The sequence below is a fragment of the Parus major genome, chromosome 21 (assembly GCF_001522545.3).
Source record: "Parus major isolate Abel chromosome 21, Parus_major1.1, whole genome shotgun sequence".
NCBI classification, from domain to species: domain Eukaryota; kingdom Metazoa; phylum Chordata; class Aves; order Passeriformes; family Paridae; genus Parus; species Parus major.
The window spans coordinates 1,019-68,417 of record NC_031789.1 but is presented as its reverse complement, the minus strand read 5'-3'; the positions used below and the strand labels follow the sequence as shown (position 1 = coordinate 68,417).

The window sequence follows — 67,399 nt, the reverse complement described above, 5'->3', positions numbered from 1 at the left end:
CTCTGAGGTCTTCCTGGAGCCTCCTCTTCTCCAGGTGGACACCCCCAGCTGTCCCAGCCTGGCTTCATGTCAGAGGATACACTGCACACAGTCTCTCTGGAACATGCGGCCTAAACAGGTTTACTCCAAGCAGGCACTGATGATTCTCACCTTATCACACTGGAATTACTCACAGCATTTTTTCTCCCTGCTCTCACCACACCATTTACAACACCCCCTGAGCCAGCTCCGTTGTGCCAGCAGAGCACTGCGTGTGCTCCTGGAACGGCAGTGATTTACAGGGCTCTCTCTTGCAAGGAGAGCAGCTCCCATGCCCTCATTTGCAATGTTTTCCAAAGCACACAATGAGAAAAAGCTCTGCTCAGGCAGAGCAAGATTTGTGAATGAACCAGGGAGTTCTTTGGGTGAAACCGCCTCTGAAATGTTTGCTGGTTCCCTGAGATAAGAACAACCAACCACCCTCTGGAATTTAATGCTTTGGAGAGTCATCTGAGGCCACAGAGGTAAAGAATAAACTTTCATACAGCTTCTCCTGTGGGAATTGGTGCAGAAGGAGAAAACATTTAATTTGCTTTCATTGATCTCCTGAGTGCTGAGAGATTCTTTTCCCCAGAGCCACAGAAAAGGGGTGTGAGGGTGGGTGAGGGTGTTTGTGTGTGCGTGTGTTTGTGTGTGTGTGTGTCTCTGTGTGTGTGTGTGTATGTGAGTGTGTTTGTGTTTGTGTGTCTGGGTGTCTGTGTGTGTGTGTGTGTGTGTGTGTGTGTCTGTGTGTTTGTGTGTGTCTGTGTCTGTGGGATGGTTCAAATCTTTGCAATGCCCTTGAGGCAGAGCAGGGCCCAGAGTTGCTCCTTTCCAGATAAATGGCAAAAGGAAACGAGACACCTGACCCAGGAGACCTTGCCCTTGCCAGCATTCCCATGTTGACAATGCTCACCTGTGGAGGCCTCAGCCAGGAGCAGATAAATGGGTACAAGCTGCACAGAGCCAGAGCCAAACACTCGGGAGCTGAAGCGCAGTGCTTGTAGTGCTGCAGGAATTGCTTCCAGGGGCTTCCCTGCCCACACAAACCCCTGGGCTGTGCTCAATGCCACAGCAATGAGGGATTCCTGCAGGGGAAAAAGACAGGAAGAATGGAAATCACAGAACCCCACAATTGTTTGAGTTGGAGGGACCTTAAAGCCAATCTCATCACATCCCCTGCCATGGGACACCTTTCACTAGACTAGGTGGGTACAGATGCACAGGCTCTTTTAAAATTTGGGTTTTCAAATTATAAAGCAGCAATTGTAACATAGTTTGAGGCTGTAATAAATAGACAGACATTAAAGCTGTCATATTAGAGCATTTTAGAGTCTGGCTCCGTTCCTGCTTAGACCAGGAACAGCTTTGGACATCCTCGCAGGTCATGTGGTATCTTCCCGGACGAAGAATCCTTTACGCCTCCTGACAAGGTCTCATAAGGCTGCAGCAATAAAAGCTGTGAAGCACAGAAAATGATCATCACAAGACCAGAAAGGAGATTAGAGCCAGGGGCTCCAGTGTGACTCAGAGCCAGCCAAGCCCTGTGGTGCCAGCATGGCACAGCTCCAACTGCTGGAGACATGGCCTGGGAGTGAGGAGAGGGCTCCTCACAGGGAACTGCAGCTTCACCCCACTCTCTCCTGGCTGGTCCTGGGCTGGGATTTTGTCTGCAGAGTCTGAAAACTGGTCAAAATCAGAATGTGTTACACTCAGCAAAAGCATCCCCAGCCAGGGTTGGTGGAGCAGCAGCTTCTGCAGTGTTTGGGTTTGTCAGAATGAGTAACTTATCCTGTACTTATTCATGTATAGCTGGTCCCTGCCTTTTGCTGTTCCTATCAGTCCACACCATTTTGCCTCTCCCCTGTCAGCAACAGCTGATGTAACCCCCAGCTCCACAAACAGATGTCTGTCCCAATTCCTGCTCCCTGCCAGGAGCTGTGCATATGTGCCCTTACAGGGATGCCAATGAAAAACTGTCAGGATCCTTGTAAAATAGCAGAATCTCAGAAAGGTTTGGGTTGGGAGGGGCCTTCAAGCTCATCTTTTCCCCCCCCAGTCATAGGAAGGGACACATTCTACTAGGCTAGGTTGCCCAGAGCCTCATTCAGCCAGCTACTAACACTTCTCCATCTGCTTTTCATAGCAGTGGTGCAGCAGGAAAGCTGCCTGGGAGTCAGTGGTGCTGCAAGAGCTACCCTGGTTTTCTCAGTGGGACACAAAAACCAGTTCACCCCTTTATCACCCTTTGCCTGCAGCTGGGGCTGAGCTGGGCAGAGACTGATCTCAGAGCTCTTGGAGGCCAGGCTTTGGCATTTTGCTGAGCTTGAACTGTTTGGAGTGAGGCAGAGTTGTGCCATGGGTGGAGGAGCAACTCCGGGACAGAGAGCTCCAGGAGACCCTGTGAGTGTTTCCTGGAGATCTTGGCTGAGGTAAAGAGACACCTTTTTTGATAAATGAGATTACAAAGAACACAGCCCAGAGCAACAGCCCCATCTCCAGAGAGGCAAACCAAGAGCCAGAAAACACAGAGCCCATTCCTGAGCTATCAAAATATGGAGAGGGGAAAGGCAGGTTTTCCAGAGAAGCTGTGGCATCCCTGGAAGTGTCCAAGGCCAGGTTGGATGGAGCTTGGAGCAACCTGGGATAGCGGAATAGTGGATAGTGCCCTTGGCAATGGGTGGAATAAGATGAACTTTAAGGTTTCTTCCACCCCAAACCAGTTTGGGATTCTGTGAAACACAGACTGTGTCCAGGGAGCAGGTGGTACCCAGGAAAAGAGCAGAACATTCTTGGGGCAACAGGAGGAAAAGATGGTATTTCTCAGGCTGCTTTTTCTGTCTGTGCCAGTCTGGTGCAACCAGTGCAGACCCTGGTGTGTGGGCATCACCCAGATTGGCATATGGGAGGTGATGGAGATTTGGATCATTCTTTTTTCACTCATCAGTGGTGTCATTGTTGCTTCCTATGGCCTGAAACATCTGCAGCAAGGACAAAGCTGCGGGTTGGACTCTTACACAGCTTCCAGGAGGAGAAGGAAGGGCAGGAGGCAAGAGGAGCCCTGGAGCAGTGGATATTTCCAACCACAACTCCAAGCCTCAGAGGATGGTTCCCCTTGGCCTTGCCCTGGTTTCCCCCTTGCCCCTGGCCCTACCACTTTAAGCTCTTTCTAAGCGTGTTACAAATTGAGGTTTCTCTGAAGATGGCCCCACACAGTTTTTGGGGTTTGAGAGGGCTGAGGACCCCAACTCTGCTCCAGGTGGGAGCAGTGGGCTGGGAACACACTCAGGGCCCGGTGCCACATCCATTATTCACTCTCGGGCACCAAAATCAATGGTGTGTCTGAAGAAATGAGGATTTCAGGAAGAGGAAAGGCTCCAGTGAGCTGGAGCTGAACTTGCAGTCAGAGCAGTGCTGGAGCTGGCTGGGATGGATCTTTTCCCATGCCCAGGAGCTGTGGGGAGCTGACATCATGCAGGCAGGTGAGGCTCTTCTCCAAACAGAAACTTGGAGTTCTGTCAGTTTGGAGGTGCTGTCTGCAGGCACCCCCCTGGCTATGTTGACAGAAGCAGATTTCTATCAACAAAGCTTTGGAGCACAGACAAGGAATGAAACCCATAAAACCTCCTGGCTCCCAGCTCCCTGCTCCGTGAGCCACAGGGCATTTGGATGTGCCCAGGTTTCCCTGTGTCCTGACTGAGGCTGGAGCTCTGTGTTTTCTAAACAAACACATGGCAGGAGTGGGTGAAGTACAGCAGAAATGTTCAAAAAGCAGTGAACCCAAGGCAGGTTTTGGGTACAAGGTTTTTTCTCTGGTTACCATGAGACTGCAGAGCTTTTCCCTCAACTCCAAAGGCCTTTTTCACATCAAATCCCAGACTGGTTTGGGTTGAAGGAACCCTAAAGCTCATCTCATTCCACCCCCTGCCATGGGCAGGGACACCTTCCTCTATCCCAGGTTGCTCCAAGCCCTGTCCAACCTGACCTTGGACACTTCCAGGGATGGGGCAGCTACAGCTGCTCTGGGCAACTTTCCACCCTCACAGGGAAGAACTTTTTAAGCACTTTTGTTGGATCTGGAATAGGAATGTGATGCAGCCAGTGAGACAAGGCGCTAAATAATTTCCCTCTCTCCAAACACATCTGAGCCAGCCCAGGCCCAACTTGGCTGCTCCAAATCCTGCTGAACACAAATGAACTTTCCCTCTTGCTGAGAAGGCCAGCAGGTAAACTGAGGGAATTCCACTGTCTCCCTCCTTTCTTTGGAGAGAAGGAAAGCGAAGTGTCCCAGCACAGACTGTTCTCAAAATCTATTTTATTTAAATAGGCTCGAGACAAAGGTCAAAGAACAGATGATGCTAAGGGTTGTTAAGGTGCTTATAAAAATCTCCACTTCCAAAAAACCCTGGAGTCTTCTCTCCCTGCCTTGCCCAGGGAGCCATTCCAAGCCCAGGCTCCAGCTTCAGACTGCTGTTTTCTAACCCAGTGTGAATCCCAATCAAGAGCGACTTTCTCTCCACTAGCCCCATCTTCCTGCTGTCTTTCCCTTCACCTAATTAAACTAGCAGATTAACTTCCAGATAATGAAGGAGCACTTCCCTCCATGCCATGTGGCCTGTTGGAGTGTATGGGGATAATTTTAGTTGCAATAAAGTCAGTGATGTAATCAGTGTCAACATCAGTGTTCAATAGCAGGGGAGTTTCTTGGAACAGCTTCAAGCACTTCTGGATGCAAAATCCTGTCACAACCCCATGACACCCATTTTAATGCTCCTTGAAGGTTTTATAAAGAACACCTTAAACAGAACCTGGGACTAAGGAAGTTTTGCATTTTCCCTTTGGGACACACTGGACTGACACACTTTCTGTGGACTTTGCTCAACAGTCTCACCTGTGATTTTCAGGCAGATAGGAGTTTCCAAACCAGCCTGCGATGTCATTGTCCAATTCCTATAAAACCAAAAGGAATCTGCTGCCTAAAGCCTGTCAAGAGGTCCCACCAAGCAGGACTTTTGCCTTTGGACTTCCTTCATCTTTCTGGAAGCTCCCAATAAAGGTGACAGCAACGAGCTGGTCCCCAAAGCCCCACAGTTGGGCCAGAAACACCTTAGAAATAATAATTCATGTAAAATTCAAAAGATTAGGGATGTTCTCCTCAGTGGCACCATTGGATTGTTGCAAACCCGCTGTGAGCTGCCCTATTATTCTGTGTCTGGGAGTTGCTATAGAGGGAAAATTAATTTCCATAGGGAGGATTTTCAGGGTGGGTTATTTTAGTAACAATGCAGAACAGCAGCTCCTGCCACTCCATAAGCAGAAAAAGAAGGAGTTACAAACCACTGGGGCCAGAAAGGAGCTGCACATCTGCACATCCCTCAGGCCTGATGGAGAAAAAAGGCTGCACTTAGTGAGAAAGGGTGTTCCAAGCTGGCCAGGAAAACAAAGAGGAGGGACTTGGTTTCTTTGCCCCTTTTCTCTGGGAAAGGGGATACCCTCCCATCAAATGGCCTGGAAGAAGCAAATCTCAGCTGAACCCCAGACTAAACAGGGTGATGGACCAACCCTTGGCAAGGTGGGGAATCCAGGATTGCTGCTGCTTGAGGAAGATCAGGACACCAAGTAAACACTGTGGAAAAGACTGGAAGCTCAGGAATGACAGAAAGGGTGCTCCCACTTCCTTTATTTTTGAGGTTTTGTTTTAAAAAAAAAACAACCCCCAAATCTCTGCAACCAAGTCCCAAATCAGCCAAGGAGGTGTCATCCTCTTCCTTGGGAGTATCCAGAGGAAAGGATTCTAAAGGGGTGGATCCTGTGAAGGCAAAACCCCTTCTTGGTTTTAGGCAAGAAATTCCTTTCAGTTTTACAGGGATTGGGCAGTTACAGCCCAGGCTGCTTTGAAGACTCCTGTTGTGGCTGAAAATTCCAGGTGAGCCCAGTTTGCCTCTGGTGTGTCCCACCCTGTACAGCCAGGATAGGGAGAGGAGTTGGAATTCCATCCCTGGAAGCACTTTGAAGTTGTGCTTGTTCCTCCTGTACCCACCTGTCTCCTCAGCAGCTGCTCCTTGCCATGTTTTCTGTCTTTTTCAGAATGGAAACAGGGCTGGGGCCCAAGGACTGGGATGAGCAGGTGGCAGATATGGCCATGGATGCTGATCCAGTCGGTTCTCTGGTGGGAGACATCACTGGCAAAATGAGGGGAGAAGGATACTGGTATTTGCTGGGATATTATATAAGGGAAGATTATTCCCTGCTGTCTTTCAGGGCTTTCTCCACAACAATTTCCCAGAGCCCCCAGGCTGCCTGCAGGGTGCCCAATAGATGATATTTCCAAGTATTCCCATTTCACAGCACTGTCCTGCCACATCCCCACAGTTCTCTGAGTTAAAATCTTTATTTAAATCACCCTTTGAACTTCTGATACAGCTAAATTTGAAATAATCCCTGGATTCCAACACTGGAAAAACAACAACCACAAACCAACCCATCCCAGTCACTGTGGGAACAGGGAATATTCTGGAACTCAGTGTCTGCTCTGAGGGTGTGTGAGGGATGTTTGTGTGACACTCCAGAGCTCCCAGCTCTGCTCCCTGCCTGATGCAGGAGCTGCTGGAAGGCAGCAGGAGCATTCCAGGTGAGTGTGCCTACTCCAGTTCCTGCTGCCCTGCTGGCTGAGTTCCAGCCTAGGCCTTCTCCAGGTTCCCAGGCTCCACCCTGGGTCTGGTCCCTGCCTCCCGAGGCCATCCCTACGTGTTGAGCTTTATCCCAGACCTCATCCCTGTGTCCTGGGCTTTGTGAGGCTTGTTTGTCCCTATGTTCTGAGCCTCATCTCAGGGACAATCCCTGCCTCTAGCCTGTGTACCAGACCACACCCCATGCTTTGTCCCTGTCTCTCTGTCCTTGTTCTGGGCCTGTTCCTGCATCCTATGTTTCATCCCGGGCCTTCTCCATGTGTCCTAAGCCTCATGCTGTGGCTGGTTCCTGCTTCCTGGGCTTCACCCTGGGCCTTCTTCCCATGCCCTGTGTCTTATCCTAGGCCTCGTGTCCTTGTCCTTTCTGTGGGACAAGCCCTGGCTCTCGTCCTGTCCCGGGTGTGTTCCTGCCTCCTCCTTCCTGGGCCTCATCCTGAATACCAAGCCTTATCCCAAGCTTTCTGCTTGTGCCTCGAGCCTCATCCTGGAGCTAATCCCTGCCTCCTGTCCCTGGACCTCACCCTGGGGTCTCTCACCAGTAGTAGGTGAGGCGGCAGCCGGGGCAGCGCAGCGGGGCCGTTCGGGCCCCGCACAGTTCGCAACGCGGAAGCCCCGCCATGGCCGGCCCTGAACCCTCGATGCGTCCCCGGTTGCCGCGGTGACACTTCCGGTGAGACGGGATCCGTAACTTCCGACAAACACGGACGAAGTTACTGGCGTTCCGTTGCCGAGACAACACTTCCGGTACGGGGAAACACACGTGACACACGCGATTTCCGGCGGGCCGTGCGGGCCGGTCATGGCGGCGGTGGCGAAGGAGGAGAAGGACAAGGACGAGGACAACAACGTGGATGTGGCGGCGACCGAGGGCCGGGTGCGGGCTTGGGCGGCGGCGCAGGCGGCACGCGGGCGGCGCGTGGCGCTGGTGACGTCAGGCGGGACGCAGGTGCCACTGGAGGCGCGTGCCGTGCGCTTCCTGGAGAACTTCAGCAGCGGTCGGCGCGGGGCTGCCTCGGCCGAGCGACTCGTGCGGGCGGGGTACGGTGTGTGCTTTCTGCACCGCGCCCGTTCCGCCTTCCCCTGGGCCCGCGCCCTGCCGCCGCACGGGCCCGCGCTCCTCGACGCTCTCTGCCTCACCCCGGGGCCACCGCCCGGCGTGGCCGCCGCCCCCGCCGCGCTGCCCGCGCTGCTGCCCGCGCTCCGCGAGTACCGACGCGCCACCGAGGCTGGCGCGCTGCTCCCCATCGAGTTCACCGGGCTCGTTGAGTACCTGGCGCTGCTGCGCGCGGCCGCTCGAGCCCTGGCGCCCCTCGGTACGGGAGGAGCCCAGGCGTGAGGGCACGGGGAGAACCGGGGGGACCCAGGAATCAGAGACGGGGTGGCCACCGGTTCGTAGGGCACAAGGCAAGAGAGGATGAAGCCCCCAGGGGGGTCGGAGGGAGCCCAGGAATGAGGGAACAGGGTGGTCCTGTGTAAAGATTAAGGATGGGGGTCTCCAGTGTGAGGGGACGGGTGGACCAAGAACGAGATGATGTGATGGTTGTGGGGGAAAGGTCGAGGGGCATGGGGTAGAAGATAGAAGCCCCACAAGGTGGCCCCAGGGCCCAGGTATGAGGTGATCCCGGGGCCCGTGGGGCTCTGGCATGAGGGGACAAGGGGGCCAGCTTGCTTGGAGGGTTCCTGCACCCTGGCATGAGGGTCTCGGCTGTCCCTGGAGGCTGTTGAGGCTTGGGAGACACACTGTTCTCCACTTACAGACCCAAGTGGAGAACAGTGTGTCTGAGGGGACCCCAGGATGGGATCAGTGCTGCCCTGCTCAGGATTGTGCTGGGGGATCCCTGAGGGAGGCCCTGGTCTCCCCTGTTTGATGTGTGTGGGTGGCAGCTCGGCTGGCTCTGGGGTGACAGGGACAGGCCATGGCAGTGGGGGACAGCAGTCATGTTCCCACAGGCTCCAGTGTCATGTTCTACCTGGCAGCTGCCGTGTCGGATTTCTACATCCCGGTCTCTGAGATGCCGGAGCACAAGATCCAGTCCTCAGAGGGGCCCCTGCAGGTGAGGCCCCCCTGGGCATGGCTCCCTCTGCCACCCTTCTCAGCCATCCCCTCCTTGCTTCCAGGGTCCTTCTCCTGAGAACTGGCAGTGGATTAGCCTGGGAAAGCTGCAAAGCTGCAGATCTTGTATGTTGTTAGAGGGAACAGGGGGGTGAGATCCCACAGGGACAGTACCCTGGAAATCCTGAAATTGCATTGTTTTATTCTTATCTTGCACTGAGGGGCCCAGATAAGGGGACAGGGCAGGATCAGCCCTGTTCTCCTTTGATCCAGGTTTATTTTTAGGGTGGGATGAAGGGATGAGTGGTGCCATGGGTTATCTGCTGGGAGGTCAGTGCTGCTCTGTCTGATATGAAGCAGCTTCAACATGTCTGCAGTTGTGGTGTGGCTCATGAAGAGGGGCCTCTGGTGCCTCCTGCTCTCCTGACTGTCCTTTGAAGCTGCCTGTGCTTCCATGGAGATGAGGAGAGGGTGGGTCTCAGAGAGCTGAAGTGCTCCAAGAATAGCTCCTGGAGTACTTGAGCTACTGCCTTTTGTCTGGAGAGAGGCTTTGGAGAAGGGCCGGGAGTGCTAGGACAAGGGGGAATGGTTTCAAACTGACAGAAGAGATTTAGATTGGATATTGGGAAGAAATTCTTCCCTGTGAGGGTGGTGTGGCCCTGGCTCGGGTTGCCCAGAGAAGCTGTAGCTGCCCCATCCTTGGGAGTGTTGAATGCCAGGTTGGTTCCGGCCTGGAGCAACCTGGCAGAAGGTGTCCCTGCCCGTGGCAGGGGGTGGAATGAGATGGCATTTAAGGTCCCACCCTAATCCTAACCATAACCCAACCCTAACCCAAACCATTCCATGACTCTGGGATCCATGTTGCTTGTACAAATGACTGTCCAAAACTGCAGCACTGAGATCTCTCTCAGAAATGGGAGCAGGTGGCTCTGGAATTCTTTACATAACAAATACCAAATGTATTTAATTAATTACTTTCCAAGAAGTTGCTGGGCTTCATTATTTATTGTTAGCATTGGAAAGATGAGACCTGGCCTGATTCCCAGTGATGGATCCAGAGGTTGGGAAACTGGAGGACAAAGTCTCCTACTGTTTTTCCCCGTGCTTCAGTACTTTCATGCCTCATGAGTTTCAAGGAGTTGATAGAGGGAAAGGTGAAGGTATGATAAACTATCTGAATTCTGGAGAGCTGAAAACTCAGATTTATGCAGTTGGAATGCTTTTTTTAAATCTTCCCCCTCATGTTTATATTCCCCCAGTGTGATTAGCTTTGGGAATGCAGAGTTCCTGTGGCATGGCCTCAGAACCCCCTGACTGCGAGCACCACATGGATAATTTAATTTAAATTTAGTGTAATTTGAACCTTACATTGTGAGGGCTGCCCAAACACTGCCTTGAAAAACTTCCTGGTGTACATGGAATATGAAACAAAGCTGGAATTTCCCTCTTTCCCATCCCATCTCTTAATAAAACTCCCTGTAATGTTTTTACTGATTTTTTCTTTTTATCTTTCTCCACTGCAGATCACAATGAAGATGGTGCCAAAAATGCTGTCACCCCTGGTCAGAGACTGGGCTCCTGAGGCCTTTGTGATTTCCTTCAAACTGGAGACAGATCCCCAGATCCTCCTGGATAAATCTCGGCAGGCTCTGGAGAAATACCGGCACCAGGTGGTGGTGGCCAATGTCCTGGAATCCCGGAGAACCTCTGTCATCATTGTCACCAGGGACTCACAGACTCCCTTATCCCTGTCCGATGAGGAAATAGCACAAGGCATGGAAATAGAGGAGAAGATTGTGAGTTACCTCCAGGGCCAGCACACGGCCTTTATAGAGAGAAAAGGTTGAGGAGCAGCTCAGAGGAAACAAGGGAGTTGTGCTGAAGAGGGAGTGGGACTGGACTGATTGCCTGTCCAGGTAAATAAACCAATCCCCACGGAATACTAAAGGAGGGCCGTCCAACACTGTCACTTTTATACAGCTTGGTCATGGCTATTGTGGCTTTGTAAAAGAGAAATACATGGGAGTGAAACCATTCCAAAGGATATTTGTCCTCGTGTCTAAAGGAGGAAGGGAGCTTCCATGTTTCTGTCCCACAGGCTGGGAGAACTGGGGGGATGAGAAATGATTAAGATCTCTGTATATAAAGAATTTCTTCAATCTCCCTCTTTGAAGTTTCTTTTAGAGTGGCTGGAGGAAGGAATGTGGCTTTGCAGGAAAGAAACGTAAGTCTTACGACTGGAGTGGGGAATCATCTGGTGTTGAGAGAGGATAGTGAAACCAGGGTAGCAAAAAGGAGAATGAGGTGACAGAGACTTCAGGGGAGCAGCTCTTGTGCCAGGAGTGATCCTGGGAGAGATCCCATGTTCCCACATTTCAGGTGCTGCAGCAGCGTCCCTAAAGCAGCTGTTTCAAAGGTTTTCCTTCCATCCCAGGTATCTGAAGGTTGCTTTGCTTCATATTCCATTTGCACCAGGAAATTTTTCAAGGCAGTGTTTGGGCAGCTCTCACCAAATAAGACTCAAGTGTCACTGCTCTGTAAACAAAAGCAAGGCCACATTAGGCACAGACCACAGAAGATGGATCCAAGCTTGAGGCCAAGGTTGGAGAAGGGGTGTCCTGGGAAGGGAATGGAGCTGGGAAGGGTCTGGAGCACCAGGAGCGGCTGAGGGAGCTGAGTGGGGATCAGCCTGGAGAAAAGGAGGCTCAGGGGGACCTTCTGGATCTGCACAGCTCCCTGACAGGAGGGGGCAGTCAGGGCAGGGGGGTTTTGGGCTCTGCTCTCAGGGAACGAGGGAGAGGATGAGGGAACAGCCTCAGGCTGTGTCAGGGCAGGTTCAAGGTTGGATATTGGGAAAATTGTGCATGGAAATGTGTTCAAGTATTCATACAGGATGCTCAGGGCAGTGGTGGAGTCACCATCCCTTGAAGTGTTCAAAAAAAATTGTGGATGTGGCACTTGGGGACAGGGTTTAGGGTAAACATGGCAGTGCTGGGGGAATGGCTGGACTCAGTGATCTTGGAGGGCTTTTCCAGGCTTATTCTCTGACAGCAGAAGGGATGGCAGTGATTGACCCTGGGAGGGGAAGCTTCCTCTTGGCTGTGTGGGTTTAGAGCTGGAATGTTTCTGGTTTTATATAAACCCACTTCCAGCTGTTACCAGCTTCAAAGCGTGTGTTCCTCATGCCTGCAAGAAACTTAGCGGCAGCTCTCCTGCTGTCCAATGTGTGTCTGCTCACGGGCTGTCCTCAAAATAGATTCATTTGGATCCTGGAAAGAGGGACAACAGCATATGGGAATGCTGGAAACATTTCCAGAGGCAAGACTGCTCTGGGTAAAACCATGGAGTGTTCAGGAGGCAGAAGTGATTTTGTAATAACACCAATCCTCTGAAAGTGAGGGGTGCTCAGCAAACAAGGAAAAAGGCAAAGAGCACGAAAAGAGCACAAGGATGGGATTGGTAGATCCCATCAGTGATGGGAGAAGTCCAGGTTGATCAGGAGGGGAGAGATCCAGCTGGTAATTGAATTAGGAAAAGGAATTCACAACTTCTCTGTGGCTAGGTCTGATAAGGTGAATAAACTCTAAGAATTGCCTCTCTTCATCTCCCAGTATGTAATTGATGGGAATGTTGAATCTAGGATTTTCCCTGTGTTAGTTTGGAGCCTCTGTAGACAGCTTGGATGGGCCAGCAGGGATGAAAATGTAAAAAGTTGTGTAAGTTGAACATGCCCTTGCAGGAGTATTGGGACAAGGGTTGGGAGAAGTGCCACCAATGCTGTCTTCAGAGTATCCTGGAATTTCTCAGAGGTGGTTGGGAAGGAGAGAAATAATCTGAGCTTTTTGAGGAGCAGACTGGGGCAGTGGGCCCTGGGAATCTTGGGGTTTCATTGGACTTGGGAACAGACTGTGGGCTTCTGGCATTGTGTCTGCCACTATTTGTGAAGTACCAGTTGGGGAGATTCCCTAAGCTCAAACTGAGACACAGCCACCCCATGTAAGGAATGCACCTCTTCCATGTGGGAGGTTTAACCAAGCCCGTAAGTACTCCCACCCTGGCAGTGTTTGGGCATCAGCACTCTGCAAATGCCAATTGTGGTACCTAAGTTGGAAGTGGCTTCTGTAAGTCCAGGATCTGTCCATTGCTTTCTGAGGATCCCAGAGGGCTCAGTGGAAGGTCCTCACTGAACTCTGCTGTGTCCCTCTTCTCCATGTCCCGGTCTTCTCCTTCCTTACCATCCCCTGGCACAGTGTCTTCAGCCAGTGAGTCAATATTTCAGGATGGACCTACTTAGCTCTTCAGTTCCTCAATCTTATGATGTCATCTTTGGGTTTCAAAGTGCTTTAAAGCTCATCTCATTCCACCTTTCGCTAGCTGAGGTTGCTCTAAGCCCCATCCAACCTGTCCTAGAACACTTCCAGGAATGGGGTAGCCACAGCTTCTCTGGGCAGCCCATGCCAGGGCCTCCCCCTTCACAGGGAAGAATTTCTTCCCAATATCCCGTCTAACCCTGCCCTCTGGCAGTGGGAAACCATCCCATCTTGTCCTGTCACTCCATGTCCTTGTCCAAAGTCCGTCTCCAAGCTCTCTTGGAGTCCCTTGTAGGAACTGGCGTGGTCTCTAAGGTCTTCCTAAAGCTCTCTCTTCTCTAGGCTTGGCTCCATGTACTTGCCCTCTTTCCCTTCAGATCCAGCAGATTCGCTTGGGGTTTAGAAGAAAATCGGGGGAACTTTTGGCCCTGTTTGGTGACCCGGGGGTGACCCCGGCGGGAGCGGCGCTGCGCCCGCCACCGGCCGCCAGGGGGCGTCACGGAGCCAGGCGGGAGCGTGGGGGGCGCGACCTCCCGCTCCACGAGACGTGCTGGGGGCGTGGCCTCAGGCGGTGCAGTCCCTGCACTGCTGATGGGCGCGCGGCTGCAGCGGGGGGCGTGGCCTGTGACGTGGGGCCGGGGGTGTGTGTCCCGCCGCATGGCCGCGCTCGCGGCTGCTCCGGGTGGGTGTCCGGGACCGGCCGGGGGGTGTCGGGGGCCGGTTGTACCCCCGGAGCCGGCCCAAGGGGCGGTTCAGGGTATTGGTTATACCCTCGGCACCGGACGGCCCGGGGGGGATTTCGGGGGATGGATTGTACCGTCAGGATCGGGCCGAGGAGGCCGGGGTCCCCGCGGCCCCCCATCTATCATGGCTCCTCTCGCTGCCCCGCAGGCGGAGCTCTTGGTGCCGGCGGACACCATCCGGCGCTGGCTGCAGGTGGAGGGCGCCGAACCCACCGCCCCAGCCGAGGGACACCTGGGTCTGGCCTGGCGGCTTCTGCGGCGAGCGGAGACCCAGCTGGGCGAGCTGGAGCGTCGGCGGGCCCAGGACATGAGAGACGTAAGGGCCGGAGAGCGGGCCCGGCTGGGGCCTGTCCTGGGAAGGGAACGGAGCTGGGGAAGGGAGAATCTGAGAAGTGGCTGAAGGAGTTGGGAAAGGGGCTCAGCCTGGAGAAAAGGAGGTTCAGGGGGACCATCTGGCTCTGCACAACTCCCTGACAGGAGGGGGCAACCGGGGGGGGGTCGGGCTCTGCTCCCAGGGAATTGGGACAGGACAAGAGGAAATGGCCTCAAGTTGTGCCTGGGGAGATTCAGCTTGGACATGAGGAGAAATTTCTTCACTGAAAAATGTGATAAACAGAGACCCTTTTGTTCGACTAAACATGATGTTCTGTAATGCTATGTTGTGTAGAATCACGATTACATTGAAGGTTGATACTGACGCTGGCATGGTTGTTATGGCCTTGCCGAGATTCTTTGAATTCCAGAAAGCCGCCGCGATTAAAACCTCCGAAAGGGGTAGAAGGTCAGAGGAGGAAGAATCTTGTGATCACAAGAGGGCAGAAGGAGACCAGGAAAAAACCCCTGAAGGCTGGAAGAACGCAGGCGCAAAAAGAACTCAGGAAAATACTCAGCAGAAGAGCCGAACAGATAAAAGGGAATGCGGGGGGGGCACGGAGACACGGCCAGAAGTGGGTTACTTTCTGGCCGTCAGCGCGCTGTGATTTGCTTATTATCTTGCTTGCTATAATTAATAAAACTTTTCTTTAATCAATTTTAACACTCTCTCGAGTGTATTTATAACAAAAAAGTTGTCAGGTATAGGTAGGAGCTGCCCAGAGCAGTGATGATGTCCCCATCCCTGAAGGAGTCCAAAGAACAACTGCATGTAGCACTCAGTGCTCTGATCTGGTGACGAGATAAGTTTTGTCACAGGTTGGACACTTGGGAGCCTTTTCCAACCTCAGTGGTTCTGGGATGCGCCTGGGGTTAACCTACCCCATCTAGGCCTGTATCCACTGATCCCCCTCTGTGCAGTGGCAGGTTCAGGTGTGTCATTGCTATGCTGCTGCCCTTGGGAACTTGGGGTTTATGTCCCCATTCCTCATCTTGGGCATCAAAAGCACTTGGTGAGCTCAGCAGCTCCCAAAGAGCCATGGTCAAACGCTCCCCACATCCCAGCACTCCCATAGCTTCATGACTTCCTGAACTCCGTCAAAGTTTTACCGTTCCCAGGTGTTCCAAAGGCATAAGACATTTGTCCTGCAAATATTTGAGGTTATCCTGTAAACAGGATGGGTTGGAGAACTTTTTGTGCTGCTGGCTCACTGGAGGCACCGGCAGACATGGGAATAGCTGGATTTTCATTATTCCAGGTGGAAAGCGATGTGGGCTATGTCCATACGCTGATGGAAGAGCAGGATGCCATCGCCTCTGAATATGAGAAGGAGAATGAGCAGCTCAGGTTGGAGCTGGCACAGCTACAGCTGCAACAGGGTAATCCCTTCCTTCTGGAGTGTGGCCCCTGGGAATGCACTGGCAGGTGTTTGGTCTGCAAAGATTCTTGGAGAGCTGAGCAGTGTTTTTTAGGGAGTTTGCAGTGGTTTGTTGTTTGAGAAGTTGCTAAAAGTGGTAATGAGCTGTTGAAACAGATTTGTGAGGTCCTTGCCTGCTTTCACTGCCTTTATTCAGGGAGTTTGGCAGGTTCTCCATGTAGCTCTACTGCTGCACGAAGCATCTTCCAGAGCCTGTTTGAAGACCAGAATTGATGGTGCTCTTTGGTTTCCAGCTCTAAATTTTAATCTGTTGCTTCCACCAAGTCAGTGAATTTGCTCTTGGCTTTGGTTTTACACAGACTCCACATTTTTAAAAACAATGCGAGGGACAGGAATTGTTCTGACAATTCAAAAATTGGGTGTGCTCATTGTCACGGAATTCCAGGATGGTTTTGTTTGGAAGAGACCTTAAAACTCATCCAAATCCATCCCCAGCCATGGGCAGGGACGTCTTCCACGAGACCAAGTTGCTCGGGGCCCCTCAGAGTTTCAGTAATTTTGTTTAAACAAATAATTTCACCTATTTAATTTGCAATAATTTATTTTTAAACTCTAGGGTCACTTTTGCTAGGTTTAATTCTTGATTTTCTTCAGTCTGCTGTTGCACTTTCAGTGGTGCTCATAGTCCATGTCACCATTAACTCCTTCTGTGAGCTGTATTGTCCTGGTCCTAAGATAAAATTGGGGGTGATGGCGCAGCTTGGAGCTTCTTTGTAATTCAGGCTTTGGGGCAGAAAATACAGGAGTTCAGGGGAAATTTTGAGCATCAGTTAGGTTTTCAGGGAGCACATCTGGTGGTGTGACACCAAAGATGGATTTACGTAAAAATTTGATGTCTCTGGGCACTTAAAGCCGTGGTTTCTGGTGAAAAGGCTGCTTACAATGGTTAAAATGACTATTGAGCTCTTGAGAGTCTTGCTGTGGCAGAAAACTCTGTTCCTGGTTCTCTCCCTTTCCACAACGTGGCAGGAGAAGGACAGAATGTCCCCAAAGCTGGAGCGTGGCAATTTCTTCCTGGTGGCTCTGCTCCTTTGGACTTTCTCCATTTCTTAGGGATTCCTGAGGATGTTGAGCAATGAGTACCCCTGGAATGGAAGCTGAGATCCTTGTCTGTGGATCTCGGTGTATTCAGGAGGGATTGCTGGTTGCCATCCAGTTGTTCCCAGTGTGTTGTCCCTGAAGGGGTTTTGTGTCTTTGGTGCTGTAGTGTTTCTGGAGGGATTTTTTTGGGGTATCACTCAGATTTTGAAGTTCAGGACTTGTTGACTCACTGCTGGCACTGGCTGCTGTCCTGATATGTGTGTGGATAATTTAAGAATCTGGAAGCCCTGCTTCCTCTGGGCTGTCACCTGCAGGGAGAGGTGCAGCACCGAGATGTTTTGGGTCCTTGTAGAGCACTTTATTGAGTGACTGTTCCTTTTATCCAGATTTGTTCAGCTGGAGCAGAGGAGGCTGAGGGCAAGCTGAGGGCAGACCTCATCCCAGGCTGCAGTTCCTCTGGAGTAGGATTTTATCTCTGCTCTCTGGGACCAGGGAAAGGACATGAGGGAATGGCTGAAGCTGTGTCAGGGGAGGGTTGGGTTGAATGTCAGGAAAAGGTTTCTCCCCCAGAGGGTAGTGGGACACTGACCAGGCTCTCTAGGGAATAGTCCTGGCCCCAAGGCTGCCAGAGCTCCAGAAGCATTTTGACAATGCTCCCAGGGATGCACAGGGTGGGATTGTTGGGGTGTCCTGTGTCAGGGGTTGGACTGGATGATCCTTGTGTGTCCTTTTCAGCTCAGGATATTCTGTGGTTCCCTGATTCTAGGTCAGCCTCTTCATAAAAAAATTCCCCATGCCATCTCTAGTATGGAGTGGCTGGATGTGCTTGTGCTGGAGATGCTGCACAATCCCAAAGGCCTCTGTTGGGCTGCTCCAGGTCTCTAATGTGTCCCTGCTGGAGGGTTCTATGCTGCATCCCTGTGTCTGTTCCCCAGGCCTTTGCTTTTCATTGGAATTCTTGGAGTCATGGGAACGTTTAGGTTGGAAAAGCTCTCTAGGGTCATCAAATCCAACCGTTCCTCCAAGTGCCACATCCACACGTTTTTTGATAAAAAGTAAATCTCTGCTCACACATTTGCTTCCTGCCCATCCTGAGCTCACAGGTTCCTACAGGCAGAAGGCTGGTTGATGCTGGGCCATCGAGCTGAGCATCAAGTCATCTGATACCTCTGCCCAGAGTGACATTTTTCCTTCCCTCCAGGCAGTTCCTGATCCGTTTCTGATGCTCTTGCAATGAATGTGCCGGGTGTTGTTGGAGGTTGTTGGAGATCGATGGTGCTCCCAAAAGCCTTCCTGAAAAAGAGCTGGAATGGCAGTGAAATACAGTGCTGGGGGAAGCTGCCTGGATTTGTTTAAAAAGTGGAATTAAAAGAAAAACCAGTCAGGGTTTGAGCTTGTTTGTTGTAACAGCTGGGCTGGTTAAACACATCCAGCAGGGCTGGAGGATGTAGGGTTGTGGTGGGGTGATGTGGCTGCTGTTTCTCAAGAGTATTCCTGGGGTAGCAAAATACAAATATTAATATAAAATTTGCTTTCAAACAAGCGTGGACAGAGGTGGGAGATGCCAGTGGAGCTGTTGTGTGACAGTGCCTTGGGCAGGGGTTGGCTCTTCCCAGACACTGGGTGGGGGAAGGAATGGGTTTGTAAGGAATCAGTGGGGTTTACTCATAGGTAACCTGTGATGTATGGGCAGACCCCCCTCATCCTCACAAATCCTGTTTCCTCTGCAGTCTCTGGATTATGTGTGGGATCTAAAGTGATACTACATCCTGCGTTGCAGGCTGGGGACAAGGGGAGCACTGGCAGGTGAAGGTGGTTCTGCGCACATGGGTTCCCATCCTGGGCATAAACCAGAGCAGTTTCTGTTCGTTTTAGCTGGGATTTGGCAAAACCATGGGAGGAAGGTGCCAGGCAGGTTGAGGTTCGGTTTAGTGTGATCCATGGGCTCTTCCCGAGGCCCATGGAGCAGTTTGGATCCTGCATCCTGCCTTGTTTGCTCTGCTGCAGCAGGAAGCTTCTGGGGAGCCCTGTTTGACCCTGTATTGACCAGGCTGTGCTTTGTCTCCCTGGGGAAGACGCCTGGGAAACCGCAGGGTGTTTTCCATCCACAGGACTGGATGGAGCCGGCTGCAAAGCACAGAGTGGAAACATGGGATTGATCAGAGCCTCAGGATATGATTGTGCTAGGTCCTGTGTTAAATCAGTGCATGACAGTGAGGGACAGGCTTGTCCAGGGCTCTGTATGTCCTGTGTCAGTAATATTTGCTCTGCTGAACCTCTGCTGTCCAACTCTAGATCCTGGAGCAGGGAAAGAGTGTGAATATCCCTCCTACCTCTATACAATTTCCTGCACTTCCCATCTTACTACACTTGGAAGCCTTTATGATCTGGTTTGGGCTAGAAATTTGGTCTGTTGGTTTTGGTTTTAATATGAATTACACAGGGAGAGTTTGAAAAGCCCTCCCCTGGCTCCATAAGCTGCTGGATCCAATGCAGGAGTTGCTGCCCTCATCATGCCAGACACCAAAGGTTCCTCATTTTCTCCTGGAAGGTAAATTCCAACCACACCAACCAGGGGGTCTTTTTAACAACTTGGTTGTGCAACGGTGCCCAGCCATAAACTGACTCCTGCAAATCCTGTTGTTGCCTTTCTGCCTTAGCGACCCTTGAGTCTGTAAGTTTTTCCCAGTACAGAGTCTTCCTGGCTATAATTTCTGGATAAACATTGAAGCACTGGAAGTTTAATTCTTAAAGGTGTTCAGATCTGCCTCCTTCCTAGACACTCCTTGGGAAAATAGTGATGCTCTCTAGGAGTGATCTGGTATTTTGTGTGTCTCCTGCCAAAGAAAACATCTGTGACTCTGTGTCCATCTGTTTGCTTTCTCTCCAAGGTTGGACTCGATGATCTGAGGGTCACAACTGATGATCTAGGAGGTCTTTTCAATCTTAATGATTCTCTGTTTAATCTGGTGTTTAATGTTTACCGAGCTGTACTTGGGGTTGAAGGGACTGACGATAAACCAGGGAGAACTTTGCCTGGGGAAGTAGGTCCTGTCATGCCCTTTCCTGCCTGCCAAGCATATGTGAAGAGAAACCTTGGGAGAGAGGGAATAGGGCTGAGATAATGGATGGCAGGGAATGGGAGGCAGTGAGGGAGGTGGGAAGCAGGACAGACTTGAGGAACTGTTTGGCTCCAGGAGAAATGGGGCTGTTGCAGTGAGGAATGTTTAGAGGAGCTGGGACAGATCTCCAGGAAACCCTGCCCTTTGTTTCTCCTCTGCTGACACCAAGCCTTGCCTTGCCTTCCAGAAACCCAGCTGAAGGAGGTGGAAGAGATGCTGGAGCAGGAAGGTTTATCCCAGATCTCCTGCAGTGCTGTAAGTGAACAGGTCACATATTTCCTGGCAGAGTGGGCAGTGCTGATAAGAAAGCTGGAAGTGGCAGCTGGAATCCTACAGCATAATTGACACAGGGTGGGATTGCTGGGTGTCTGTGCAGGGCCAGGAGTCGGACTAGATGATCCTTGTGGGTGCCTTTCAGCTCAGGATATTCTGATTCTATGGTTCCAAGGCCACTAATTTCCACCTACTCCTGACTTATGGCCATGTCTCTGTGGAACTGGAGTCCAGGTATGCTCTGGGATTCCGCAAGCTGTTTGTCCCTGAGGTTCCAAGCAGTGCAGAGGGACCAAGACCTCAAGTAGGGGTCAGGGCTCCTTCCCTTGTTCTTTTCTGTTTCTTCCTGCTGGCAGGAGTGGAATCATACAACAGTTTGAATTGGAAGTGATCAGGGGCACCTTCCACTAGACCAGATTGCTCCAACGTGGCCTTGAATGCTTCCTCAGAACTGTTACAAATCTAATGCTCTTTGTTTACAGTCAACCACAGCTTCTCCACAGTTCTTACCCTGGGCATTCTTTCTGTGTTTTTAATCAGGTGAAGGACACATTGGAGATTTGTTCCCCCCCACCCAGAACAGTATCCCTCTCCCTGACAGGACTGATTACTCTCCCCAGTGATATCATTGCTGTCTATGCCTGTGGGGCAGAAACTGTTGATTAAACACTCCATTTTTCCCAGGAGTGTCCCACTTGTTTTGCAGAAACCATTAATGTTACAGATTAAGGTGTTAATTGCTCCTCTTACTCTCTTTACTGGAATGTGTGGCCCTGCTTGTTCCCAGCTGACCTGTTCCACTCTTGGAAAGAAGGGCTGGACACATTCCTGTCTGGTACAGGAATTCAGCTTTTAGCCAGACTGCTCAAGCAGAATTTATTGTTTAATTGCACCCCCAGGAAAACAGAAAGGTGGGATACAAACCTGCCTCTCTGTGCAGTCAGCTCGGAGAAACCCACAGGAAAATGCCTTCTGGATTCATGGCATGTGCTAATTCACCCTCTGAAATGCCAAATATCAATGGCAAACAATGTTCTGAGTCTTAGAACCCCCTCTGAGGGGATGACCCCTCAGTGCAGATGCAGTGGAGCAGGAATGTAACTCCAGAAAAAAGAGGGATGTGGAGCAGTGGTCCAGGGAAGCTCCTGAACTTCAAGTCCCTGTACCTGGGTCGGGGCAATCTTAAAAATGAGCACAGGCTGGGGGGAGAATTCATGGAGAGCAGCCCTGCGGGATGGATTTGGGAGTTCTTGTGGATCAAAAGCTGGACATGAGCCAGGAGTGTGTGTTTGCACCCCAAAGGCCAAACAGCATCGTGACTGCTCCTCTCTGAAGAGATTCCCCCAGCAGCGCTGCTCCAGCTCCAGGATCCCCAGCACAGGGAGCACTCTTGGAGCGAAGCCGCAGAGATGCTCTGAGGGCTGGAGCTCCTTGGGAGCAAGGCTGGGAGAGCTGGAGGTGTCCACCTGGAGAAGGCTCTGGAGAGACCTTAAAGCCCTTTCCAGTGCCTGAAGGGGCTCCAGGAGAGTTGGAGAGGGACTGGGGACAAGGGTCTGGAGTGCCAGGACAAGGGGGAATGGGGGAGGAATTCTTGGCTGTGAGGGTGGGGAGCCCCTGTCACAGGTTGCCCTGAGAAGCTGCGGCTGCCCCATCCCTGGAAGTGTCCAAGGCCAGGTTGGATGGGGCTTGGAGCAACCTGGGATAGTGGAAGGTGTCCCTGCCCGTGGCAGGGGTAAAATGGGATAGGCTTCATTTTTTGGTCCTTTGCAGGGACCAACTCCCTTCAGGAGACTGGCACTACCTGGGGCAGGTTTAGGGCAGAATTTCAGGTCCTGGCACTGCCCTTGGTGCTCACACTCAGTACCAGGCCTGAGAGTTCCTCTCCAGCCCCAGCAGCTCCTCTCCAGCTCCATCATTCCCAGCCATTTCATCCCCGTAGGTGGTGGGGATCGATCCACAGTCCCCAGGGATGGGGTGGGTGATGTGGCAGCTCCTGTGCTGACTCTCTGGAGCACAGACGGGCTCCAGCCTGGGATTCCCACGGATTGTAGTCTGCGCAGGGAAATCTGTGCTTTCTGAGGTGTTAGATGAATACGAGGCTTTACAAAATGTGAGTAAGGGTTTAATGCTTGCTTTGTTTTGGGTATTTGTTGTGCTGTGTGTGCAAAATGAGGGAGACAACGTCCCAGTGGCGTCTCTGGTTCTGTATTTCTGCATGGCTTCTCCTCCTGGTGAGCTCCGAGCCAACTGCTCTGCGAATCAATGGATTTGCTACGAAAGACTTAATCTGGGGTCACTCATCTTTAGTAAAATCCCCTTAAACAGCATATTTTACTGTGATACTTGTGTGCATTGGAGGGAAGAATTCGTGACCAGTTTGAGCCCAGTTAGTGGTATTTTTGTGAGGAAAGGCTTTAAATGGTATTTAACAAAGTGCATGAGGAATGTTGCGAGGTTTTTCCAAAGCAGAACTAGGCTGCCACATCCAAACACTGTTGTCCTTGTGGAATCACCCCTGTGGTCAGCCCTGAAGGCAGCTGAGGGGGAAAAGCAGAAGAAGGAATGGGAAAATAAGGGGTGGTCAGGGATTTTGCAAGAGAAAAAGAGCTGGAATTTTATTATTCTTTTGTCAACCTTTTAATCATCATTTTATTAAAAATTTTAGAATCAATTTGTGTAGTGGTCAACAGAGTTTTGAGTAAAATTTCCATTCTGATGGAAGATGGGGGTTGGAATGAGATGATCCAACCAACCCATTCTGTGATTCTGTGAAGATGTTCTTTTCTTTTTATTTTAAATGACACAACTGAAAAGCCAATATCAGAATATTTGTTTGAAAAAGGAATTTGTTGCTTTTTCAAAATTGGAACCAAAAAGTAGATTTGTTTAATTTTTTTTGCCTGAATAGAAGTCAAATTTAAACTGATATTTCCTGTGCCCTGGGTTAAGCTGAAAGGGGAAAAATATTTCTTCGTTTTTCTCTAAGGAAAATTGTCTCCTGAGACAGGGGGATACCAGTGTGTCCTCAACATGTGCTCCTCATGGAAACATCTTTTCCTATTTCTGCCCTAGAAGTATTGGGAATCTGCATTAATTGGTGTTGGGATTAATTTATTCATTGATGCACTGAAAAATTGGTGTGCAATTTTTCCAGTTGTGGCCATTCCATTAAATTTTAATGTGTGGACAACACGGATACATTGGCTGGGGTTGTTCCTGCTTGGGGCAGTGATGGATTTTATGGTGAAAATTCAAAATGTGGCTGTTGAGGTCTTCCAAAGAGAAAGTAAAACCCATATTAGGTGATGTGAGTGATTTAAATGAGGTTTACCTCTGTAATCCTGAGGCAAACTGAATCCCTGAAATAATGATGGAGAGACTGCTGTTGAGCCTGGATCTCCCGGGACATCAACCTTTGCTGTTGGAGGGAGATGGCGTGGATGTGGGATGTGCTCCCACATGGATGTGTCCCACAAAGATGTGTTACCATGTGGGATGTGCTCCCAGTGGATGTGGCATGTATTCCCATATGGATGCAGGATGTATTCGCAGTGGGTGTGGATGTGGGACATGTCCATGCTGCCTTCCACCTTTCCTATGTGTGGGATCAGCCTGGAATCCATGCTTGGAGTGTGGGCCAGGCAGGGCCTGGTAGGGCCAAACCAGTGACCACTTTCCCAGTGCTGCTGTCTCCAGATAGGACTGAGCTCCAGAAGGCCATGGAGCACAACAGCCAGCTGGACAAGGAGATCCTGGCACTGCGGGCACGGGTCCAGATGCTCGACCTGGAGAGGAAAGCGTTCCTGGAGCTGGTGAGGATCCACCAAGCCAAGTCAACAATCCTGGGCTGGCCCCTGGAAGTCATCCCTGCTCCCAAACCTGCCCTGCCTTCACCTTTTCCCTCCCTGTTCTATGCCCATTCTTTCCAGAGCTGCAGTTTGGCTGTGTCATGGTTCATGGAGCAGTAAAATTTGGGAAATAGGCAGAATGCAGCTCTGGGATCTTCCTTCGATAGAGGAAGAGTAAAGTAAACAGAGTGAGGAGCACATATGCCTTTCCCTGGACTGGATTAAAGAATTCAGTTTACCCAAGTTTAGTCAAAAAGCCCCACCAGCTGGTTTGAAATCCATTTGAAATATGTGCTTATTTTTGATCCCTCTCAGTCCTTTTGGTTTTTAACTCAGCCACATTGATTGATTTGCTTATTTTCTGTGGGTTCTCATAATGAAATGACTTACATGACTATTACATCACTATTAGTTAAATGCTTGGTGATATACAGCCAGGGTTCTCTAAATGCCACCTAGAATTAAGGAGTAATTAAGGAACTATCAACCAGATAATTCCTTACTGAAGTTGCCAACAGGGAAGGGATAGAAGAGTCTGCTTCCTATTAAAATATATATCATTGGACACAAAATCCGTTGCTGTTCTTGTCTCTTGATTTCCTTAGATCGGCCTTTGAGAGCCTGAAATTGCCTCTGCCATCCCAGCACTGAGAGCTCTTGGCTGTCTTGTAGTTCTTTCACGTCAAATGAGTATTGCTAAATTAATAGAAGTATCTCTGAGAAGATACTTTTCAAACAATATTTATCAGATAATATCTTGAATGGGATTTATTCCCACTGGAGGTGTTCAGAATTTTACAGTATTTTTTATAGTACAGAATTTTTTATAGTTTTGTTCCTTGCATTTAAAACAGTTGCTGGTTTTTCCACATCTGTCACCTCAAACCTTGTATTTACAGTACAGTCTCTTTCTGGAGAGGAAAAAAAACTCATAACTTAGTTCAAATTCCTCTGCTTACTTAGTTTTTATTCCAAATAATGTTTTCTTTACTGTAGGACATTGCTCCTTTCAGTCATTGTAGATACACAAGTACATGCATAGCTTATAAAAAAATAGAACTATAATAATAAAACCTATTTATTTATATATTTTTATACATATGTACAGGTCTATATAGACAAAAAACATGCAGATATATGTATCACATTGTGGTCACGGAACAGGAAAAAATGTAGCCAGACTGAGATCAGTTCCAGCCACATGTTAAGCTTAAAACAGATCCCCTTAATTCCTTAGGAATGGGGTTTAACTCTTGGCAGAGAAGTTGGGAACCCCAAAATTTTTAGTTTATAGTAGTAGAAAATACCCTTTGTTACCAACTACAGCAGCTCTGTGTCCTGAAAGGTGTTTTCTTGCCTGGGGGTTATGAAATGCAGGGCTGGGCAGTTGGCCTGGGATGAGCTGTGACTGTGGGGCCAAGAGCTGCTACTGGTAATGGAATTCCATTGATCCCACGGATGGAAGACACTGAAAGGTGTCCTCAGAAATAGCAGTTGGAATCTGATATAATGTGGGTGTGGTCAGGAAGTGAAAAAAATTCAGGAAAATCACCCTTTAATGGATTGGAGCAGCAACATTCCCACTTTTGCTGCTCCTTGTCTGAGGCCACTCAGCAGCTGGAGCAGCCACGAGATGTCAACCAATCCCTCAGGATAAGGAATAGTAATAAATTAATAATAAATACGAAAATGGAATGTTCACCAAAACTCAAAGCAGGTGTTTGGTGTTTCAGGTGGAGCAGCTCAAGGAGGAGATCTGTGAGTACCAGCGGAGTGAGAGGCCAGAGCTTCCACCGGCTGAGGGAGTTGGAATGGCCTCACTGCAGGTGTTTACAGGGTGTTTACTCCTTCTTTGCCATTCCAGAAAAACATGGTCCCCTCTGCATCCCAGACCCTAGCTATTCATGACAACCTGGATGTTCTGGGGTTGGAGGATTTTGCTCCTCAGGCCAAGAGATGAAGCTGCCGTGTCTCATGGGTTTTATTTCTGAGAAACACAGGTGGCCTTGGAATCACTTTGCTCACACGAGAAAGATGTGGAGCTGTTGGAGCTGAGTGAGGAGGCCAGGGAGATGCTCCGAGAGCTGGAGCTCCTCTGCTCTGGAGCCAAGCTGGGAGAGCTGGGGGTGCTCACCTGGAGAAGAGAAGGCTCCAGGGAGAGCTCAGAGCCCCTTCCAGTATCTAAAGGGGCTCCAGAAGAACTGGAGAAGGACTTGGGACAGGGGTCTGGAGTGCCAGGCCAAGGGGAATGGTTTCCCACTGCCTCAGGGCAGGGTCAGATGGGATATGGGGAAGTAATTTCTGGCTATGGGGGTGGTGAGGCCCTGGCACAAGTTGCTCAGAGAAGCTGTGGCTGCCTCATTCCTGGAAGTGTCCAAGGCCAGGTTGGATGGGGCTTGGAGCAACCTGGGATAGTGGAAGGTGTTCCTACCCATGGAACAGGATGAGCTTTAAAGTCCCTCCAACCCAATCCATCCTGGGATTCTGGGATCTCAATCCTAGTTCTGTGCTAATGTTGATTTTCTCTCAGGCACAGGGCATGTGGGAAGAAGCAGGAGCTGATGGAGACACCAGTGCCAGTAGAACTGCTCCATATCAGAAACATGGAGATCAGGGTGTTGAAACTCTCCACAAGAGGTGAGAAGTACCCCTTTTACTTCCACTGGTTCCTGGTGCTGTGCCTCTGGTGCTCTCTCTTGCAGTATTATTTGATTATTGAATTGTTTTAAATACTCTTTTAGACTTTGTTCCTCTGCTCCCAAATACAAAAATTTGGAGGAGATGCAGTCCTGAGGATTTACTTCTTCCAGTTAAATGCTGACACTTCCTCCAGTTTGTTGCTTTCCTAAAAGAAGAGAGTTAGGCTTTGGGGGCAGTCTGCAGACAGAAATGTTGTTATTAAACCTGTTTTGGTGCTGGGAAGTTTTCTTTGGGTTTGTTTGCTCTCTAGGAGTGCACCAAAACACGTGGCTTTCAACCATAAATGTATAAACAGGGGTTTATTCTAAAGGGAATTCAAAGCTTTGTTCTCCCAATACCTGCTCAGGAGCTGCTGCACCTCTTCTGCCAGGTTTGGGAAGGAAGTCGGGGCTGATCTCATCCCTCTGGCTCTTTTCCCTTCAGATTCTCAAGCAGCTGAATTTGCTGTTGTCTCACTGCTGTTGGCAGCCTCATACCTGACCTGTTTCCTGCCCAGATCTTCATCATTCCTTGTGTAGATCCCATCACCTCTAATTCCCATCTAAATAAAGACAGGCACAGGCCACGCTGGATATGAGACTGGAAATCAGTAGGAGTGTATGAGGAAAACCTTGGCTTTTCCTCGCTGGTGGGAAGCAGTTGGGATGCAGTTCCAGCCTTGGTGATGCCGGGTTTTGGTGTGCAGGTGCTGTGAAGCCGTGGAGAACACTGAGGGCAGGAGTTCCCAGCTCCTTCACAAGCTGCAAAAACTGGAGCAGGAGCACAAGGGTTTGATTGAGCGCAATGAAGAGCTGGAATCAATTCTGGGAGAGACACAGATCCAAACCGAGCAAGAGAAGCAAGAGCTGGAGAGCGAGGTGGAGGGACTGCACCAGAAAGTGAGTAAGGAATAGGAGAGATAAGGTTTGGGTTTCTTTCATTCTATCTGCTTTTCTCTCTTATTGGAAAAACAGCATGATGTTTGACCTGGCCCTGCACTCTGCTGTGTTTAGTTTGGCAAGAAAAACAGCCAGAAAAACCTGCCAGTTTGGGAGAGAGGGAGAAGGAAAAAATCCCAGCAGGGAGTAAGTGACTCTAGGTTGCAAGGGCACATTCCCCAGTATTATGGCAGCGTTGTCTTTTCCATCTCTATTCCCCCTGACAGAATCCCAGTCTGTTTTGAATGGGAAGGGACCCTTAAAGCCCCCTACCATGGGCAGGGACACCTTCCTCTATCCCAGGTTGCTCCAAGCCCTGTCCAGCCTGGCCTTGGACACTTCCAGGGATGGGGCAGCCACAGCTGCTCTGGGCACCCTGTGCCAGGGTCTGCCCATCCTCACAGGGGAGAATTCCTTCCCAATATCACATCTGACCCTACTGTCTGGGACACTGATGCTCCTTGATCCCAGGAAATACCACCAGCTAAGTGTCCTGGTGGCAGAAGATTACACTCTTGCTTTTCCCCAGGGACAGGATCTTGGAGATCTGTCAAACAGTGCTGAGTGTGAAGGCCCAGGATCTGCACTGCCTGGGAACATCCCTCTAAACACACAAATTGAGGGACAGGAAATTTTTCTTATCTTGTGGTGCAGCAGCTGCTGTGAGCGGGGCTGGTCACCTCTCTTGGAAGAGCTCTGAGATCCATCTTGAGAAGCTCTACTCAATCCTGATCAAGATGTGACCTCAGTGGCATCTTCCTAACCTGGGTCTTACTTGATTTTGTGTACCCTCATCCCAGGGTAACCTGGATCTATTCCTGTTAACAGGACAAGTCCACTCAAATCATGCTTTGACTTCAGGATAGAAGTTCTTTATTATTTGCATGTGACAAGTGGGAACCTTTGGGAAATCACAGATGTGAAGCACTTATTGAACATCTGGTTTTTCAGAACCATGGCAACACTGGAGGCCTCCTTGAGCACCTGCAGGGCCACCTCCATACTCTGAGCAAGGGGTAAATTGTGGCTGAAGCCTCTTAGGCTGATGTTGCCTTTGTCAGGGTGGTTTTCAGCCTCAGTTTTCTGAGAAGACTCTCCATCCCTCTGGAGTAGCTCTGTGAGGAGCACTGGCACTACAGGCTGGGCTGGCAATGCTTCCCCAGGGAAAATTCAGTGTGGAGCACCACTGCCAGAGCACCTGATCCCTTACAGAGAAAGCAGCTGGGGAATTCACAACCAGAGAGAACAGAAGAAAACAGATTTTTTGGACTGGCCAGGTAGGTAGGTGGGATTCTCCCCACAAAGGCGGGCTGAGGAGGTCCTTCCCATGGGCTGAGACTCCGCTGCCTGGCCAGGACCTCTTCCTTGCTGGGGCTCTTGCCCTTTGCCCTCTGTCTGTGCTGGAAATTCTCTCTGCAGTGGGCCTGGATTGATTGATCTTTCCTGACTGGCAGCTGCACCAATCCAGATTGCCCCTAGGAGGTTTCTGAGGTGAGGTTTTAGCTGCCCCCGGTTTTCAGCGAGTTCTAACATGTCTTAACACCTGGTGTTGGGTTAAAACACCGTCAGAGACAGTGCCAGCATATCCCACGTGGATACACAGCTCCAAGCTGGATTGTTCAAAGGAAGAGATGAGGAATTCCCAGTCAGTAGCCTCTGGAAAAGCCTCTAAAAAGAGGCTGAAGGCAAGTTCAAATACCTTAATGAGGGTGCCAGTGTCACCATGTTTGTCTCCTGTCTTGGAGGAGCCATGGGCCAGCACTGGGATGGGATGGAAAAGGGTCCGTCCACCATGGCAGTGCTTTGGTTTGAGTTGAGGCTCGTTCAGTTCACACCAAACTCTTCCCCCTTGGACCAGAGTTAACACAGCCCCCCACAAATCAAACACAATGTGTTTGCACAAATCCCCGCTTTGCTCTGTGGGTTGTCACACAGATTGCTGGGAATGCCATGCTTGGGAGCCAAGGAGATATGAGGCATTTTGTCTGCAGAGGCTTGGCAGCTAGAAAATAACCATTTTGAGGGATGCAGGGCCATGGATCAGAGGTGGGATGGACACCTATTTAACCCTTGGATAGATCCATCTTCTTAGCTGGAGGATTACTGCATTCCCAGGGGGCTTTAACAGCCCTGGAGATGAGGAAGGAAGAGTCTGGAGCCTGGGCAAGGCAGTGCTGGTGGGTGTTTGCCAGTCCTGCCCCAGCTGGGAAGGACTTGGGAGGGTTTTTGGTCCTGGCACAGCTGCAGAAACCTTGGCTAGTCAGGCTGTGACTCAGGACCAGGCCAGCAGGATACAGAGTGAGGATTGTTCTGCTGCTGGCATGGGATTTTAGAGCCCAAATTAAGTGCTTAAAAGTTAAGGTCTTGGAGGGACAATAAAGAAATGCCTTGCTAAGTGTAAACTTCTGACCAAAGGCTGGCTGGGGGTGAGGAGGGGAGGTGTGTTTTGTATTTGAGATCCCTTTTGGAGCTCCAAGGTCTTGCTGAACCCCAAATTATCACCCAGTCACGCAAAAGGAGAGGGGTTTGTTGTCCTTTAGCTCTTCTGTGAGAAGTCTGGGTGTTTCACCCCACTTTTAATACTTTTAACATTGGTGAGCTCATATCTTCGATTTAAAAAGAGTTTTGTAGCAGCTTTCTTGTGAGTTGGAGACCATTCCCTGCTGGGAGCTCCAGCAGACCCAGTTGGTGCCAGGAACTCATCAGGGAGCGCAAAGCTCAGGGGTTTTGAGGTGCTTCTTTGGAAATGGGCTGGGATTGGCAGGGTCTTGGCACTTATTTGGCTTTGAGATTACATATAGAAGGATTTCTTGTCTGGGAGGGTGGGGAGGCCCTGGACAGGTTGTCCAGAGAAGCTGTGGCTGCCCCACTCCTGGAAGTGTCCGGGGCCAGGTTGAATGGGGCTTGGAGCAACCTGGGGTGGAGGAAGGTGTCCCTGCCCATGGCAGAGGTGGAACTGGATGGGCTTTAAGCTCCCTTCCAATCCAAACCAGTCTGGGGTTCTGTGGAGCTGGATTTCATCTCCCTCCAGTGTCCCAGCTCATTTCAGAGAGCCAAGCTCAGGCAGTTAGTCCAGCCTGGGGATTTTAGAAATAAGCCCAAACTGGATTTCAAGCCTAAGGAATGAAAGGGAAGCTGTCCAGGCTCCTGCTGGCAGCGGAGCATGGGGGCTGCCACTGCCAAGACTTGGATTTTGGAAAAGGGTCTGTGGGATCCCTAATGGGGAAGAGAAGCTGAACTGCTGCTTTGGGATGATCCTTATCTTGGCTGCTCCAAGCTCCTTTGAGCCCTTTATAACTTCAGGACCAATAATTTTTCCCCCAAGGGCAGATGCCTTTGTGGGGTGATCCAAATGCAGAGTGAGACCTTGTCCAAACTCCCACCTGCCAGGAGGTTATAGAAGGAGCAGAAGTCAGTAGTCACTTCAGAGGTCATTGCTTTGCTGTTCCAAATCCCAAGTCCTTGGAGCCCTTCTGGAGGGACTGAAAACTTCCTATGAGCAGTGAAGGGACCAGGATGAGTCCTGGTGGACCAGGCTGAACATCTGCTTGGATAAGATCAGCACTCTGAGCATAGGGAGCAAGGATGACCCAGCATCTAAACTGGGGTTTATTGGGGTCCTCCATGTCAGGGAAGCACCACAATGTGTGTAAGCTTTGAGTTTTCACCATGTTCCTGGGTTGTTCCACTCATTTTGTGGAACAGAATTCCATCTTTTTCTGGCTTGAGTCCCGATGGCTCCTTCCTCCTTGGAAGCAGCAGGATGAGGGATGAGCTGGAGCTGGCCATGCACATCCTCTGCTGTTCCTTGCTTCCAACATGGGCCTTATCCCATAACAGCAGCACAAGGAGCACTCTAGGAGTGGTTGTGCATTTAGTTGTGAGTCCTGGTTTGGTTTTAACTTGGGTTTGTCCATATTCAGATCACCAGTTTGGAAACAGAGTTGTTTAAGGTGCAGAAGAACAAAAGTGAGATGAATGGAAACGAGCAGGTGACATCTGGAGCTCAGGAGATGCAGGAGGTGAGAGCTTTTCCTTGCGAAATGAACTATTCTGTTTAGAAATGTTTTAAATGAACATCTTAAATGAGTATCTGAAGTGACTCTCTCCTGGGGATGTTCTTTGTCACTCTCTCCTGAGGATTTGTAGCCCCTCAAATCATGTAGATGAATGGATTTTTGGAGGAATGCAGCCAATGTGATCTCCATGAGCTCTCCCCTTAGGAAGTTGTTTTCAGCTCTTCCATCTGAGGAGTTTGTTGTCTCCCAATGAGTTTGAAGTTTTTGCCTGTGTGAAGGTGTTCAATTCTTGTTTAGGGTTTATTGAAACCAAGGGGTGTGTAGGTACATTTAAAGCTGATTCTCATCAGGTTCTGGGTTAACTTTTCTGTCCATTTGTTCCTTGCCAGCCCAACAATTGGATCTGCCTGGTGTGTCAGCCAGACAGAGATGGGAAAGGAACTTCCCAAGTTGTTTTGGGTCAGTGGAGGTTCTGTGAGCCCTGGATAAGAGGTGTCAGAATTCCACTGAAAACTTTTGAGAACCATTTTTCTCCTCTCCTTGTTTCCTAGAAGACACATTTCCTTCAATCTGCTTCTCTCTGCATAGAAAAACAACGTTGTGGAAGTGACTCTGAACGTTTCTTGTTTCAGATGTTGGAAAACTGTCAGGAAACAATAGACAAGTTGGGGAGTCATCTGGGAGAGAGGAGAGAACGAAGAAAGCAACTGGCATCTGAGCTGGAGTTGCTGCGGAAAGATCTGAAGGCTGAGAAGGTGGTTCTGGGCAGCCAGGTATGTTCAGCCCCTGTGGTGAACACACTGCAGGAGCCAGCTGCCTTTGGATTGTCTTGGTTTGAAAAGACAGGTATCTGCTAAGGCAGGCAGAAACCTCCCCGCCCCAAAAAAAGTAAACCATCCCCCCATGTCCAAATTATTATAATCTTGAAATCAAGGTGCTCTCAGGCAAAGATATGGGAATAGGAATAACGGTTCTTTACTAAGGAAATTAAAATCAAAATGCGGTAGTACAAAAATAAAGAAATCAAACCAAAAAACAACAAAAAACCCCAACCCACTGACAGAGTCAGAATACAGCCTGACACCCTGTTGGTCAGGGTGTTGGTAGCAGTCCAATTAAGTGGTGGCTGCAGACCTCCTGGAGTGACAGATGTGGTTCTGTTGAAGTAATGATCCCATAAAAGCATGTAGTTTTCCACTGAAGGTCCAGTGGTGTTGATGGGTCTGGTCTCTCTCCTCTGGGAATTCAGTGGAGAAAGGCTGCCTGTGGTGTTCTGAATCTCCAGTTATATCCAGGTAGAAATGCTTGGCTTCTACCCCTTGGTGGAGCACCTCACGATGGGATGTTGGAATTTTATCAGTCCTGCAGTGACACTCAGTGGTCCATTTACAGAAGATATACCCCTTGAGGGAGGATGGGTTGTGGAAGAGATAAAGAACACTGCCCCACCTGGTTTTAACAGAGGGTGATAGAATACATACTTTTGGTTACATCTTGCATTGCAACCCAAGACATGGGTGCTCCATGAAGCATCCAAACTCATTCTCTGTCATCTCTTGATGCATTTCTCCACCCCAGCCCCTTTCAAACCTTTAGTGGAGGGTTTTCAATCCAGCTTTCTCATGGCATTGTCTCTAACTCTGGAATATACTTTCCTTTCAGCGAATCTAATACCAAATCAGTAATTCCAACTTTGTAGCCAAACCCTGATTCTCTGGAGGGCAGAATGGGAGTTTTCAGACTCGGGTATTGATTGCAGGAATTGAATACCCCAGAGATAAATGAACATCCTGCTGGGGTTTCCCCAAAGGCCTCAGCACACTTGGCTTGAACCAATTTTGGTGCTAAACCAACTCCTGGGGAGTTGCTGGAACTCCTGTATTCCAACTGGGCTACAGGGGAGAGACAGTGAGCGGTGCCAACAAAATTGTCCAAGGACTGCCAGGACAAGGACTGAAAATTAGAGTAAAAATGTAGGAGACTGGCAGATCCGTGGCCTGGACAAAGGGACTTGGCAATGGGAGACTGACAGTGGGGGGGCATGGCCATGGCAAATCTCATTTTTTATCACTCTGAGAGACCTTAGATCAGTTTGTGAGTCCTGCCACTTCCTTGAATCCAAGTGAAAATCCACGGAAGTCCTGAGCTGTTGGCACAGCTCCACAGACTCAGGCGCTGCTGGAGGAACAGTGGCATCTAGAGGCCAGGGCTTAGTCATGCTGCAACAAATCCACACTGCAACTCAAGCTTGGGATGAAAACAGCCTGGCTGGGAGGAACAGGCTGGGTCAGTCTATCAATACACATATGGAAAGGAATTGTCTGATCTGGGGGATGGTGGGGAAATGAGAGAGTCCTTTTTTAACCTTTTCTTCCCAGTAGTTCAGCCTACTCATGGTCCAGGGACCCTTTGAATCCAAATCATCCATCCCTGAAAGTCTGGTTGGAATTCAGCCACCCACTGGCCCATGGTCTCCCTGAAGGAGGGACTGTTTTCCCATCAAAGGGATCAGGAGGAGATGGAATCCATAGCCCTGTGTTAGACAGGAACAGCCTTTAGCATAGAGATCTTTGTATGTATTTGGTGGATTCCTGGTTTCCCACATGGGTTCATTCCCTTTGGATGGAGCAGCTATACTGCAATGAATCATTTCCCAGCAGTGCTGGAAACAAGCTTTGCATTAAATCATTGGGTTCTGTCACCTGGAAATCTCTTCTTGTTTTTAAGAGATTTTTGGACATTTGAGAGGGGAAATCTTTTCCTGAGCTTGTCCTTCAAGGTGTGTTTCATCCACTGACTGTTGTTTCCTCTCCAGGGTTTGCCTGACTCCCACTTGGAGCTCACAAGCCACATAAACACCTTCCCAAATCTTCAGAGAACATCAGCCAGCAGAGATCTTGTGGATGTATCCCAGGAGAAGCTAAACAAAGACAGTGCTTTGCTAGATCCAGAGGTGAGACATGGAAGGAATTCCCAGTTCTTGTGGTACCTGATGCAGGCAGGAGCTGCTGGGGTGTATTGCTCAAATATGAGCAAATTTGTCCTGGTGTAGATAAGGTGCCTTAGAATTGAAATACCAGGCAATACTTGGGTTTGAAAGCTCAAGAAGAGCGCTTGATTAAAAAGCTTTAGCAATCAAAGTTGGTGTTTAGTAAGAATAATGGTGTTTGTGTCTGAAGGATTTGGGTCCATCACAGCTGAGCAACAGGTCTGACACTGGGCAGGCTCCAGTTGTAATTCAGCTGGGAGTTCCTCTGTCCTGATGCATTCCTCCTTTCCTGCCCCTTTTATTTTCTTGGCATCTTCTTCTCAAGTCTCAGGTTCAGGGTGTGCTGTTACCTGGTGTTACAGGGTTAGGTGACACTGGGAGTGGAGAAGCCATGCCTAGGAAGGTATTTGGGGTAGAACTGGAGCACCTCTGTGAGAGCCACCTGAAGCCACACTTTTTTCTCCTCCTGGTTTGCCAAGAGCTGCTGCTTTTGTAAAGAGTTTTGGCACATGCTGTAAATCCCTGGCAGCTGCAGATGTGCCACAGTAGGATGAAATCAAATAAAGAACCATGGCTTGGTGGTAGTTTAGACACAGCTATTTTCCATGCAGAAAAAAAAACTCACATGTGTCTTTGAGGGGGAAAGAACTGCAATAGTTTAGCCATGGAATTACAAGCCATGTCTTCCTGGAGTCCCCAGATTGTCCTGTATGGCTCCAAAGATTTCCATCAGAGCAAAGGAAATCCAAGTCGTGATGTTTTCTGACCTTACAGGCCTCTGAAATCCTGCAAGACAGTCCCAAAGTGGAGCAGAAACAAGAAGATCCCTGTGCAGATGCAAAGACCTATGAGGAACAGATGGCTAAAGTAGTGTTTTTGGAAGAACAGATCAAAAACCTGAGGGAAGAACAAGAACTGCTCTGGTAAACCTTAACAAAGGCTGTGGCATTTTCTGCTCCTTGTCTTTGCTGACTCAAGTATTGAGTCTTTTCCAGCTCCCCATGGGGCTGCTCCTAGCAAAAACGGCATCTTCATGTTGTCCTTGGATCAGCATCTCTGATTTTGGTGACTTTCCTTTGTGCCATCAGGATCACCCATGATTAAAGGTTTTTTCTTTAGATATTTAGAAGCTCTTCCAGATTCTGAGCAGCCTAAATGGGAACTGACCTTAGCGGGGAGGATTCTTCTCTTGAAGTTGAACTAAGGGGGTCTCAGAAATCTCCTGTTGTGGGTTTGGGCTCCTCAGGGCTCACTGCTGGCAGCAGCTGGCGGTCCTAGTCCCACTGGGGATTTGGGTAGTCCTTGGAATTTGGGTGTCTTTTGAGGGGAGGTGTCAGCAGATGTTGGTCCAACTCCCCTTTTTGAGTAGATCAGGACAAATTTGGAGCTGGAGCACCTGGGCTCAGGCTGTCTTTAGTAAACAAAAGCTTGGATTAAATCCAGTGTGGTTACAGTGACCTGGGTTACTGGAGCTGGGATAAAGTACAACCAGGAGAAGGCAGTAGGGAGCTGCTAAGGAATCACGGAATCATTCAGGCTGTAAAAGCCCTCCAAGATCATTGAGTCCAACTGTTTCCCAACACTGCCATGTTCACCTTTAGCCCACGTCCCCAAGTGCCACATCCACAGGTTTTTTTGAACACTTCCAGGGATGGTGATTCACAGCCTGTGTCAGTGCCTGGACATCCAGGACACAATCACAGAATTCCAGACTGTTCTGGGGAGGAAGGGATCTTAAACTTCATCCCGTTCCACCTCCTGCTATGGGCAGGGTCACCTTCCACTATCCTGGGTTTCTCTAAGCCCCATCCAGCCTGGCCTTGGGCACTTCCAGGGATGGGGCAGCCACAGCTTTCATCTTGGATGGAGAAAATGGAGATGGAGTTCAGGTGATGAAAAGTCAGACAGCTGGACTGGGACACCTGAGCCCCTATTCCAGTGCTTCCCTGTGACTTTGAGTCCAGAGCAGCTCCTGGGTCTCTGTGAGGATTCCTTATCCAGCCTGTAACCTCCTCCCAGGGAGAGCTGAGCCTTTGCATACACGTGGTTTTGTGGGAAATGTCCCAGGGAGACTGACCCTTGCCCAGGACTGCTGCACCCAGGATTGAATCCCCTTTGGAGCCTCCTGAAGCACTTGAGTGTATCGCTGGACTCTCATCTCCCAAGTTTTTCCCCTTTAAGGGTGTTTTCCCTGGATTTGTCTAGTTATCTCTCTCCTTTCCTATTTCTCCTTCAAGCTCTGAATTACTAGAGAGCAACAAGAAGAAGGAGGAGCTGGAAAAGCAGCTCAAAAAGAGCAATGAAGAGAAACGGATGTTGCTTGAAGAAATTGCCCAGCTCAAATGTGACGTCCGGAGTGCCTGGGAGAAGGGCCCCAGCGGAGACACAAGGAGGATGACTCCGGGCTTGGAGCAGAGGGAGAACAGGTTTCTCCCATGGCAGAGCTCAGCAGACAGTTTAGAGGGGAGCCTGAAACAGGTATGGTTAGCTTTGCCATCTGCACCCTGCTTTTTGTCATTAATTGAGGGGAAAAACATAATTAAAGTGGGCTGGAAGCCAGTCCTGTGGTGTGAGCAATGGTTGGAAATTAGGGATGTGTTCATTTCCTTGTGTTATGCTTTTGGATGTGGTGGTGACTTGGATAAACTGGACTGATTTATCCAGTTTAATTTTTAAATTTTTAATTTTTTTTTTTTCAATAAAACATTCAATTTTTTATGGAATTTGTTCACCTTTCTCACTTGGCAAGGAGAAAGAGAAAGGGAGGTGCAGGTGTCCCTGCTAAACAGGGAGGAAATGATGGAAGAACTCAGGATGGGGAGACTGAGGAGGAGCTCAGCTTCTGTGCAAAGATTTGGGAGAGAAGAGAGGACAAGGTTATCTGTATGGCCAGGGTGGGAATGAGAAGTAGGGGATTGGAGTCCAATTGTATCCGAGAAGCAAATCATCCATTGTCCAGAGCAAGACATAAGGAGTGCAGTGGACATGGGGAGGGATCCTGAGAGAAACAGGTGGGGAAATCCCCACAAAACCAATGGAGCCAATGGATCTCCAGGATGACTGACACTGCCAGATCCCACAGTACTGGATCAAGACTTTTCCCAGCTTGGGAAGTTACCTGGGGATTATCTGAGAAGGCAGATACGGTCTTCAGTGAATTCCATCTGGTCCCAAGGGCAGAGGGTGAAGATGCAAAGTGGGAATGCATATCCAGAGATGGCAGAAAGTGATGCTGGAAAGAAAGGCTTTGGTACAACCCAGGCTTTGGTGTGCGTGCCAGGAAGGTGAGCGAGCCAAGGAGATCGGTTATCTCCCAAGAGCTGTTGCAGACTGTCAGTGACACTTCCCAGTGTCCACGCTCTGTCCTGTTGTGTTCCTGTCCTGCTGCTACAACTCACCTTTCTTGTGTTCCTGATCCCTCTGGGAGCTGGGCTGGCTATGTCACTTCTGCATGGATGCCTGAGTGAGACTCTGGTACAAGAATCCAAAGTGACCTAGTGACTTTGCTTTGATTGGCCAGGTTTGTTTTAACAGGGATTTATTCCCTTATCTGGGTTATCATCTCTCCCCCCTCACCTTAGGAGTTGTATTGGCTTCTCTGAGGTGATGGAGAGAATCATAGAATCACTGAGCTTGGAAAAGGTCTCTGAGACCATCAAATCCAACTATTAACGCAGCAGTGCGTGTTCACTGAGTGCCACATCCACATGGCTCTTAAAGCCCTGTGGGGACAGGGAGGGGAGCCAGACCATAGTGTAGGGACAGAGAAATGCCAGACTTTATGCATCTTCCTGCCCAAATGCCCTTTAATCCTACTGGCTTCTGCCTTCCTTAATCATCTTTATCCTGCCTTAAAGTTAATTTCTGTGTGACTTTCTGCTGCTCCTGCAGGGTCTGTCTGAGGAGAGGTTCCAGCAGCAGGAGGAGAAGCTGCAGCAGCTGCGCCAAGATCTGCGGCGGGTGCAGAATTTGTGCAGCTCTGCCGAGAGGGAGCTCAAGTATGAGAGGGAGAAGAATGCCGACCTCCAGAGGCAAAATCTGCTGCTCCAGCAGGAATGCACCAAGGTAGGGACAGAGCCAGGCTCCCCAGTGTGCTCTGCCTCAGCTCCATGGAAATTACGACTATGAGGGCTGGAGCCTGGGGGTGTTCACCTGGAGAAGAGAAGGCTCTAGGGAGACCTCAGAGCCCCTTCCAGGGCCTAAAGGGGCTCCAGGAGAGCTGGAGAGGGACTGGGGACAAGGACCTGGAGTGACAGGACAAGGGGGAATGACTTCCCACTGCCAGTGGGCAGCGTTAGATGGGCTATTTGGAGGAAATCCTGCTGTGTGAGGGTGGGCAGGCCCTGGCACAGGGTGCCCCAGAGCAGCTGTGGCTGCCGCTGCCTTATCCTCAGAAATGTTCCAGGCCAGGTTGAACATGGCTTGGAGCAACGTGGGGTAGCGGAAGTTATTCCTGCCCATGATGGGGCTTGGAACCAGGTGATCCTTAAGGCCCCTTCCTACCAAACTGCTCTGGGATTCTGTGACAAATTTCACTGCATCCAAATAAAACATACTTTACTTCTTCTGTGATTCCTCTTTTGCTCATTCTGGAATCCTGTTCCCCTTCCCTAGCCAAGCCATTCCAGCTGACTTATGCTGAAGTATAAATCTGATTCCTTTTCTGGGATCTCAGGTCAAAGCTGAGCTGAAGCAGGCCCGGGCCAAACTCTCAAACACCACAGAAACATATTCCTCCCTCTCAGCACAGTGGGAGAGGAGCCAGCAGAAGGTCAAGGAGCTGGAACTGGAGCTCTCCAAGTGCTCCCAGGCTGATAAGCTCCAGAGCAGCCTCCAGGAGAGGCTGGCCCAGGAGAAATCCAGAACAGGAGAAGCACAGAAGAAGGTGAGTATAAGCTGGGGTATGTTTGATAATTCTGTGCAGCTCTTGTGCAGAAAACAAGCAGGTTTGCTTCCCCAAATTCCTTTCTGCGATCCCTCGGCTTGATACTGTAGGAAAAAGCCTGTAATTATCAGGACCATAATCAAGGCAATAGAAGCCATGTCTGATAACCCAGTATCTCTGAAATACTGATAGGGGGGCTGGCAGGCACAGGGAACCCTGTCTTGTTCTTGCTTAGGAGATTTCCTACTGTTTACTGGTTGGAAAATTTCAAAACCTTGTGTTTTCCATGGCACCAGTTCTGCCAGGCTTCTGCAGAAATAATCAGATTCTCTTTTAAAGTTTTCAGGATCAATTTGGGTCAAAAAGAGATTTGTGGGAATTCATGACATACTGTTTGGTCCAAAATCCGGTAGCCGTTCCAAAGGTTTTGCTTTTAATGGACTTAGAGTCAAAACAAGGAAATCTTCCCTTCCCATGCATCAGACACCAGGGAATCGGAGGGATCTCATTCAGGGACTGGCCTGTATATCCAGAAAGTTTAATCTATGTCCACTTTAATCTAAGGTCTCAAAACTCCAGCAAAAGCTGAAGGATTCCCAGCACCAGCTGCTGTTGGCAGAGGCCCGTGTTTCTGATAAGAAGCTTCTGGAGGAGGATCTGAAGGAAGCTCGGGAAAATGAAGCTCGAGTACAGCAGGAGCTTCACAAGGAGCAGCTGAAAAGGTCTCTGTGCTGTGTGGGGGCTTTGCCAGCCCTCCATCAGCTCCTGGCTGCCCTGGGAGGGTTCAGGGAGACCCAAACCACTGCTTTGACCTCCCGTCTTCCCTTTGGACCTGCCTTATCCCTGGATCTCCAGGGATTCCCCCTTCCTGAGATTTAAAAGATTATTGGAGGCTTCATCTGTCTTGGAAGGGCCGTGGCCTCTCATGTCAGTACAGTGATGCCAACAGCCTCCTTCCCTGGAGGATGATATACTGGAAATGATCCCAGGATATCATCCTCCCTTTCTGTATCACTGGGACATGGGGACAACTGGGATGTGCTGATTCCTCTGGCCCCTCCATGTCAGCCAGGGCAAGAGGAGAGCAGGGGGTGTTTTGGCTGACAGACAGACACCTTGTGGGCAGGTGGCACATCCCCCTCCAGCTCTCACTGTCACCTCATCGTGTTTCCAGGAGGCTCCTGGAACAGCAGGTGGATGAACTGCGGCAGCAGCTTTGGCATTCCAGGGAGACAGAGGCGTCACTCGCCAAGATGCATGTGGAGCTCCAGGCCAAGACCCTGCACGTCCTGGAGGATGAGAAGAAGCTGGATGCTGGTGAGGTGAGTGATGGTGAGGGGGTTCCTCATCATACATCATGAACTGGAATGTGCTCCTTGGGAGCTGCTGCAATCAGGAACATCTGATCAGGGGCTGAGCCCTTGCAGATCTCACTGATTTCAACAGGATCTGGAGGAAAAGCAGTGTCCCGTTGCCAGTTGGTTTCTTGGGATGTAGCTCTGAGGGCACGGGAAGGCTTGGTAGTTTCTTCCTTCCCTTTGTCTTGCAGAGATTGGAGTTTTGGCTTGGAAATTTTGGCAGAGTCCTTTGTCTGGGAGGGTTCATTGCCTCTCTCTGCAAAAAAATCCCACTGCTTGTTAGGGGTAGGAGGGAGTGGTCTGGGGCTGGCTGACTGGATATTGGCTGTAGTGGGAACCACTGGGATTGATGAGAGAGAAGCTTTGGAGACGAGGCAGAGGGGCCCCTCCATCTGGGGCCACACACACAGAGGTTAAAAATAGCCCTTTTCCAGCATGTGCAGTGCCAGAAGGAGAACCAGAAGCTCTCAGAGCAGCTGGCACTGCTGAAGGAGGAGAACAAAGCCCTGTATGAGGAAGGTGTCCGACTCCTGAACCAGAAGGATCTCTATGTCAGGTAATGTCCAGAAACCTGCTGTGTGGTGTGGACTTTCCTATCCAATGTTCAGGCTTTTAGCACTAAGTCCACTAGTCCTGTGTGCAGTGAGCTCCTCTCCCCCACCATGTCTGCTGTCAGGCAATTCCAGAGAGGTTTGAGTGGGAAGGAACATAAAAGCCGATTCTGTTCCAACCCCTGCCATGGGGCAGGGACACCTTCCACTATCCCAGGTTGCTCCAAGCCCCATCCAACCTGGTCTTGGGCACTGCCAGGGATGGGGCAGCCACAGCTTCTCTGGGGCACCCTGTGCCAGGGCCTGCCCACCCTCACAGGGAAGGATTTCTTCCCAGTATCCCATCTGACCCTGCTCTCTGGCAGTGGGAAGCCATTCTCCCTTGTCCTGGCACTCCAGATTCTTGTCCAAAGTTCCTCTCCAGCTCTCCTGGAGCCCCTTTAAGCCCTGGAAGGGGCTCTGAGGTCTCCCTAGAGCCTTCTCCAGGTGAGCACCCCCAGCTCTCCCAGCCTTCCTGCTCTTCCTGCGGCAGCACAGGAGGATGGTCTGGCTGTTGGTTGAGGTCTGGTGTCAGCAAAGACTCTCCATGAAGCTGTTCTTTTCTCTCCAGAGCCCTTTTGGTTAATTTGAAGCAGAGTAGCTTTTTCTTATCATGAATTTTGAGCAAACTTTGGCAAATACCCCTTATATGGTAGATATTTCTTTTCTTTTTTGTTATTATTTTCCCTTCTATCCCAAATGGATAAAAATAGACAAGAAGTGTGCCCAAATTGGCAAGAGAGGAAGAGTAAAAATCAGAGGTGTCAGGAGGGAAAAATATGTGTCCCCAGTGTCCTAACTCAAGCTCACACTGAAGTGGCTCTTTTTGCTCCTCTTGGCCTGTCCACTGCTGTTCAGAATTCTTAATTTTCCAACCAATGTTTGGATCTGGCATTTGGGGACATGGTTAGTGAGTGGCCTTGGAATGGTTGAAGGAATGGTTGGACTTGATGATCTTAGAAGGTTTTCCAAAATTTTCTTCCCATTCAATAGTCATTCCCTTAACCACATCCCCACCAACAAAACCAACTTATCCTTGCCTTGGAACTTCCGGGTTTGGCGCACTTATAATCCTGTTTGTTAGGAAGAGCTGGGAGGGACAAGCGCAAGGATTCGTAAAGCTGGGAGTCACTTTTGGAAATGCTTTTGGTCCTTTTCTGTTATCAATTTCCATTTAATTAACACTTAAAAATTAAAGTTTCCAACAAAAACACCCCCAAACTGATCAGTGAAAGCATCCAGACAGTCCATGTGCTCATTCTGGGCAGGATGGAGGAGCTGGGGGATGGCTGAGAGTCTGAGTTTGAACTTTGAGGAGCCTGAATAAACCCAGAACATTCTTGCCTGGATGGTGACCCTGAGCAAAAGTGCCTTTCAGGGCTTGATGGTTTCCTGCTTTCCCAGGAAATACAATGAGATGCAGCTCCGGCACAAGGACAAGATCCGCAGGGCCAAGGAGACCTTCATCCACGAGGTGAAACAGAGGGACAGCAGGATCAAACAGCTGGAAAATGAGCTCAGTGAGTTGAAGCTCCAAGTGGAAAAGGTGAGAGGACGCATACAGGGCTTCTCCTGCAAGGGGAAGGAAGCTGCAGGAGCATCGCTGCTTCCAAAAGTATGCCCTGGTGGCCAAGAAGACCAACAGCATCTTAGCCAGTATCAAGAATAGTGTGGCTGGCAGGAGCAGGGAGGTCATTCTTCCCCTCTACTTGGCACTGGGGAGGCTGCATCTCAAATGCTATGTCCAGTTCTGGGCCCCTCAGTTTAGGAAGGACGTTGAGACTCTCAAACACGTCCAAAGGAGGGCAGCAAGGCTGGTGAAAGGCTTGGAACACGAGCTCTGTGAGGAACTTCTGAGGGAGCTGGGGTTGTTTAGCCTGGAGAAAAGGAGACTCAGAAATGACCTTATAACTCTCTACAATTCCCTGCAAGGTGGTTGTAGTTAGGTCGAGGTTGATCTCTTTCTCCAGGCAGCAACTGACAGAAGGAGAGGACACAGTCTTAAGCTGCACCAATGGAAATGCAGGTTGGTTATAAGGAAAAAGTTTTTTATTGAAAGAGTGGTAAAGTACTGGAATTGTCTGCCCAGGGAGGTGGCGGGGTCACCATCCCTGATGTGTTTAAAAAAACACTGGATGTGCCACTTGGTGCTATGGTTTTATGAGGTTTTAGGGCATGGGTTAGACTCAATGACCTTGAAGGTCTCTTCCAACCTAGTGATTCTGTGAAAATAATCGTGGATTCGGGGAATGGTGTGAATTGAAAGGGACATTAAAGCTCATCTTGTCCCACCACCTACCATGGGCAGGGACATCTTCCACTATCCCAGGTTGCTCCAAGCCCCATCCAACCTGGCCTTGCACACTGCCAGGGATTGGGCAGCCACAGCCAGGGACTCACCACTGTAACAGGGAACAATTCTTCCCAGTATCCCATCTAACGCTGCCCCCTGGCAGTGGGAAGCCATTCCCCCTTGTCCTGTCACTCCAGGTCCTTGTCCAAAATCACTCCTTGCAGGAAGGGACCAGGGGCACCAACCTGTAGCAACAAAAAGCCAAAAAGAAATTCCTGGCTCAGGATTGCCCTGGAGGGAAGCCACATCCTCAAATCCCAGTCAGACACTGACATGTTCCTTTGCCTCAGCAATTCCTGCTGGAAAGTGACCCCAGAGACTCTTCCTGGGTTATTTTACATTGACAGGGTATGAAATTGCAGAGCCGTTGAGGTTGAAGACCTTTAAGGTGAGGATCTTCATCAAGTTCAACCATCCACCCACCACCACTAAACCGTGTCCCTTAGTGCCACATCCACGCGATTCTTGAGCACTTGCAGGGGTAGTGAGTCCAAGGTTTTAGGAGCTGGCACCCTCGATGGTAGTCCCTTGGAAAAGCCCTGAGGTTTGCAGAGGACAGAAAAGAATCAAGAGTAACTGGTGGTTGTTCTTTCTTTCTCCACCACCCTAAGGGAAAGGTGCTGATTTCCCAGATCACTGCTGAGAATGAGAAATTACTCCAGGAGAGGCGACGGCTCCTCCAAAAAATATCAGACCAGGAGTCCTCCCCTTGGAGCCTCTGGTCTGGGATTCCTTCCCTGCAGAGCAGGTAGGCCCCTGCTGATGTCCATCCACTGGGATTCTCCCTTTTCCTGGTTTTGTGCCTCTTTCTCTTAAGAACTCCAGAGGAAAGTCTGGACTTCGCCCCAAGCCATTGATGCAGTAGCTTTTATGGCTGTAATTAGCATTGTAATCACTCTATTTTCCCATCCAAGACCTCTCCATTGAGCCGGAGGCTGTGGAGAGCAACAGCTCTGAGGTTGGAAAAGAAAATTCCTGTTTGAAAATGGAGCATGGCTGGAAGGAAAATAACTTGTGCTTTGTGCCATGCCCAGAGGAAAGATCCTGGAGGAGACGAATGCCCGGCTTCAGGACAAGCTCCAACTCTCCAGCCATGTGGCCACATCCCAGTGCCTTGCCAGGAGCAGCCCCACCCCCAAAACAGAGGTGAGACTCTGGGAGGGCTGGGATCAGCAGGAATCATAGAACGTGATGCCTGAGGGTCTGAGGAAGAGGTGGATCCATCCTTTGGGATGGAAAGGCCTCCCATATGGTAGGTGGCAACGGCTGTGGGGAGGAGAGGCTTTGTGAGAAGCTGAAGGTTCCATACACTCAGCCCCTGCTCATCTCTGAGCTGCTGCCCATGGGATCCCCTTCCACAGGAACGGGAATCTCACTTGGCACATTTAGAGCTGTTCAAAGGCTTCATTTATAAAGTTTGCTCTAGGAAAGGAGAACCAACCCTTCGTGTGAGATTGGGAATATTCCCCCTGCCAGGGGGGAATATTCCTCCCTCAGGCCAAGCTGAGCAATAATTCCTGAGTTGAGTGAAAGTACTGACCATGTTAATGAAGAACTTTGGCAGGAAAAATTGAGAAAATCCAGGAAATCAAAGAGTTTTCAAATCAACCAGGTGGATTTAGGAGTTCATTGGGAGTTGTAATTTGGAAAGAACCCAGGTAGGTTGGAAATGAGCTGTTGAGGGGGAAAGGGCTTTTGGGGGCCCACCTGGCCTTGGTGGGGCTTGGTTTGGACTTGTAGCATAAATTTACACCCAAAGGACAACTAAATCCCTGATTATCACCTCTGTGGTGCTGCAGTTGGTGGAGAGGACTCTCAGTGAAGCTGGGGGAGCGCTTGGAAGACCAGGAATTGTTGGAATTCAGGGTCTGACCTGTACCTCCTCCTTTCAAAGTCTCTGTTCCTCCTTCCAGGATTCGAAGATTGTTCCTGGCTCTGAATGCCAGCCACAGAGTAAGGTGTTGCCACCTCCTTGTGCCAGGTACCGTGGTGGGGAGGGGGAGTCAGGGAGGAGCCACTTGAGCATTTTGGCTGCTCCACCTTGTGCTTTCACTTCCCAGAGGCCTTTTTTGTTAGTTTTTGGTCAAATTTTAGGGAAAATGGCATTAAAATGGTATTAAAATCAGTCAGCTGATGGGATGGAGAAGTCAACTTTTTGGAATATTTTCGGGAACACGATGGGATTTAGGAATCTTGGTGCTCAGTGGCTTTGGAGGAGTCTTTATACAAGAGGCAGTGAGACTTGGAGTCCTAGTACGGCCAGAGCTGTGTCCCACATCACTCTGGGATGTGTTCCTCCATTCCAATCCGTGCCAAGCCAGATGAGGGGAAGGCAGCTCTGGAGATGCAGCTCAGGGGGTTTGGTCATAGCTGCAGGCGCTGTTGGGGTGAAGGATGGTCTGTGCAGGTTCTGGGCTGGCTGAGGGTGTCCCTTCCTTGGATGGATGAGGAGCCTTGATCCAAGAGAAAAGCATCAACATCGTCCTGTGCTGCTCAGAGGTGTTGGGTAAGGGTCACCCAGACTCCACAGAATGACAGAAAATGGAAATCTGTTTCCAGCTTCCCACCCCGAGATCTCCCAGAGCCCCTTGGTGCCCTGAAGTCCCCGCAGAACATGAAGCCTGAACATGAAGGAGAGGCCGAGAGCCAGGATTCTTCCTTCTGCCTGTCCCCCTCGCAGCCTTCGGATATCGGGTACCTGAATGTGGCCTCTCCTGGCGATACCACGGTCCCCATGACCTCACCGCTGCAGGACGAGAGTCGGAGCCTTGGCTCCGAGAACTTCTGAGCTGGGAATGTTGGTGCAGCCTTACCTGAACTGCAGGATTTGGGCTCCTGGGGCCGTGGGACCATGAGCTTGCAAATAGAATTGCCAAATGGACTGACCCCACAATTTCTGGGATATATTCCAACTAAACGATTCCAGAGATTTTTATTTTTTGTTTTACTTGCTCGCCTGTAAATGTGTGTGTGATCCCAGATCCACTGGAGGCTGGAATTTGTAGATAAACTCAGTACAGTGATAAAGGGGTGGGGTGAAGAGCGTCTTCCTTCAACCCTAATTGTCTGTCCAGTCCAAATCTCTAAATTTCATAGATAAAAGTTGGAGAAGTTCCCCTTTTACCCTGTGCCCACAGTCCATGCCCACACACTGTCATTCCCCTTTCTCCATGCTCTCAGCATTCCCTTTGCTTTGTGCAGAGGTGAATGGGATATCTGAGCACTGGGGAGAGGATAACTAGTCATTCCCTGACAGACTTGGAACAGTCCCAACCTGAGTCAGAGCCTGAGTGGAGCAACACCATTGTTGCTGGAGTTTTGCAAACAATTTCTAAAGGTTTTGGCTAACTTGGATTCTGGTCAGGACAGAAATTTACTGATGACTGAAGCCAGTCATCTCCTGATCCTGCAAACACCAGTGCCGTGGAGGTCTCCTGTGCTGCAGCTCTGTGCCTGTGTAGGAACGAGGCCCACAGTCTGAGATAAGGGATTTCCATTGGATATGTGGTGATGGGAGTACCTGGGTGTGATCACCTGCTGAGGGAGTGGTGGGTTACCAGGCAGAGGCCAGATAATCCCTTCCCTTGGAATCTGGCAGGTGGAAGAGGGAGGGCTGCTCAGGTGTCACATTGTGTCCTGCCCTTGCCAAGATCCAGAGCCTTTGTCATCTCTCTCGTTACAACTCTTGATGTCACTCATTTCCAGATAAATTGGATGCTCCTCCCTCCTCCCCGAAGCATGGAGACCCCTTAGCAAAGATTTGTGCCTCCAGCTGCATCAGAGAATTCCTGGGAGCGTTCGTCTTGTGCAGCTTTTATGGGTCCAGTGCATTTATCACTTTTAGTCTAACAAGAGTCTGTAACCTGCTGCTCCAATAAACTGCACTGTTGGTGAATTTGTGTTTGTGATGTGATCCTACTGGATGTTACCACACCTGCCTATCAGGACTTCAGCCCTGCTGTCCCCAGGCCCTCTGATCCCTCAGGACCGGCTGGGACACCGGGTTTGTTTTCCACCAGATTTCTAACTTGTAACACAGCAGTTCCCAGTATCCATGTAAATAATTCTAAATCAATTTCCATCCAATTTTCCTGTGTGCTTCAGCAGCAGCTGTGGTAGACCCATCAGAATGGGCAGTGGCTGGGTGGGGGCAGCCCCTTGAAATGACGAGTGCAGCCTCCTTCCCCTGTAGAGTGAAGCCTGGGGCCAGGGGGATGTCGGTGTGGGGCTCTGCAGCCCCTTGGTGACACATGTGAGGTCACAATGGGACGTTCTGCCTCCATGGAACCACAACACCCACTTCCCTGAGAGCCAGAGACCAGCCCAGCTGTGGTGCCCCACCATCCCACCAGGCCAGGAGAGGAAGAAATCAGGCACAAGGAGCTGCAGCCATGACAGAGCTTTTCCCTGGCTTCCTCCTCGCACTGTCTCCGGATCTTGTGTACTTCCAGAAGGATGGTAAAGCCTTGAGATCCCCAAGGTCCTGGCATCCTCCTGCCCCTAGGGGTGGGAATGTGTTGGTGGCTTTGCCCAGGGAAAGGGTCCCTTTGGAGAAGGGGATCTGACATTAGGAAGGTGAGGAGGGGTTGATAAACTTTGTAACTTCAGCATGGCCCTTTCTCTTCTTCTGACAGAAATCATTAAAGTTTGGGACTGTGTGTCTGAGTGCTATCGCCAAGACCTGGTGCTGAAGAAGGTGGGGCTGGTTTCCTCATGGTCTTCCCTCAGACCATGGGGGTTTCCTGATCCTTCCCCATCCTGCCTGGCCCTCACCTAACCTAGAGGGCAGAAACATCCCAGGCAGATTCTGCATTTTAGCCAGAGACCCATTGTGAGTGCAGGCAAGAAGTCAAGCACTGCTTGAGTAGAAGAACATCGGATTTCCTCTTTAGAGTCTTCCCCAGGATGGATGGAAAGGAGGGAGGCCCAGGCAGTGCTCCTGCACTCCTTGGGCCTTCCCAGGCTCTGGGAGTTTCTCCCATATATCTTTCACTCCAGATGGTTCCTCACTCCCTCCTCTCCAGGATCTGCAGGATCTGGCACTTCTCCAAAGCTTTCCTTGGGGGCTCCATCTCAGGCCTTGAAGCTGCAGGGGTGGAAAGGCCACAGATCACCCTTAGCCTTCCCTTCTGTTTGCCCTCTGATTGCCTGCTTTTGCTTCCAGAGAGTTGGACTGATGGGCCTGGGTACCATCCACATTATGAAAAGGCCTATCTGGCATGGAGAAGGGGAAGGTTTCATGGCCGACAGTCCAGAGTTCAATCTGAGCAAGCCCTTTCTGGTGGGGAAGAAGCTCCTCCATGGGAAAAGCCCCGTGCCTGGTAAGATGAGCCCTCAGCCCTGAGCTCCCCCTGGACAGGGATGGGTCCCTCCAGCAACCCCTCCAGGGCTCTCTGGGTGTCCACAGTGTGCTGGCTGGTGCTGGAGAGCTCTTGGAGGTATTTCTGAGACTCTCCTGCCACTGAAGAGGCTGATGATCCCCACCGCTTTGGGAAGATTCCTGCTGGCTCCCACAGCCACCTGAGAGGTTCTGCGAAGCTGGAACACAGTGGTCGAGCTGGCAGTGCAGGGACAAGAGCTCATGGCACAAAAGCATGACATTTGCTGCTGGGTGAAGAGTCACTGTGGTGGGAGGGGGTTAGTGGGCCCCCAAGGGCGTAGTGAGTGACTTTGTGTTGCATGTTTTTTCAACAGGGCTCTCCAAAGCAGACGAGTTAATCTGTGCTGAGGTGGCCTTGCGCCTGCACAAACCCAAGGCCACCATCGTGACGTGCATCAAGGCCACGCTAAAGATCTGTGAGTGGGCCTTGTCCAGTGGCCAGAACTTCGACTTTGTGTTCAAGGACATTGGCATCCTGGTCTGCCGGGGAAACCACGTGGTCATGAGGTTCTTTGAAGACTTGATCCGGGAGGTGGCTCAGTCACAGTGCCTGGCAGAAGGTTTGCTCCAGGTGAATCTGGCATGTATTTCACGTGCCCTCAAACTCTTGGGGACGCAGCCGTGGCCTTGGGAAGCTTTCCATGATTCTGGTAACTGAGCCTGCCCTCCTGTTCCCAGGAGGGAATTAGCCCTGGGCTTTGGCTCCTGTGGAGAGGCTGCTGGCGTGGCCTTGTTGTCCTATAGTGCCGAGATATAGGTGGAGATGCTCATGGATTTGGGACGATGTAGTGGCACAGGGTGGTGGAGAGAGAGCTGGGGCTGGGGCTTGAGGAGGGGCAGCTGGGGCTGGGAGTAGAAGAGGGGTTTCATGTGTTGTGAACAGCAGGTAAATTCCCTGTGGGTCCTGCCATGTCTCTGTCCCTGTTGCAGTCACCAAATCTGAAGCCATTATTCATAGGCCACATGGAAAAGGACATTTCCCAGATCCCTCCTGGAGGTGTTTTTGTGCTGCCACAGTGAGTGCAATTGTTTCTGTACATGACAGGGTGATAACCAGCAACAGCTTTTGGTCCTGGCTTCTCCTGTGTGGGAGGAATCCTTGGATGGGTTTAGTTTTGGAAGTGGAATTGAATTTGTGCAAAGTCCATGGACATTCTGGCTCCTTTGGGGAATGTCTTCAGGTGGATTCCCTGGGAAGAGGGCTTGCTTTACCTTCCCACCTCTGTGGGAATGACCCCGGAGACACAGCTGGGGGCCATGGGGCAGACAGCTTCACCAGCTTCTCCTTTTTCCCTTTGAGAAGGACTGAGAACAAACAGGCCCCAGAGCCTGGGATGTTCTCAGTCACCACAGCTTTGTTTTCCCTGGAAAGCATCTCTGGCAAGTGGGATCCCAGACCTGGCTGAGAGGAGCCAGGAGACTCTTGTGTCCATGCTCCAGTGTTAATGTTTCCTTTGGAAAACTGGATGCCTGGGAACAGGTTCTTCCTAGAGGCTGCCATGGACTCTGCTGCCCTTATTCAAACTGGTGTCACCACCTTCTTTGCAGCTTTGTGCAGGCAGATGGGAAGTCCCAGCCACATCCTATAAGTGCTTCCCTACAAGGCCCTGGAACCACAAGCAAAACCCGCACCAAGCGCCAAACAACTCCGGGTATGTTTCCTTCTAGGAACTGACATCTTTCATGCCAAAGGGAATTCTGTCTCCTGCCAGAAAAGTGTCCCATCAAGTCCCTCTTCTTCTGAATGGGGACCCAAGGAGGCAGTGAGATGGGACTATGGAGCAGCACAACCCTCAGGGAAGGGGACTAGGTTGGGACAGGAAGTCTGGGAGATCCCTCATGTCCAAAATGTTCTGGAGATGCAGTTGAGAGTAGCTTCCTCTTTTTTTTCATCAGGGAACCTTCCCAGCCAACGCCTCTTTCTTCGTCCGTGTCTTTCTCCAAGTCAGATTTATGATGTGAAAGCAATGGGAAGAGAAAAGAAAAAGAGTGATGGTGGAGTGCAGAGAGGGAGGTGAGAGTCTGGAAGAGCTGCCTTTAGGCAATTCTGTACTCCTGGACAGGTGTGAGGAGCTGTCACCTTTGGCCATGTTGCCTGTACTTACGGAGAGCAGATCTGGGCACATGCCCAAGGCGTCGGCCCTTCCTGTGGCATGGAAGTGGACAGCAGTGTTTTGAAGAGGCCTGGAAAACACATTGGAGAAGATGCTCTCACTGTTCTCAGACAAAACACTTGTGTGGTGTTTCTGCAGTTTGCTGCCTCCAGTTGAGAACTCTGTGAAGAAGGGCAGAGACACCAAGGGGATGGAAGCACCCAAAGCTGGGCTGGCAGCTCCCACCAGGCAGCAAAAACATGTCCAGGTGATATGGATGTAGGATCAAGTCCTGCATCACTGCAGGGAGGCTGTTGGAAGATTCCCTTTGAATGTGTCCGTTCCGGGATGTCTTTTGGGTTCCATTCAGTCCTGGGAACGACTTCATCACCTCTATGGTGTCCAGACTTCATCATGAAGCAGAGGGACACTGCCAAGATCTCTGGGGAAGAGAGGAGGGATTCAAACTGTCCCTTGGATCATGGGCTGCAAGATGGGACCCTTACTGTTGCCAAAATGTCTGAGCTGCCTTCCCTATGCTTCATATAACAGTTTCCACCCCTGGCAGAGCAGAAGCGTCTGGGGAGGGCTGCTGCCTTCTGTCCTGGAGGATTTGAAAGGCTCAGGAAGGAGAGAGCGGCTGCTGTGGCAGGAGTGACTGCTGCTTTGTCCCCAGAGAGAAAGCAGGGGAAGACACCATCCCCTTGTGGAGGACGACCACAGCCAAGGTAAGAGTGTGGCAGCACCTGTCAGGGCCGGGGGGCTGAGCAGGTGGGAGGGACCCCTTTGGGATCATGGAAGTGGAGCTCTGAGGCCTGGGCTGGATACGGTACCTTGGACATCCCCTGACATGGGCATGCCCTGGAGTAGCCCCTGATTCTGGTGTCCCATGTGCCCATGCTGAAGGCAGTGGTGGGGCCAAAGGGAATGTGGAGACAAGAGCAACAGGAGCTGGGCCAGGCAGGACTCCAGCCAGGGAGTGAGAGGGGAATCCGTCCTTGCCTTGCAGGACTCCACGAGCAAAACAGGTCCTCCTAAATCGGCAGCCGTACAAAGTTGCCCGGGAACAGTGCATGAAGGCCTTGCAGATCAACAAGTTACGGGAATGGTCCGATGACAATTCCCTCGGTAAGTATTTCCTAGCACTGGATGCATTTTCCTGTGGCATCACATTCCTCCCCTGACTGGCTGCAGCCCCTGTCTGTGCTGTTGGGTGGGCGTGGGGGGTCCTGGAGCTGTCCCTGAACCAGACATGCCTTCCAGTGCCAGGTGACAGCCTCAGGCAGGACGGGGCAGGTAGGGACATGAGTGGGCTCCTCTGCTGTCTGGTCTGGCCTCTCTCAAGTCTTAGGCTGGTGGGGCTGGGTCTGCAGGGCAGGGGTGTCTGGGAGACTACAGAACCTCCAGGAGCAGACCTGGTGAGCAGAAGGTCTCCGCCCTCCTCCTTGTAACTCCCGAATCCTGAACAGCTCCTGATCTACCTGAGCTTGGTGAAGCAGCTGGAGGTCAATGAAGAGAGAAAAGCAGAACTCCATGGACATGAGGGCAGCCACACAGCACCATGGAAAAAGGAATAAAGACCTAGAAATCTGTCACTTTGGTGCACGAATTGCTGCTCCACAAGAGGGATTGAGCCCCCGGTCAGGGCAACAGTGTTTGGTGATATGGGACTGGTAGACATGGACGACTCCAGCCACAGAATGCCAGGAATGGTGAGGTTGGAAGGGACCCCAAGTGACTCATCTGGTCCTACCTTCTTCCCACTCTAGCAGGGCCATCCCAGAGCACATGGTACAGGATTGTATCTGGATGGGTCTGAAATATCCCTGGTGAGGGAGACTCCACCCCCTCTCTGAACCACCTGTTCCGGGCTCAATTCACTGCACAGCAAAGTTCTGTCTCCTGTTCAGAAAGCCGTAACTTTCTGGGCATCAGTTCCTGCCTATTCCCCTTGTCCTATTGCTGGGCCTCCTGGAGCAGAGCTTGGTCCCTGCTCTGAGGCCTCCTTGCAGATAGGGACAGACAGGGATGAGGGCCCCTCTCAGCTGTGTCTCCTCTCGAGGCTGAACAGCCCCAGCTCCCTCAGCCTTCGATTGGCAGAGAGATGCTCCAGGCCCTTCCTCATCTCTGCAGCCTCCACCAGCCCCACTCCAGGAGCTCCGTGTCCCTCCTCTCCTGAGGAGTCCAGAACTGGACATAGCACTCCATATGTGCCTCCCAGGGCTGACCAGAGTGGCAGGAGCACTCCCTGACCTGCTGGCAATGCTCTTCCTGATACCTTCTGGAACCCATTAGCCTCCTTGTCCCCCCAGGACACTCTGCTGGCTCAGGGACGGCTCACTGTCTCGTGGACCCCCAGTTCCTTCTCTGCAGAGCTGCTCCAGCAGGTCACCCTCAGCCTGTGCTGGTGCCTGGGGTTGTTCCTCCACTGATGCAGTTCCTGCATTTCCCTTGTTGAACTTTAGAAGGTTCTTCCCTGCCCATCTCACCAACCTGTTCGGGTCCCTCTGAGGGCTGCACAGCCCTCAGGGCTGTTGAGGTTGGGCCTAAGGAGGGACAAACAGGGCCAGCTCATCAGTCCAAGGTGTTCACTCAATAAAAGGTGATTTTGGCAGGAGGGTATCATGACAAATGGCTCACAGCCACTGACTCCAGAATCGCACCAACTCCAAAGACGGACAAGACTGAGCCTGTGGACTAATTAGTGTGAGAAGAGACAATCATTTAACCAATAGAAGATAGAATATTAATTAGAGAACTCTGTAGCATGCAGCCAATGAATATTGAGGCCTTTGTTCGCTAAAATGTATAAATAATGCAAAACTTCGCTGAACGGGGAGCCAACACCCGTGGGAACAAACCAGGTCCTGCTGTGCACAACCTGAATGAAGCTATAGAGGTCTCTCACTTCAGTGTGCGAACTGGCTCTGCACAGCAGGGAACGAGCCTGGGACTGGGACAACCGGACCCACCTTCCAGCCCTGGGGCAGGTGGGGACATGGGTGGTTCCTCTGGCCCTGGTTTCTCCCAGGTCTTGGGCTGGTGGGGCTGGGTGGTCTGCAGGACACAGGTGTCTCAGAGACCACAGAACCTCCAGGAGCAGACCTGGTGAGAAGAAGGTCTCCACCCTCCTCCCTGTACCTCCAACATAATAATTCCTAGTCCCTCCTGAGCTTGGTGAAGCAGTTGCAGACCTTCACAACCCCAGAGAGAAGTGGAATTGGGACGTGAATGTGGCGTGGGGTAGTGGCCCTGAATGGACCTGCACCGTGACATTGAGGGGCAAAGAGGCACGGCATAGCCACAACACCCATCCTCTAAAATTGTAATAGTTCAAATTTCATGGATGGATTGCCTGGGTAATTAGGAGTTGGTTGGATGGCCACAAACAGGGTAGCGGTGAAGGGCTCAGATGGAGCTCAGAGACAAAGGGGTGTCCCTGGGAGTCCATACTGGGACGAGTGCTTTTTAATGTCCCATCAATGACACAGACAGTGGGGTCGAGGGCACCCTCAGCATGCTGGCAGATGACCCTGAGCTGAGCAGCGCAGGTGACACACCTGGGAGACAAGATGTAATTCAGGGGGACCTGGAAAAGTTCCAGAAGTAGGCCCATGGGACCCTCAGGAAGATCAAGGCAGCCAAATACGAGGCCCTGAAACGTGGGTTGTGGCAACTTCATTATCAGTCCAGAAGTAAGCTTGTCCCTCTCTTGTCCTTCTTCTACCCCAAGTCTTGCTATCAAGCCCTTCATTCCCAGCCTGGATTGAGACTGGGGGTTTTCCTTACTCATGTGCAGGCCCTCATGAGATTCTCACAAGTGTGGCCAGTTCCTCCAGGATGGCCCCATCCTTTGGGTGAATCACTAATCCTGCTCGGCTTCCAGTCACCTGCCAACAGGCTAAGGTTGTGCTCCACCTCTCTGTGTCCTTGATAAGGTATCAAAGAGCACTGGTCCAAGGTAGTGCCCTGAGGTACACCACGCCTCATTGGACATTGAACCAAGAGACACAGAGTTGCAGCCAATGGTTCTGTGCTCTTGTGACACCTCTCCAAAATTGCCTGTCCATCTCTTTGTGGTCTCTCCAAGGTTGGACTCGATGATCTTGTTGTTTATGTTCAATCTTAACAATTCTCTGGTTCCCCCAGTGCCTCTTTAATCTGTTGTTTAGTTTCCTCCAAGCTGTACTCAGGGCTTAATGGGTTGAGGATAAACCAGGTTTTGGAGAAGAAAACGTTCATAAAAATTTCCAAGGGAAATGTTCTCAGAAGAGATTTTTGCTCTGCCCTTTGCTGTTCCACCCTTGGCCCACATTAAAGTAATTAAGGACAGAGGCCTGAGATGCTGTGGGGTTGCAAATGCTGTTGGCTGCTGGCCAGGGCAGAAAGCAGAGAAGTCGTTACAGGAGAGAAAACAGGCTTGTTTTGCTTGAATAAAGATCCTTCCGGGGGTTCAAATTTTGTGGATGAGGCTGGGGGGAGGAGAGAAGCAAAGTCTTTTCAGCTCAACCTCTGCATTGTCAGCTCAGCTTCAACTCTATAGTAATTTTTGGATTATACTGAATCAGAAAAGTACGATTCCTTCCCTCCAAGCCCCTGACTGGGGACTTGGCAGCTTTGGATTCTGGAATTTTGCTCCAAGCAGAAAGATGATTTTCACTGTAACTAGAACAATAATTTGGGTTACAGCAAAAATTGGAGCCTTTGGAGTATAAAACACTGCTGAGATTTGAGGAAGGTGCTCAGTTTGGTGACTGTTGCCCTCTCCTACTCTGCTGGGATCAGGAACTTTGTTCTCCTGGTGTCTGTGTTAATCCAGACCCACAAAGTTCCAGAAATTATTTACAGATTTGAGGACCTGAGCTTGATGTGAGAACTGGCCTGAGGCACATTGGTCCTTCTCCATCCATGTGACTTTCCTGAGTTTCCATATAAGCATTGAAGTCATGGAGAAATGGATTTGATTCCTAGCAGCCTTTGCCCTTAATGACGCCCCCCGTGCCTTTTAACACATACATTTTAATTAGGGACTGCAAAGAGCAGAGATGACGTTTTATAGTTGGGCAGCCTGGGGCTCTCTGCCTTGGTACTAATCTCTCTCCAAATCCCTGACAGGAGTGGGGTCACAAGGGACAGGACCAGGGAAAACGGCTTCAAGTTGTGCCAGGAAAGCTTTAGGTTGGATATTGGGAAAATCTCTTTGTGGAAAGAGTGGTCAGACACTGAAAGGGGCTGCCTAGGCCAGTGGTGGAGTCACCATCCCTGGAAATGTTCAAAAAATGTGTGGGTGTGGCATATGGGGACAAGGTTAATGGTGATCAACCTAACACCAGGTCTTCGGTTGATGGTTGGACTCAATGATCTTAGGGCTTCTCCAACTTTAACAATTCCATGATTCTGTGATTATTACACTCTTAGTTCCTGGAACTCGCAGAACAGGCCACTGGCTGGGTCGATTTTTTTTTTCTATCTTCTTCCAAATTTCTTTTTTTACTCCCAGCTCTGCAGAAAGTGGCCAGAATTATGGGGACTTTCAGGTGCTGCTGGAGCTCAGTATCCACCATTTATTTATTGCAGCTTGGAATGTTTTGCCCACCTGTGTCACGGACAGCATCTCAAAGTAGGAGCAACTCGTAAATCCCAGGATCTGCCTGGGTGTGACTGATGAGCTGTGCTACTGAGTAGATATCTGAGAGTCCCCCTCAGGCTTTATGATATGTCAATAAAAAGTTTGGATTAATGGATTACCAACCTAATGCCGTGTGAAGTCTTTATAAAGCTCTGACTGCTGGGCAGTCTGAAAGCTCAGGAGAAGAGGGAAAGTCTGAGAAACACAAAAAAGGCAGAGAAAGCCCGACAGCAGAGGAAATAAAATCTGCCCAGGTCAGGAGAGACTTGGCTTTGCAGGCACTATGAAAAGCTTTCTTTCCTGGACAGTCCTGGCAGTCCTTGTCCTGGTGCACATCTCCCAGGCTGTCTATGTCCAGGTGAGTTTTTTATCTTTCATTTGTTGGTATTTCAAATTCAACAAAGTGCTGGTATTTTTTGAAACTTCTGGCTGCAACAAGAATCTTGAACTAAATTAATAAACCTGAATTTTTGCTTTGCTCAGCCTTGATTTCCACCTGCATCTCCCTGTGCTCTGGGTTTTTCTTCTGTAAAACACTTCAGGTATTACTGAATGCTGCTGCTGTTTATTTACCTTCTCCAGCCATGTCTCTGCTCTTAGGGACTGAGGCGTTTCATGCCCGGAATTTTCTCCTAGACCTAAGGCCATGTGCGGTGAAGGTGCGGCCTTTAGAGAGTGATGGAAACATGGTGTGACAAAGGAAAAATTGTCCTGTGTTACCTGGTTCTAGGCAGGAAGTTCTTTGTGGAAATGATCCGTGAGTTTATGAGATGGAGCCTGGAAAAAAAGGGCAAAGAGGAGCTTAGTTGGATCCAATTAAATATTAATAGGCAGAGAAGATTAGAGCACCCTCTGTGAAATTTTCCAAGTACACAGCACCTATGGCTGATATTCCATGCAAGGTGGAAGGGGTTAAGAAGGTACTTCAGGGCCCTGGTCTGTCCTTGGGAAAGCTTTGGACCTTTCTGCACTCATCCTGAGGGACAGTGTGGGAGATTTCAGTCTGATTGCAATGTAAACAACTTCCTCTGGGGGCCAGGGAAAATAATACTTGTTAAACAATTACTGACTCTGTGTGTGTGTGTGTACAGCAGGTTTATCTATGTGTCCTGGACTACTCTCTTCTGTCCTTTGGATGGCAGAGATATCCAGAGGTGGCAGGTTTAAGCTATTCCTTTCTCTCAAACGATTCCTCAACATTTACAGTTTCCAGAGGAGCAAACAGCTTCCTACCCAGTGAAAACAAACCTAGTTTTCCACTTGCAGCCATAAAAAAATGTTAATAAATGAGAATGGCTGCTTCCAGGTTGCATAAAAGAGTAGGAAGTGCATCTCTGGAGCTTGAGCTGGATTTCTTCTCTCATTAATCATTAAATCTGTGTTTTCCCCACTGTACTTGCAGTGAACTCTGAGTGTGTTGCAGACAGGGTGGGATTGTTGGGCATCTGTGCAGGGCCAGGATCTGGAGTCAATGGTTCCTGTGGGTCCCTTCCAACTCAAGAGATTCTGTCATTCTAAATTAGTGGAAACTTTCCACAATATCCTGAGATGAAGAGTTTAAGCCCTCAACAATGTGTGGGGTGAAAGAAGAGCTGCTTTTGTGTGGTCACACCCTGACAGGTCACACTTGGCACTTCCACTGCTGTGCCTAGGAGAAAGGGTGAACCAAATAAATTCCTATTTATCCCCATTTAAGTCATGATTTTGTAGATCTCTGCCACATATCCCTGGTAGTGTCGGATGGAGCTTGGAGCAACCTGGTCTAGTGGAAGTTGTCCCTTCCCGTGTCAGGGGGTGGAATGAGAAGAGCTTTAAGGTCCCTTCCAACCCAACCCATTCCAGGATTCTGTGATATTGCCCAATCATTTCTTCTCTGGGCTGATGATTCTCAGCCTGGATCTTTCTATCCCATATTTTATGGATCTGTCTCATGGGGATGAGCCAGGCCCAAATTCTCCCTCTGTCCACTGCCTTCATTCAGCACAGGTTTTATCTGGGCTTTCTTTCAACATTATCTTTTCCTTCTGTTACATTTTTTGGGAGAGCTCTTGGTTGAAATGGAATGGATTTGCTAAAGGCCTGATTTCCATACACCTCTTTATTTCTGGTTCTGCACAGGATGGAGACTTGAAATTCCCCCTGGAGTCCGTGAAGAAGCTGAAGGAGCTCATGAATGGGAGCAGGCACATCAACCCTCGCATGAGGGTTCCCATGGCCAGCTATTCCCCGTGCCAAGAGAAACACCTCCCTGAGGAATTCCGGCCTGTGTGCAAGAGGGAAGATGCACCGATGGTTTTTAGGAGGCTGAGTATGTTATTCATATTTTGTAGTTTTAATTTTTACCACAATTTTCAACCTTAAACTTTCCAATAGCAGGAGGCAAAGCCACAGAATTACTTCTGTGTCACTTCTAGGGCAGCTCAGAGGGTTTGTGCTGCGTTTGTGCTGCCCTTTCTCCTGCAAAAGTTTGGCTTCACAAACCCTCTATGGAAAATTCCTGCAGTGCTGAGCTGAGTTCGCCACATTCCACTGTGGTGATCATGGAAAAGTTCATCCAAGTAGAATAATGGAATCACTGAATGGTTTAGTTAAAGCTCATCCCATTCCACCCCCTATGGGCAGGGACACCTTCCACTATCCCAGGGTGCTCCAAGCCCCATCCATCCTTGGACACTTCTAGGGATCCAGGGGCAGCCGCAGCTTCTCTGGGCAACCTATGCCAGGGTCTCACCACCATCACGGGGAGGAATTTCCTCCCAGTGTCTCATCTAAATCTACCCTTCTCTAGCTTAAGACATTCCTCCTTGTTTAAAGTCCTTCTGCCATGTGCTGCTGCTGCAAAACTGTTTGCTTTAAAAAGTTATTATATTGCATTTATTTACTGTCCAGTACAAGGGACGCTTTAGGATGAAATGTTTCAATGTCACGTTGTGCTCTTCCACATGTTCCCATTGCTTCCCAAGGAATTCAGGTGTGATTTCATTCCTTCAGCCAGATTTTAGCATGAGCGAATTTTACTTAGAGCAGTATTACCTACAAGGATCTTTCAAATTATAAAATAGGAATGCAAAGGAGTCTCCAAATGCTTTGACAGGTGGCTCTGCCCTCCTGGCATCTGACTGAATTCCTCCTTTCTCACGGACAGGCCTGGCTGCCGAGGACGACCTGTGTGAGATCTGTGCCAACGCTGCCTGCGCCGGCTGCTTCTGAGAAGGTGGAAAAACCCACGCAAGACATGTCCAGCTGGGAAGTTTGTGCATTCCTGTGGCAAGATCATGTACTGTCACCAATCAATTTTCCTGGGCTTCATCTCCCACTCAGCCAAACTGGAGCTGCCAGCTCGTGGGGACGTCCCTGCAGTCTTGCAGCACCTGGATCAGGTGCCACTACCAGAGCAGTTCTGCCATCAAGGAGGCTGTGACTCCTCTGAGAGGTGCAGGGGCTGCAGAAGTTGTGTGACACTGGAATGGAAATGTCCTGTTTCATTTCCCACTGTTTTGCCTGGATTTGAACAAGCTGAATGAAACTCAGCATCCCCTGCAGCCTTTTTAATAGCTTATATTTAATGCCCAATAAGTAGTATCTAATCATTAATATGTGCCTATAATTTGGCCCCCCCAACACACATCACTGGGTTGTGTGTTTCCAGTCCCTCCTTCCCTCCAGACCTTCCCACAAATCTTCCACCCCTTTGGATCCTGAGACACCGCAGGCTTGTTTAGCCTGGTGCGTAGAGCACTGCAGAGGGAAAAAGGGGTGTAAAGGGGGGGCAAAGCCTTTCCCAGTCCTTCCTTCCCAGTGTGTTAGATCCCTTTCCCTTCCACCTGTCTGCAGGTGACTGTGGGAAAACAGAGAGCAGAAGGGAGAGCACTGCTAAACTCATAACAGAAGTGGGCACGGTAACTCTGCTAGGCCATAAGCCTTGGAAGTAGAAAGCAGAACTCTGGGAAGAGGGAAGCAAGAGATAACACACAGTATGCTCGGTACGCCTCGTTTGTGAGAAACCATGTAATTCTGTACATGCCTATGTTGGTCCATAGAAAGGTATGATTAAGCAATTTTACTAGGAAACATAAATGTTATGGTTAGTGCTACTTTTAGCCACAGCTGAAAAGGTATACATAGTGAGCCCTTGTAATCAATAAATTGACTTCTTGCGTGGAAGCGAGTCCCGTCTCTTCAGTCGCCGTCAGGTGACACTTTTGAGTTTGTAGCAGAAATGCCACAAGTAACTCAAGCTCAATTCCTGGTGTTTAGGAACACTCTGACAGCCAGAAATCAGCCTGTTCCTTGTACTGATTGTTGTTGATTTAGGGAACAGATGTAGAGCAGCACAGGAACACTTCTTCCCTGCTTGGATATCAAGGTTCTTTAAACTCTCTTTGGGAGAAAGGAATTCCAAAGTGCAGTGCTAGAATCACATTGAAACAAAAGCATTGCCTGTTGTTTTATTTATTGGTGGTGAGATTGTGAAGAAATTATCTGCCCGTGTTTATATGCTGTGCAAGCAATAAAATCTCGTAATAATTTGGATTTTGTTGTTGTTGTTGTTTTGGGTTGGTTTTTCTTTTTTCCTTGTTTTGTTTTGTTTGTTATTGCTGGGTTTTGGGGTGGATTTTGTTTTGGGATACTCTTCTTGCCTCCTTGCTTTTTCCCCTTGTAAGGCCTTTAATGTCTGTGGCTTCCCTGAATAAAAGATATATTTTAACAGTGTCCTGAACTTAAACCAATTTGTAGTCACAGAATCACAGAACTATTTGGGTTGGAAAAGCCCTCCAGAATCATTGAATCCAACCTGTGCCTGATCCCCATCTTGGCACCCAACCCAGAGCACTGAGTGTCATGCTCAGTCCTTCCTTGGACACTTCCAGGGAAGGGGACTCCACCACTGCCCTGGGCAGTGCCCCCCGCCACCAGTTCCTGACCACCCTTTCCATGATGCAATTTCTCTTGATGTCCAACCTAACCCTCCCCTGGCACAACTTGAGGTCCTTCAGTCTCATCTTCTCCCTGTTCCCTGGAAGCAGAGCCTGGCCCCCCTGGCTACGCCCTTCTGTCAGGGAGTTGTGGAGAGGCAGAAGGTTCCCCCTGAGCCTCCAGGCTGAGTACCCCCAGGTCTGTCATGGTAATGCAAGTCCATATCAGAGATTCTAAACCTTTCCTTCCTATTTGTAACTGTTGAACTATTATCTCCATTTTTATACATGGAGCCCTCAACTCAACAACCAAGTTCCACCAAGACTCTCAGTGCTCCAAATCTGTATCCTGAGCCCTGGAATTCAGAATCTAAATCCAGAATTGGTGTTAGAAAATGATCCTGAGGTGCATACATTCCTACTTCATTTGTCAGGAAAATTGTGAGGGTGTAGAAGAGGATTCCTTACATCCAGTATGTCGACTACCCCAGGACAAAATGCATCCAGAGCAAATTCCAAAGAGAGAGTCCCTCATCAAGGCTATTCCTGCTGCCTTGAAGTTGGCATCTCTGGGAAGTAGGATTTTCTGACTCAAACACTGCAGGGGCTTTTTTTAAACCTGAAGTTATTTCTCTGAATAGAGAAGGGACTTAATATTTTCCTTTAAAACTAATCTGACAAATCCTCAGGTCCCAGCACAGCAGCTTGTATCAGCTTCTGTAGAGAAGGAGGCTATGGATTGTACATGGGAGACTTGTTAGTAACAGGATTAGAACCAAGATGCTGTTGAAACACTGCCAGTGCTCAGGTGGGGCAGGAGGGATGGACTAGAGACCTTCCCACAAATCTTCCACCCCTTTGGATCCCGAGACACCACAGGTTTGTTTAGCCTGGTGCGTAGAGCACTGCAGAGGGAAAAAGGAGGGGTAAAGGGGGGCCAAAACCTTCATTTTGTCCCCGCTGACTGAGATTTGTGATTTTGGGGGGGTTGGTTTGACAGCAGAAGGTTGTGTCCCTGGGGGAAAAGGGGTGGGGGGCACACAGGAAAAAAACCAAACATAGAATGGGTTGGATAAAGATAATGAAGAACGGATGACAAATAAAGGAAGCCAAGAGCCAGGAGTGAAGATCTGATTTCACAGAAGCAGGCTTAGAAAGCCTCTCCAGAGCCCAAACATTGAGGGCAGCGTTCGCCAGCTCTCTCTGGTACCTGAGACTGTGGCTCAGAGCAGAGTGGGGATTAAATCAGGCTGGTTATCAGCTCAGCCACCTGCACAGCCTGCGGGAATCACAGAATCGGGGGATGGTTAAGGCTGGAAAAGCCCTCTGGGATCATGGAGGGCAACCATTAATCCAGTCCGGCCAGGGCCACCACCAGCCACACCCTGCAGGTTTCATCCTGTGCAGGAGCACCAGGCTGATGTGACGAACTGCTAATGTTAATAATGGGATACAGAATTACAGAATATCCCAAGCTGGAAGGGATCAGTGAGTCCAGCATTGGTATGTACCAGGCTGTGGAGGGGTGTCTGTGTTAAACAAGTGGGTATTGCTGCTTTGAAGGAGAAGATTTATTCGCTTTAAGAAGTAACCCCTGGCTTTAGGATTTATTTGCTGTATTTATTTAGGAACGTGTGAAAAGTCCTTCTTGCACAGAGAAGCTGCCGCCCTTCCTCCAATCTTGCAACCACCAGCATCACCTTCAATGCACATGAACACAAGGGAGTGAGGGAAGGAAAGTCATGATGAATTTCAAGGAAATATCTGCTGTTTTTTCCTGTTGTTATTTCAGAGATAAGACAAAGCCTTCAGCTACCACAGCTTAGAGCAAAGAGCGTCTGGCTTAGCTCTGTTATCTCATCTGACTATCCCTTGCCAGGGGAGAGGGGAGAACCTAAACTGGAGCATCAGCCAACCTCCCCTGGCATTGTCAGGAACCCTGACATCAGCAGTATATTTGTCTATTTTGTTCCTCCCTCAGCCTCTCAGTAGAGTAGCTCAAGGATAACCATGGGTTTATGGCTGATGTCTGTGAATCTGTGCAAACTTTCTGCTTACCCAGAGCCCCAGTCTCTGTCTGGAGTCACAGAGGTGCTCATAAACCACCTTTGTTGGAAAGGCTGGGAATGGGAATTACCTTGTGTCGCTGCCTGTTTGAAAGCACAGAGACCAGGCTGGGAAAACAGATTCAAGAGTACTGAGACCAGCCTGGGAATTTGTGAGTCCCAGGTACAAAGCCCCAGGTACTTGGAAGATTCTTCCATTTTTATAGCCCAGCATCAAAATGTGTATTTCATGGCTGTTCTTTCATTTTTCATCTTAAATCCACTATTAGCTGGGAATTTTGTAGATTGGTGCAAAAACTCAATTTTCATATAATTTCTTGGACGGAAAGTTGGGTAAAGTAACAAGTGTTAAGCAAATCTTGTATGAGATCATTCAAATTTTCTGGTCAACATAAAGAAACTCCAAATAGGTGATTATTGTGTTATCAAACAGCACATTTCAAGGTCAGGGTACAACAGAACTTCATCTATAAACGTATTGATCCTGTTTAGGAAAGAACAGTCATACTTCAACTACCTTTTCTCTTCTCTTTGATTTGCAGCTATCAAGGGACAAAAGCATAATTTTTAGAGCAAGAGTTTGTGAGGACCTTTGTGACACAAGAGCCTGATACTAATATTAATATTATATATAAATCAATAAATTAAGTATTGAATAAAATATATTAAAACCACCAGTGTTCTATTTAGATGAGGAGTCTGTAATGCCACACATTGTAGAGAACAACATTATGAACTGGTCCCAGTATCCTCATCCAGGAGAGGAAATAAATAAGCTTGTAAAAAAAATAACAAAAAACTCCTAAAGAGACTTGTTAGGATCAATGCCAGAACCTCAAACTGGTGTGAGATGTAGTATGAGAGGTTAAATAAAACCAATTTAGAAGAATTAAAAATAGTCAGGTAACTTCAGTCTTGAGCTTTAGTATTTCCTGCCCCCTCCCCCCCCGCCTTTCCCCCAGTTTAAGTGCTCTTGTGCTCTTGCCTTACAGAAGATATTTGAGTGGGCAGTTTCATACAGGGCCCCACAAAGATCCACTAAGAACCCTTGTTTTTCTCCTCCCCCTCTGTATTTATATATCTATTTATTTATTTTCCATGAAGGGCTAAATCCAGACAGCATTTGAGACAAGCAGGAAAACAAGTTGTTTCAACAGCAAAAAAAACTTCAATCCTTTCAAATGTACAAAAATATGAAGCCTGAAGCCCATTTCTTCAGAGAATCCTGAAGCAGTTGAGGTTGGAAGGGACACTGGGGGCTATCCAGTCTTACCTCCCTTGGACCTGAATGCCCAGGACCATTTCCAGATGACTTTTGGATGTCCCCGAGGATGGAGAATCCGCAGCCTCTCTGAGCAGCCAGTTCCACTGCTCAGTCACTCTCCTTTTTGTCTTTTTGTTTAATACCAGTGAATTTCTGACTTGCCCCCACCTAGGAAAAAGAAGAACAGAAGCATTTACTAATTTCAAATTAAGCTCTTTTTTGAGAAAATTTCAATACTTTTCCTGGAAAAAATGCAGAATGATTTCAGGCAGTGTCGTTGGGGTTGGTCTTAGCCCTGGGTGGGCCTCTGCTCCCACCCCACACAAATTCAAGGATCCCAGAGTGCTCAGCAAACACTGAGCACACAAAGATGTGCTTGTCCTTGGGGTAACATTTTAACTAAAGGGTCAGGGAAAGTACCAGTGATGACGTGATTTGGTTTATAAGCAATAAAATGTCATAAAAGCAATGGCACGCCCAAGGAGAATTTGCACTAAATATTAGACATGTTCTGATAAAAAATATCAGGGTTGAGATAGAAACACTGTTTGATCTTTCCAGGAGTTTAACTTGTTTTTTTTTTTCTTCCCAGGAATCTGTAAGACAAATCCCATGTTCTCCTCTGACTGGGATATTGCACCATCAGGCACTGGAATCAGAATTGCCGACTGAAGTATTTTATTGATGTTTTCATTCCTGTAATGGTGAGACACTTTTTGAACAGATCAGTAAATGTTCTGCTTTGCTATTTCAGTGGGTGAAGTGACACAGTGAATCCAAATATCCCTGTTAGCATTCGTCTGCTTTAAATAGCAAGTACCCCACAGCTGGGAATTGTCAGTTGTTCCAGCCATCTTTGACTTGTTGATACCTCCTGGTAGATGTCCAACCTCTCTCCCGGGACGTACCCGTGAAAAATCTGGAAAATCCAATGCAGGGTGACCGAGGTGGTGAGGCGTCTGCGGCCCATCATCTCCCCTCTGCTCCCCAGGTGAGGGGAGATGAACTTCTTTAATCTGAGGAGAGGAAAAGCGTGAAGACAGAAATTGTGAGAAATAGGTTAATCATGGCAAGGTCTCTTATTTCCAGATCTTTCAGAAAGGCACATCTGGTGACAATTTTGTGGCACTTCCAAGGATCCATGTCTCAGTTTGCTCATGAGCCACATTGGCTTTTAATAGCTCTGGAAGACATTTTTTTATTATTATTTTGGAAGCTTGTACCAAGCGTGGTGCGTATTTGTTGGCGAAAAAGAAATATTTAAGATTATTCTGAACCCAGTGCCTGATCATTTTGCTAAATTCCCCTTGTCTGATATAATTTGGCTTTTTGTGCTCTAAAGCTGCTCCTTATCTTTGATCTCTTGTTGACTCAGACCTACAGGGCCTTCAGCAGAGCTCTCGTGATGTCTTTGAATGAAGTCAGCGGATGTGGGTGAGTGAGCACACAAAGGCACAGAGAACAACAGAGACTCGCAGGAATAATGCAGGGTGTCACTCCAGCAATCCAGCTGTTGAACAGATTGTATTTGGGAAGGACGGAAGTACGGAACCCTGGTAAGTCAACAGCAGGGATAACTCATCACCAGAGAGTGGGAAACTCACAGAACATCACACAAAGAATTTTCTTCCTGTTGCATTCCAGGAGCAAAACAGATTGTGCCAAGGGAGTGTACTGTGATAACTTTGGACATCTCATGCACATCGGAGATGTGACCAAAACCATGTCATTGCTAGTCAACAAAGGTCTCCAAGACACATGGATATGCTCCAGGGCTGGAGCCCCTTTGCTCTGGAGTCAAGCTGGGAGAGCTGGGGGTGTTCATCTAGAGAAGAGAAGGCTCCAGGGAGACCTCAGAGTCCACTATCCCCAGGGATGGTGTCCCTGTCCCGTCACTGTCCCCAGGGATGTTGTCCCTGTCCCCAGAGATGGTGTCACTGTCCCCAGGGGTTGTGTCACTGTCCCCAGAGGTGCCACTGTCCCCAGAGATGGTGTCCCTGTCCCCAGAGATGGTGTCACTGTCCCCAGGGATGGTGTCACTGTCCCCAGAGATGGTGTCCCCGTCCCCAGGGCTGACCTTGGCCTTGATGCCGATCTTGAGGACAGTGCCCAGCACGGTCAGGAGGTCGCTGGTGACCAGCAGCAGGTACCACCCGTTGAGGAACTCCAGCCGCTCCCACACGGACACGGCGTGGCCGTGCCGGCGCCACAGGAACCGGCTGAACTCCTGTGGGGACACCGCTGTCACCGCCGGGGTGCCACCTCCGGGGTGCCACCAGCTCCCACTGTGTCCCTCCATGTCCCTCCATGTCCCACCATGTCCCTCCATGAC

The 67,399-nt window shown here is 49.7% G+C and overlaps 5 protein-coding genes across 10 annotated transcripts in view; 4 read left to right on the top strand and 1 right to left on the bottom strand.

Moving 5' to 3' along the window:
- Positions 1–7,398, bottom strand: part of ZMYND12 (zinc finger MYND-type containing 12) — a 14,397-nt gene extending 6,999 nt beyond the window's left edge. For both annotated transcript variants that reach the window (XM_015648595.3, XM_019008791.2), the window contains exons 1-3: positions 7,244–7,398; positions 6,059–6,200; positions 935–1,106 (exon numbers count right to left, since the gene is read on the bottom strand). In XM_015648595.3, the coding sequence (XP_015504081.1) occupies positions 935–1,106; positions 6,059–6,200; positions 7,244–7,326 (397 nt within the window). In that variant the 5' untranslated portion in view covers positions 7,327–7,398. The remainder of the gene's footprint in view (positions 1–934; positions 1,107–6,058; positions 6,201–7,243) is intronic.
- A 72-nt stretch (positions 7,399–7,470) lies between these two features.
- Positions 7,471–10,924, top strand: PPCS (phosphopantothenoylcysteine synthetase). 4 transcript variants are annotated; one of them, XM_015648590.3, is made up of 3 exons: positions 7,471–8,020; positions 8,658–8,761; positions 10,284–10,924. In XM_015648590.3, exons 1-3 carry the CDS (start codon positions 7,507–7,509, stop codon positions 10,605–10,607), a joined length of 942 nt encoding a protein of 313 aa, XP_015504076.1. In that variant the 5' UTR covers positions 7,471–7,506; the 3' UTR covers positions 10,608–10,924. The 4 variants fall into 4 exon arrangements, with proteins under 4 accessions (XP_015504076.1, XP_015504077.1, XP_015504080.1 ...); XM_015648591.3 differs by having other exon boundaries at positions 7,495–7,581; positions 10,284–10,923; XM_015648593.3 differs by having other exon boundaries at positions 7,932–8,020; positions 8,685–8,761; positions 10,284–10,923.
- A 4,622-nt stretch (positions 10,925–15,546) lies between these two features.
- On the top strand, positions 15,547–47,614 carry CCDC30 (coiled-coil domain containing 30). Its single transcript, XM_015648523.3, has 21 exons — positions 15,547–15,565; positions 19,975–20,042; positions 23,757–23,872; positions 25,642–25,734; positions 26,439–26,545; positions 27,294–27,486; positions 31,449–31,547; positions 32,177–32,317; positions 34,360–34,497; positions 35,308–35,456; positions 36,771–37,011; positions 38,425–38,598; positions 39,209–39,418; positions 39,983–40,140; positions 40,593–40,740; positions 41,211–41,332; positions 42,771–42,912; positions 44,331–44,467; positions 44,754–44,865; positions 45,633–45,700; positions 46,279–47,614. The coding sequence occupies exons 3-21, from the start codon at positions 23,780–23,782 to the stop codon at positions 46,505–46,507; spliced, it is 2,754 nt and encodes a 917-aa protein (XP_015504009.2). The 5' UTR covers positions 15,547–15,565; positions 19,975–20,042; positions 23,757–23,779; the 3' UTR covers positions 46,508–47,614.
- A 91-nt stretch (positions 47,615–47,705) lies between these two features.
- On the top strand, positions 47,706–53,249 carry CCDC81 (coiled-coil domain containing 81). Of its 2 annotated transcripts, XM_015648533.3 has the most exons (11): positions 47,706–48,177; positions 48,354–48,415; positions 48,884–49,040; positions 49,414–49,670; positions 50,030–50,115; positions 50,648–50,751; positions 50,996–51,113; positions 51,352–51,460; positions 51,745–51,920; positions 52,202–52,320; positions 52,662–53,249. In XM_015648533.3, exons 1-11 carry the CDS (start codon positions 48,111–48,113, stop codon positions 52,703–52,705), a joined length of 1,299 nt encoding a protein of 432 aa, XP_015504019.1. In that variant the 5' UTR covers positions 47,706–48,110; the 3' UTR covers positions 52,706–53,249. The 2 variants fall into 2 exon arrangements, with proteins under 2 accessions (XP_015504019.1, XP_015504017.1); XM_015648531.3 differs by lacking the exon at positions 47,706–48,177 and having other exon boundaries at positions 48,317–49,040; positions 52,662–53,247.
- A 3,730-nt stretch (positions 53,250–56,979) lies between these two features.
- On the top strand, positions 56,980–61,354 carry LOC107213484 (guanylin-like). The gene is made up of 3 exons (XM_015647967.1): positions 56,980–57,179; positions 58,940–59,129; positions 59,967–61,354. Exons 1-3 carry the CDS (start codon positions 57,105–57,107, stop codon positions 60,029–60,031), a joined length of 330 nt encoding a protein of 109 aa, XP_015503453.1. The 5' UTR covers positions 56,980–57,104; the 3' UTR covers positions 60,032–61,354.
- Positions 61,355–67,399: the final 6,045 nt, after the last annotated feature.

What these genes read in the sequence shown, in the direction of transcription:
- CCDC30 (XM_015648523.3), top strand. Translation starts at nt 23,780, where the DNA reads ATGGAGCACAACAGCCAGCTGGACAAGGAGATCCTGGCACTGCGGGCA. An exon ending in TCCAGCAGGAATGCACCAAG is followed by an intron (nt 38,599 to 39,208) that starts GTAGGGACAGAG and finishes CTGGGATCTCAG; the next exon opens with GTCAAAGCTGAGCTGAAGCA. An exon ending in CAGGAGAAGCACAGAAGAAG is followed by an intron (nt 39,419 to 39,982) that starts GTGAGTATAAGC and finishes CTTTAATCTAAG; the next exon opens with GTCTCAAAACTCCAGCAAAA.
- CCDC81 (XM_015648531.3), top strand. Translation starts at nt 48,629, where the DNA reads ATGGAAAGGAGGGAGGCCCAGGCAGTGCTCCTGCACTCCTTGGGCCTT. An exon ending in TGGGAAAAGCCCCGTGCCTG is followed by an intron (nt 49,041 to 49,413) that starts GTAAGATGAGCC and finishes TTTTTTCAACAG; the next exon opens with GGCTCTCCAAAGCAGACGAG. An exon ending in GTCCGATGACAATTCCCTCG is followed by an intron (nt 52,321 to 52,661) that starts GTAAGTATTTCC and finishes AATCCTGAACAG; the next exon opens with CTCCTGATCTACCTGAGCTT.
- LOC107213484 (XM_015647967.1), top strand. Translation starts at nt 57,105, where the DNA reads ATGAAAAGCTTTCTTTCCTGGACAGTCCTGGCAGTCCTTGTCCTGGTG. An exon ending in CCCAGGCTGTCTATGTCCAG is followed by an intron (nt 57,180 to 58,939) that starts GTGAGTTTTTTA and finishes GGTTCTGCACAG; the next exon opens with GATGGAGACTTGAAATTCCC. An exon ending in GATGGTTTTTAGGAGGCTGA is followed by an intron (nt 59,130 to 59,966) that starts GTATGTTATTCA and finishes TCTCACGGACAG; the next exon opens with GCCTGGCTGCCGAGGACGAC.
- PPCS (XM_015648590.3), top strand. Translation starts at nt 7,507, where the DNA reads ATGGCGGCGGTGGCGAAGGAGGAGAAGGACAAGGACGAGGACAACAAC. An exon ending in TCGAGCCCTGGCGCCCCTCG is followed by an intron (nt 8,021 to 8,657) that starts GTACGGGAGGAG and finishes ATGTTCCCACAG; the next exon opens with GCTCCAGTGTCATGTTCTAC. An exon ending in CCTCAGAGGGGCCCCTGCAG is followed by an intron (nt 8,762 to 10,283) that starts GTGAGGCCCCCC and finishes TCTCCACTGCAG; the next exon opens with ATCACAATGAAGATGGTGCC.